We start from the raw sequence: 72089 nt of genomic DNA on the forward strand, positions 1-72089 counted from the left end.
TTGTTTCCTACTGTTTTCTTTTTTTTATTAAAATTTATTTGTTCCATATATATTTACAAATTTTGTGTATATAAATTTACATTAACCATAATACATGTGTATATAGTGAGCAACTACAATATGACATATATCTTCATGATAAATTTCCTTTTATGAAAAAAAAACAACAAAAAACATGTGCAAATATACGTGTAGATTTCTTTGGTGTTGTCGTGCGCACGCGTGTGTGTGTGCATTTATTTGTTGTCGTTGTGTGTGCGCGCGTGCGTACGTGCGTTGGCGCGCATGTGTGCTTGAATGCGCGCGGTTTTGTGTGTATGCGTGCGTGCTTGCGCGCGCATATACTTATTGTTTTGTATGTGCCAATATTTTGAATGGCTATGTTGCTAATGGTTGAAATGAGACTACCGGTTATAGAATGTAGATGTTTTTGAAAATATATGTCTTCAAATTAAGGACTGATCCCATTTTCTGTTGTGCACATTCACTTTATTATTCGTTATGGCTATATTTTTTCCATTTCACACCTTTCTTGCAGATAGTGCAAGAATTGTTCAAACTTTGGAGCTATTTTCGTAGAGGAAATATTTTCCTAATATTATAATAAAGTTTATGAGTGATTTAAATGGGTTGGTAGTTTATATGTATATTATTGTTTCTTTACATTGTAATTATTTTAGTGCAGAAGGTTTGACTCACAATACATTCCCAAAATAGATGTTTTGACGATTCAACATAATTATATGTTACAAAAATGACAAAGGCTAAAACTGACTATTTTGCACTTGTGCATGAAGTGTTTGCCGGCAAAATTCTTGTTACATATTTGTATTAAAAAGCTCTGAGTCTAGTGTCGATTGAGCTGTTATAAGCCTTGAGGTAAATAATTCTCCAGTTAAGACTTTTAAAGATTTTGTTCCACTTGTCCTCAGCTTCATTTACTAACAGAAATGTTATTTGCTTTTAAAATTGTGTTATGCAGGTACTGATGGGTTCTTTCCGTTGCAAGGAGTTTTCTTAAAAGAGATTCTACCCTTTTAGAGTGGTCATATTCCTGTTATATACTAGTTTTTAATTTTGGACTGATATTTTTAATCAAAATCTGGTGTTTTAGAAAGTCTTTATTATCGAAACCAAAGTCGTTTTTTTAGCTTTTCGAAATCGTAAAATTTCCTTCCGCTAAAATCAAAATATGTTCTATATTTTTTTATACCCTCCTGGTATCTTTTTGTAAAACAATGTTGTTTTTTGTTTTGTTTACTTTGATGTGGCTATTAATCTATATCGCTTGTTTACTTACATTTTCAGTTTCTGAATTGTAATTTATTCTTGCCCATGAATATACAACATCTTTTGAAAATGTACTTCTAGACATATTTACGGCACCTTTTTCTGTTATATTAGATTCAAAATGTAGCTTTCTGCCATATCTATTTATTACTTATAAGTAGGTATCCTTCCAGTTGCCTTTGTTTTCATCATCTAATATTCTTTTAAACCCAGCCTGCTTTGATAGAGGAAATGTAGGCTTTGATATCTATCATTTTTAGCTTCCCCACCCCACCCCCCAACCCCCCACCAGCCCCTTGTGATAATCTTTCACTATAGTATTTCTTGATAGTTTACCTGGTTTTCCGTCCCATAAAAAGGAGGAAAACGTTTTTATTAAGATTGTCTATAGTTTTTACAAATGGGGTTTCAAGTACAGTTAAAGGATATATCAGTTTTAGGAGTGCAAATGTTTTGATGACGGTTGTTATCAAGTTACCAATAATACTTAATTTATGCCCTTTTCATCTATTGAGACAAGCTAATAGTTCGTCGATTTTTTTGTTTAAATCTAATTCATCATGGATTTTTATACGCCCGAAGGAACCCCTTAAAGGATTTTGAACAAACTTGACACAAATGTTCACCACATCGAGACGACGTGCAGAGCTTATTATTTACCAGATATTTATAGCGCTATTTTCATCCATAAAATAAACGTTCAAAAGCGCTGTACAAACTACATATCACAGAATGATATTGACACACAATACAACACAAAAATATATCAACAATAAAAGGTATTTACAACAGTAACAACCGTAAATAGTTTCTATTGCAAAGTCATATACAGATAGACCTTTAGTTAAAGAAAGAGTGTGTTTTTAATAATCTTTTGAAAGTGTCCAAGCTTTTAGCGTCTCTAATGGTAGCCGAAAGAGCATTCCATAACTTCGGTGCAGCTGATGAAAAACTACGATCACCTTTCCTCACAGCTTTGCTTTTTGGAACAACTAGTTGTTTTGAGTTGTTCTTGGATCTCAAATTTCTTGCTGGCTGATAGAGTTCCAGCAAATCTTTAACATAGATCGGTGATTGGTTATGTATGTATGAACTAGAATCTTAAAGTCCACTCTGTGAGTAACTAGTATCCAATGCAGTTCTTTTAATACCGGTGTAATGTGATTATAGCGCGATATTCTCGTTATGATTCGAGCTGCAGTGTTCTGAAGATTTTGAAGTCTATTCAGCAAAGCCTTCGGAACACCATACAAGAGCGCATTGCAATAATCAAGGCGTGAAGTGACGAGTGAACTTACTAGCGATTTTGTAGCATCTGTATTTAGATATTTCCTGATGTGGCCTATTTGACGTAACTGTCCGTATCCTGATCTACAAACTGAGTTAATATGTTTTTCGATGCTCATTTTGGAGTCTAGAAAAGCACCAAGATTCCTTCCACAATTAGATGGTTTAATGTTTTCTTCTCCAATTTTCACAGAAACCGATTCAATATGTTTTTCGTTTCTTTGAGAGGTAAATACAATGACCAGTTTTATCGGCATTTATTTTCAACATGTTGCTGTTCATCCAAGATACAATTTCTTCGAGACAGTTTTCAACACAGCGTAAAGCATCCTTCTGAGAGACCGGATTTGTTGGTTTGAAAAATAAATAAAGCTGCCCATCGTCGGTGTAAAAATGGTGATTTAGTCCATGTTTCTTGCATATTGTACCAACTGGTTTAGTGTATATTGTGATGGCTCCCTTCAAGGTCAATGTCACAATTATGAGTCATTAGTCATATGACTTTGTTTCGTATGTATATTGATCTGCATTGCGGTGCTCTTGTTTTTATTTGGCAGATCCCTTTTTTGTTTACTTACAATATTTTTATTGAAATACTTCCCTTATATGTTTATTACATATAGCTTATTTTGTAACGTTTTCTATTATTAGCCTTAGGGAAAACCGAGACCACTTTTCTGTGGTACAATATGGATGGTACCTCCAATTTTTAGGTATTTTTATACAAATTATATAAGGACTCTTTGTTGACTTAGATTTCTTCTTTGGACTTTTTTGGAATGTCTTACCTTTGTTATTCCTGTCCTTTGGGCATTAACAGTCAAGTTCTTTAAATTTTGCTCCCATCCTCCTCTGATATAACCTTTCGGGCGTATATTGCCCTGCTTGACGGAGCTCTTGGTTATCATTTTAAAATATTATTCAAAGAGTTATCGCTTGGTCAGATGTCCACATAAATTTCTTTATTTTACAAAATATTTTTGTGTGCTCCTTAAGGACCCAGGTCTTAGAACGGTACATTTTTTTAGAATTAACTTTTAAACCTTAATTTTTTTAATGCAAGTAAACTGATCAATAGTATTAACTAGGTTGATAAACGATTTTTCACTGTCATCGGTAACAAAAAAAAAGCGTCGTCAGCAAAAAGCAAGTTTTTACCTGGTTATTAGCATTTACTCACTCTATGTCGTGAGTAAATCAATTATTCACTAATTTCATGTTCCTAACTACAAAAACAATCAAAAATATAGGATACAGATCTTATTATTTGACAGCATTCCAATTAAAAAAAAAATACAAATATATTTGTCTTGTAAATGCCAGTTGGTACGATGTTGTGCGATCTGGTAATGATCGGTCAGTAGAAGTGGGATAAATGCGGTTATCGTTTATCTCTTTAAACCACTCAGCCTGAAAACATACCCATCAAAATTTAAGGAAAACATACAGAAGTTCATGAAAACCTAAACTGTAAAAATGGGTTTTTCTATTATGTCCCGAATGGAACAGAAAAATGTAATAACTTAAACTCATCTAATCTAGAATAGTTAACCAGTATATAAGATGGCCACTCAGGTCTCTCTCAGCTTCGTTGAACATCCACGAAATAAAAATAAATGTGTAGCGTGTAAAACATAACATTCTTTCAAGTTAAAGTCAAAATAAAACGAAAACTAGCTCAAAAGAGGATAACGATAATTTCCATTTGATAACGAAAGACTAACATTGTATGGAAAAAACAGCATAAACTATATAAAATAAAATGCTTACTTGTGAATGTTACTTTTCTAAATGTTGACACCGAGTCTGGCATGAAGAATCCAAATATTCTCATATAATATTAAATGAGTAAACGAATACTTACTTAGCAGTAATAATTATCAAGAAAATGTTCATATATAAAAACCCTTAAAATATATGGATATGCATTTAAGCATTTGCGATACGTAATTGTGAACCTTATTATCTATAAGAACTTAAAGACGATGTAGTGCCTTGCCTGGGGAATCTCTCTGGAACTAAATGAATACTCCTGTTTAAATCATCAGCTATAACTATCAAGAGACTCGAAATGTCTGTAAAGGTGTGGTCGGGGGGGGGGGGGGGAATAAGCAAATAATCGAAATAATTGTTATGCTGTCAAATATTCAACCTCGAGTGAAGAATTATCAGTTGACAATCACTTAAATAGTGCACTGAAAACACGAGAAAATCGTGAATTGCAAGCAGAAAACGCGATGAAATAACTACCGGGAACTGGAGACAAAAATATTTAGCAGAGGATGAATAACGTGAATAATTTCATTTACTCACTCTATGTCGTGAGTGAATCAATTAATTACTAATTTCATGTTCCTAACTACAAAACAACAAACAAAAATATAGAATACAGGTCTTAGTATTTGACAGCATTCCAATCGAGTTAAACAAAGAATGAAATTGTAGTGTAATAATTTCAAAAGACTGATTTAGAAATATCCAAAGTTTTCACAACGCTTGCTAAAGTAAACACAGAACAGCCAAAAATAAATGTAACATAGACAAAGCATTCAAAAGATAGCCAACGCAATAATGCACGACTAAAATAAACAGCCCACGCTTTCTCTGCACAGCCAAAGTAAAAAAATCACTTTTACAGTAAATGCTTTTACAGCACGATCAAATAGGGCCAGTTTTTAATATAGCGCACGCTTTAACAGCAAACACCCACCGCTTTTAAAGCACAGCCGAAGTAAAATGACCACACAGCACGATACTCAAATAAGTATACTTATTTTTCATTGCAGTTCTTGCCAAGTCTTATATAAATTACATATCCATCTTACTATCTACATTAAGCTACAACTTGCACACCATTTGAAAATAGTAGTTTACATATTAAACATTTCATTTAGATAGAACTCGACAAAAATAAATTACAGACAACATTTCAAAGTCTAGCAAAAATGAAACGGCTAACGGTTTCGCATCACAGACTCTAAATACAAGAGTGCCAGAATGTCACAATATACACCCGTCACAGCAAATTTCTTTACACTAGCACCTGTATTTGCAAATGGATTTTTAATTGTGTGGTTGTTTAGTAATTATTGTTATTCTTTTGTTTTTCAAAGTCCACAAAAACCTCCTTACCAGGTAGAGATACATTAAAATACACCTAAAATTTGAAAGTAACATCTATGTTGTACCACAGAAGAGTGGTCTTGGTTTTCCCCTACGGTCAATTACAAAAATGTTACAATATCAGTTATTTATAGCAACAACTAAGGGAAGTTAATATTTAGAAAAATAAAAAAAAAACAAAAAAAAACAAACAAACAAACAAACGAAAAAACATAGAAAATCCTTTCCATGTAGAGATAGATAAATACACCTCAAAATTGGATGTAACATGCATATTGTACTATAGAAAAGTGGTCTCGAATTTTCCCTACGACTAGTAATGAAAATATTACAATAAGCTATTTATAGTAACAACAAAGGGAAGTAATTCTAAAGAAGGGACCTGCGTATGACACTCCGTCTCATGATGGTGTACACAGTGCCAAGTTAATCAAAATCCCTCCATGCCTGAAGAAGAAATGCTCCGGACAAAGTAATTCTTGTATTTGACATTTGGACTCTGAGTGTGACCTTGACCTTAGACTTAGGGATCTGATTATTGCGCATGACACCCCGACTGATGACGGTGAATAACTGTGCCAAGCTTCATCAAAATCCCTTCAAGCATGAAGAAGATATGCTCCGGACAAAGTCCGTGGACGCCGCCCGCCCGTCCGCCCCCAGGGGCGTTGCCATGATACGTCCCGTTTTTCAAACGGGCGTATAAAAATACAACAACATTCTCTCATGTTATCAGGGTAGTTGTATCCAAATGCTGAAACTTCCTGAAATATATATCCACTAAAACGATATACGTTAAACTAATCACAACAGCTGAAAGTAACACTTAATATATAAAACACTTATTTGGCTAGTCAGCTCTTTTGCGTTATAATCAGTCGAAACAGTAAGAACTTTTACAGTACAGTTAAAACAAAACGGACATAACTTTCTTAGCAAATTGAGCTTAACAGGCAACATTTAACCGTACAAGCATAATGTAAAAAACAGTGATTTCGCTTATCATTTTGAAACACGTTTGAAGCGACTCCCTATATTACAAATTTATACTTAGCTATTCATTGTTGTTCTTAGCTCAACAGCTTCTGAAATAATTAATATATCCACCAACGTATTTTACACTGATCTGAAAAGAACATTAAAAGATTAAAGGTTGAGCTAGAAAAAAAGTCACAGCACAATTAAAGTAAAAATGGAATACGTCAAAAATGAAAAGACAAAATCACTGTCGTTTTTAACACAACTTCGTTTATCAAAATATAATAATCATTCATTAATGCAGTACCCAATTCTGTAGCTAATGATTTCACAACACAGAAATAAGACGGTCAACAAAATGATATATAACTAAAATAAAAACAGCCAACACTTCCATAGCACGGCCGACGTTAATTACTATACCTAACGTTTTCGCAACACTAGTAATAAGGCAGTCAGCACAATTATGCACGACTAAAATAAAACCGCCCACACTTCAAAATACGGCCAAAGTAAAAGTGTCATGGCTAATGTTTTCACAACACTGACAATAAGGCAGTCAACGCAGTAATGCACGATTAAAATAAACAGCCAACGCTTTCCAAGCACGGCCAAAGTAAACGGTTTCTTTTTCACCAAAAAGTGCTAATGCTTTCCCAGCACGACCAAAGTAAAACGGTCACTATTTTCGCATTACCATATACAATACAATATTTCTTTATTGCGTCAGGAAAAAACAACAACATACATATGGGTAACAACAAGAAAGTACAATTAAATAACTTCTTTTTGTATAAATTTATAGTAAACACTGTAATAGGTCGTGGTAAGGGACAGTATTATTTGTTTGTCCGCTTGATTTGAAGTATTGATTTCAATACTGTAACAGTATATACTAGTAGGTAACCAGCTCACCTGATCCAAGTGAGTAAATAACGATTGTCTTTTACGAGAAATACTACACTATAATCCATAAAGGGTCACGAGGAAAGTATTCAATGTTGGGAGAATTGCACTTTATGAATGAGTAGGTAACATTTGTGTTTTGCGATTAACTTGAATAGATTTGGATTAATACAAACATATTTCTACTGAACATCCTTCATAATATAGGATATAAATGTGCTAAGAGATTTTGATGTTCATAACTTGGCTGTGTTAAATAATGTTAGGATTTCTGGGATTAGCTGGATTCTTTTAAATCTGAAGCGATTACAAACAAGTAAATTAAATAATGATATTAATCGCCTAATTCTATGGAGCATGAGGAACAATTCCTGTCATAATCATTGTATGGAATATTGACCAGCGGTCGGTCTCAATAGCCAATTTATGATTTGCAGAACGATATTTAAAAATTGGTAAGTAACTAAGTATAGATGCTTAGGTAATATGTTAGATAGTCCTCACAAGCATGCAAGTTGATCTTTAAAAAGGCCGTAAAGCTTACCCATATTAGAAGCTTGCATTTCACCGTGCCAATTCGAAACGAACTGGTCAATCAATGTTTGTTTTCCTAATCACCCAGCATTGAACACTAGTCATACATAGATGTACAATTAATGCAGATAATCTCATTAAACAATAAAAAAGCTTGCTTAATCTGTTTTATCTTGTAAGTTGCCTTTATCACAACAAAATAGTCTATGTATTAAAGTATGAAAATGATCCATACTGATATCAATAGTAACGATCAAGGAGTGTTTGAATATATAAAAATGGTGAATTTCCATTATCATAGGGAAGGTCCCACGGTTCGTCTGGACATATGGAATCTCCTTTATCAAAGAATCGTGTTCCGTAATCCTAGACACTGTCTTAGAGGAATAAGGTCAGTAATTCGGTCGAAAATTTGCTTCCGTAGTGTAATTCTAAAGGATAAAATAGATCCTAATTTTCCCATTTTTGCGCAAATTCGTGTAGAACGAGTGCTTTAGGCACATTTTTTCACCCAGTCTGGCTGAATACGTTCTGCATGAAATAAGACGGATTTCATGTTTATACACCTCATATGGCAAGTTTTGCAGATCGAAACCGAAATTAGGGATTCATTGTGCGGTCAAGAGCAAATATGGGTCATATTCAGCGAACATGTAGCAGAACACAACCGACTGGTATTTCACTAGGAACTATTCAATCCCCTATTTTCTTTTCATTTTTGTCGTTAATTTATGATAGAACTTTCATGAAAGATAGGTGCAGGAAAAAGTGATGTTTTTAAAGATACGTAAAGACGACCTGAAGTTGTCGTTTGTATATGAAACAGAGAAGGATTTGAATTACTGACCTAAATTTTATCAAATAAGACATTATTAAGCGGAGACAATAAGTGATGGAAAATAATGATGAAAAAAATCCCACCTCTGTGTAATCGTAGATACTTCGCATCTTTGGATGAACTCACTTTGTAACAAAGACATAAGAAACTTATCCCCAATGATAACGTGATTCCCGCGCAAACTCGAAGACGCGTCCATCTCATGATAGTTTATGAAATAGTTATCCATACATGACAAGTAAATAACAGTATTATTTATTTTAACTGTCCAATACCGTATACGGTGTATAGCTCAGTCGGGTAAAATGCAGAAAACAACAGAAATAGGAATGTTTAACTCTCTGTTCAAATCATTGTAAATGACATAATGTAGTATGTCAGATTTTTATTTTTCTAAGTTTAACTTACCACCCATAATTATTATAAGCATCAGACATTTCCCCTGCAATTACAAACACTGCAGACTGACGTAAAACGTATTTTTAAACAATATCTAAACTAATAGCCGTAGTCTGAAAAGTTAAATTATAACATTTAAGATATTTAATTTTTCATACACACATAGGTACTATATACACAACATCATTAGAGTTCACGTATCGAAAAGCACTATAAAGTGTAGATTTACTTCTGTCTATTACATTTTTATATAACAATAACTTTACACCATCCTAGTTATGCACTGTCAAATATTTTTACTTAAAACAAGAGCGTGAAAATGTGTACTTTTAATATAAGGGATTTGGTGATCATGTATTCCATTGGTTAAAACTAAGAAATTTTGATATATGCTTAATCTAAGACGTTGAATGAGGAGGTATCGCATGTTTTAGTGGCAATAGTTCAAACAGCCTTGGTCTGGCGTACAAAACACACCGAAACAAAACAATACACGTTACATTCTTACCACAAACCGACTATCTTTTGTAGGCTCGATTATTTTTTAGTATCCAACAGTATTCTAATTAACATTGAAAAGTATGAAATACCGACTGGTTTACGGTCAAACCACTCATTAGTATATTGTACAATTTGATTTACCAAACAAATTCGAGGATCCGGCTATTTCAAATTAAACTGAAACTGAATAATTTGATTAAACGCCCATTTTTATACAGTAATATGTTTAATGACGTGGTACATAGTAATAGTAATAATAATAATTATTATTATTATAACAATAATTATAATGGCAATGATAGTATACTGAAAGGAAAAAGAAACGTATATGTTTTAATTTTGCATAATTTTTGTACGAATAGGAAGTACGAATAATAAACAAGATAAAATTTGCCCATAGACTAATGTCGTGTACACAGGTTGTAACATGTCTAACTCACTGAACCGTCACAATTTCGCACGTGATTCGCTGATTAGCACTTTTCACCCTTTGCACGTGCAATTCGTGAGCCGCGGACTTTATACAGTGAAAAATCATATCGGACAGATTCTTTACGTCGTTTGGTTCAATTCCATAAAATTTGTTTTGATACGTAACGTCGTGAAATGCCACTACCAGCCGAAAGAGACAGAGGACGTGTAGTTGATTTGTTAATGCAAGGTTTCGCGCATACACGGGTCGCATGACAGGTTAGTGTTGTCCAGTCAACCGTCAGCCGACTTCGGCAACGTTTACATGCAACAGGACGGTTAGTGAACAGACCTCGCAGTGGACGTCCCCATGAGACAACCAGACGTCAAGATCGTGCGATACGTTTGGCACATCTGCGTTACCCGTTCAGGACGGCGGTGGAAACAGCATTAGACATGCCAGGACGTTACAAGAAAAGGTTTTATCCCAAAACTGTGCAAAATCGTTTGAAGGAAGTAGGCTTGAACGCCAGACGACCTTACGTTGGACAACAACTAACGCAGAGAAGACACGTCAGAACAAGATGAACTGGTTGCGACGACACAACCTTTATCAGTTTCTATGCACCGATGGAGACAAGTCCTATTTAATGACGAGTAGTGATTCACCCTTCACCGTGCTGACAGACGCATACGCGTTTATCGACGTCGGGGAGAACGATTCACGGACACATGCGTCATGAAAATTGACATATTTGGTGGTGGCTCGGTAATGGTGTGGGGCGTCATTGCCCATGGACTCAAAACGCCTCTAATTGTGGTCAACGGAAACTTAAATGCCATTCAGTACAGAGACAGAACTCTCCGTCAGTGCGTTGTCTCCATCGGTGCATAGAAACTGATGAAGGTTGTGTCGTCGCAACCAGTTCATCCAGGTCTGACGTGTCTTCTCTGCGTAAGCTGTTGTCCAACGTAAGGTCGTCTGGCGTTCAAGCCTACTTCTTTCAAACGAGTCTGCACAGTTTTGGGATAAAACCTGTTGTTGTGACGTCCTGGCATGTTTGCTGCTGTTTCCACCGCCGTCCTGAACGGGTCACGCAGATGTGTCAAACGTATCGCACGATCATGACGTCTGGTTGTTTCATGGGGACGTCCACTACGAGGTCTGTTCACTAACTGCCCTGCCGCATGTAAACGTTGCCGAAGTCGGCTGACGGTTGACTTGACAACACCAAGCTGCCTAGCGACCCGTGTATGCGCGAAACCTTGAATTAACGAGTTAACTGCACGTCCTCTGTCTCTTTCGGCTGGCAGTGGCATTTCACGACGTTACGTATCAAAACATTTTTTTTTTTAATTGAACCAAACGACGTAAAGGATCTGTCCGATATAATTTTTCACTGTATAAAGTCCGCGGCTCACGAATTGCACGTGCAAAAGGGTGAAAAGTGCTAATCAGCGAATCACGTGCGAAATTGTGACGGTTCAGTGAGTTTGACATGTTGTTACAATCTGTGTACACGACATTAGTCTATGGGCAAATTTTAATTTGTTCGTTACTGGTACTTCAAAAATTATGCAAAATTAAAACATATACGTTTCTTTTTCCTTTCAGTATACTATCATTGCCATTATTAATATTGTTATAATAATAATACTAATTATTATTATTATTATTATTATGTACAACGCCATTGAATATATCACTGTATAAAAATGGGCGTTTAATCAAATTATTCAGTTTCAGATTAATTTGAAATAGCCGGATCCTCGAATTTGTTTGGTAAATCAAATTATACAATATACTAATGAGTTGTCTGACCGTATACCAGTCGGTATTTCATACTTTTCAATGTTAATTAGAATATTGTTAGATACTAAAAAATAATCGAGCCTACAAAAGATAGGCGGTTTGTGATAAGAATGTCACGTGTATTGTTTTGTTTCGGTTTGTTTTGTACGCCAGACTAAGGCTGTTTGAACTATTGCCACTAAAACATGCGATACCTCCTCATTCAATTCTTAGATTAAGCATATATCAAAATTTCTTTGTTTTAACCAATCGAATACAGGGTCGCCAAGTCCCTTTACATTAAAGGTACACATTTTAACCTCATGTTTTAAGTAAAAATATTTGACAGTGCATAAATAGGTGGGTGTAAAGTTATTGTTATATAAAAATGTAATAGACAGAAGTAAATCTACATTTTATAGTGCTTTTCGATATGTGAACTCTAATGATGTTGTGTATATAGTACCTATGTATGTATGAAAAATTAAATATCTTAAGTGTTATAATTTAACTTTTTAGACTATGGCTATTAGTTTAGATATTGTTTAAAAAGTACGTTTAACGTCAGTCTGCAGTGTTTGTAATTGCTGGAAAAAAGTCTGATGCTTATAATAATTACGGGTGATAACTTAGAAAAATAAAAATCTGACATACTACATTATGTCATCTACAATTATTTGAACAGAGAGTTAAACATTCCTATTTCTGTTGTTTTCTGCATTTTACCCGACTGAGCTATACACCGTATACGGTATTGGACAGTTAAAATAAATAATACTGTTATTTACTTGTCATGTATAGATTACTATTTCATAAATTATCATGAGATGGACTCGTCTTCGAGTTTGCGCGGGAATCACGTTATCATTGTGGATTAGTATCTTATGTCTTTGTTACAATGTGATTTCATCCAAAGATGCGAAGTATCTACGATTACACAGAGGTGGGATTTATTTCTTCATTATTTTCCATCACTTATTGTCTCCGCTTAATAATGTCTTTTTTGATAAATGTTAGGCCAGTAATTCAAATCCTTCTTTGTTTCATATAAAAACGACAACTTCAGGTCGTCTTTACGTATCTTTAAAAACATCACTTTTTCCTGCACCTATTTTTCATGAAAGTTCTATCATAAATAAACGACAAAATGAAAAGAAAATAGGTTATTGAAAAGTTCCTAGTGAAATACCAGTCGGTTGTGTTCTGCTACATGTTCCCTGAATATGACCCATATTTGCTCTTGACCACACAGTAAATTCCTACTTTCGGTTTCGATCTGCAAAACATGCCATATGAGGTGAATAAACATGAAATCCGTCTTATTTCATGCAGAACGTATTCAAGCAGACTGGGTGAAAAAATGTGCCTTAAGCACTCGTTCTACACGAATTTGTGTAAAAATGGGAAAATAAGGATCTATTTTATCCTTTCGAATTACACCACGGAAGCAAATTTTCGACCGAATTACTGACCTTATTCCTCTAAGACAGTGTCTAGGATTACGGAACACGATTCTTTGATAAAGAAGATTCCATATGTCTAGACGAACCGTGAGATGTTCCCTATGATAATGGAAATTAAACAAAATTCACCATTTTTATATATTCAAACACTCCTTGATCGTTACTATTGATATCAGTATGGATCATTTTCATACTCTAATACATAGACTATTTTGTTGTGATGAAGGCAATTTACAAGATAAAGCTTTTTTTATTGTTTAATGAGATTAATTGCATTAATTGTACATCTATTTATGTTTGTTTGTTTTTTTTTTTTTGGGTTTAACGCCGTTTTTCAACAATATTTCAGTCATGTAACGGCGGGCAGTTTACCTAACCAGTGTTCCTGGATTCTGTACCAGTACCAACCTGTTCTCCGCAAGTAACTGCCAACTTCCCCACATGAATCAGTGGAGGACTAATGATTTCAGACACAATGTCGTTTATCAAATAGTCACAGAGATCATACACCCCGCCCGAGGATCGAACATCTATTTATGACTAGTGTTCAATGCTGGGTGATTTACTTAAACTGGTACTATTTCCAGCAGCATCGGCCTAGACTGGATGCTGGGGAGGTAAATCCTGTATGAAATTTTACAGCTGTAAAGGGTCTGTATTTTTGTTCAAAATGACAGTTAATATCATTTCAAATTTACACCTGTAGATTTCATATAACAATATTGATTTTACATCTGTAAATTTCAAGTAACAGCTGTAAAACGACTGTAAACAAGTTCGAATTATGCAAATTAGAAACAGCTGTAAAAAACTTACAGCTTTAAAAATGCCTCAGAGTTACTGCTGTAGAAATATTAAAGGTATTGAAAAAGAAGACCTTATTTTAAGGGACGAAAGCAGATGTACAAAAAGTTTTAGGATGAATTATGTTTCTCTAGAAAGTGTAGCAATTACTACAAAAAATGGCAAAATAAATGATCTTGTAAGTAAAAATCAATATGAAATATGGTTTCAGTATAGCATTTTCAAAATTCAAGAGTAGAATACAAAGCAGAAATTATGCATCAGGTCGTGTTTATAAAACTTTCTTTGTCATGAAAACATATGACAGTTTTGTAATCATTTCATTTAAACTTATCAGCTTCAAATCTAGTGTAAAGAGTTAATGCATGTACTTATACATGTCCTTTTACAACTATATCACATAATAAAACAGTTGCACTTATTAAATAATGGTTAAAATTCCAATATTTTAAAGGATGTGGTATCTCTGTGAACTTCAGTAATATCCCGTCAAAATTAATTAAAGATGGCTGACAGTACTCGTGTTCCCTCCAGAAAAGTTACAGCTGTTATTTTGAGACATGAACATTTTACAGCTGTATTTTTGTGAACTGCGTGTTTTACACCTGTAAAATTCAACTGTATTTCTGGTTATTTTCCACTTACAGGATTTTTTACAGCTGTAATTTCAAAGTACAGGCCCCGTGTTCACAAAACTATTTTTTCAGTCTCAGCTGAGTTTGAGTTTGAACTTTTTATATCAATTTTACTAAAACTTCAAGGTTAAATTCTAACTCGGACAGACCATCATTACTGAAAAATCGTTTGAAAATCGTTATTAATTTAAAATTTAGTTTTAACCATGCTATTTAGATATAAATGACAAATGAAGTTTCATTATCAAACTCAGCTGAGATTGAAAATGTTTTGTGAACACGGGCCAGTTCATTTACAGACGTTTTACAGCTGTAAAACAGTTCATATTTTCATACAGGAATTTTGACACCTGCCTTAGGCTCGGCTGGAAATAAATTGTTCCATCCATTCCAGCTGGGGACTTTCGTCGGCTACCCACGTTAAACAAGAAACTTTACATTTAACTTTTATCTATTTAAAAATCTTGAATGACAATTTTACGGTGTTCCGTTAAGGCCAGCGCCTGCTCCCTGTGAACGCGAAGCGTGAAGGAACGACGGCACGATGGCGAAGCGCGACAGTACGATGGTAACAACACGACAGTGCGATGGCGAAGTGCGACAGTACGATGGCGAAGCGCGACACTACGATGGTGAAAGTCCGTCGTACTGTCGCACTTCACCATCGACCTGTCGCGCTTCACCATCGTAGTGTCGCGCTTCGCCATCGCACTGTCGCGCTTCACCATCGTAGTGTGACCATCGTACTTTCGCGCTTCGCCATCGTACTGTCGCGTTTCACTGTCTTTTCTCTGTTTTCTTAAAAGGCCGACTCTAATTAAACTCTGTATTGTATAGTTCAGTACGACGGACTGTACTGTCACCATTGTAGTGTCGCGCTTCGCCATCGTACAGTCGCGCTTCGCCATCGCACTGTCGTGTTGTCACCATCATACTGTCGCGCTTCGCCATCGTACTGTCGTGTTTTGCCATCGTACCGTCGTACCTTCGCGCTTCGCGTTCACAGAGAGCAAGCGCTGGCCCTAACGGAACACCGTACAATTTGTAGTGCAATATCACTCAGTGAGTGCAAGCTATTTTGTATAGAATTTTGCCCACGCATTTCGGTTTTGATCTAAATTTAAAAGCCGCCTCATTTTCTTTCAGAATACGTTCCTGATTTAAATCGCACATTCGAAAGAGTGTGGGAAACGATCAATATACCTTTGTCTTTAAGAAAGGACATACACGGAAGCATATTTCGTGGGGTTAATGCAGAAAGGAGATAAGTGCCTTCTTTATTAATATACAGATGTTTCCTTTCTGCATTAAACCGACGATTTCATGATTTGACCGATAAGAAATTACGTGCAACAATATTATGCGCAATTTCTTCGTATTATTTATAAATAGAATTTAAGGCCAGTTCAACAATTGCTATTTCTTAATAATTTTATAAATTTGACATACTGACATATTAATCTTTAAAAAAAATCTATATGTCATCCATAAATTATACTTTGTGTGTTTTTCTTTTATAAAATATTTATTGTATAGATAAGATAAAAGATAAGATAACAACTTAACAACAACGATTTTCTGACGGTTACATACTAAGCGTACAAATGCAAATATCATACAACTTATTTCCAGTATGGCCTTCAATTAAATTTCATGTACATTCATACATTTACACAATCATACAGTCAATTTTTATTCAAACATTTATACAAAAATACACATATCAGAATAACTTAAATATTTCTTCGACAAAACACGTCTCAAATCATAGAAGTCTTAAAAGCATAATATACAAAAATTGTAAGTATAACAGTAGAAGTCTAGAATTTGTTGTCACAATCCACGCATACGGGTATATATTTGATGCTCACCAGAAATGTAAAATACATAATTATGTAACAATACTTGCATGTATAATTATAACAGAAAAGTTGCAATAATGTTTAACCGCATTTAAGTTGGATAAGGTTATCCTTCTTGTTTCATCACATCGTAATATCACACGACAACAAACATTCGGGCTTTAAAATTCAAACCCTTGCGACACTACCTATTGCAAACCTGGTAAAAGGAAAGTCTGTCCATGTAATAATATACATGTTCCAGATTTGGATTGTAAGATAATACAATTATTACTATTATTGTTAACCGAATTATTCAACATTCACGTTCATTTGAAGAAAACATAATAACATTAATGCAACAACATTTTTGCTATTACAAGTAAAAAACTACGAAAAAAAAAATGCAGCAAGAGAAAATTATTAAAAGCACGCTTGAACGCAGACATACTAAAGACGATTAATCGAGAGAGTTAAATGTACACATGGCTTTAGTTTTGTTGAAATTTCGTTCTCTTGCAATAATCTTATGATTTGTTAATCACAATGAATTGCTGATTTTTTGTCTGCATGTAGTTATTCTGCAAATATAATGATAACATTTCTAAAGTGCATATAATTTAAGAAATGTGAGGAGACTTGAATTACGAAATGAGTTCTTCGTTTGATACAAACATAAACTAGTGTAATAATTGTGTGAAGAGATTCAAGGTTATTTGACAAAAAATGTTCTTCTATCATTGGATTTCTTTTTAGAAGACAGCATTTTGGTACTGGGAGCCGGCATGTCAGGAGTCAGTACAGCAAAGGCGCTACATGATGCCGGGTACAAGAATATCCTGATGCTTGAAGCGACGTCTAGAATTGGCGGACGGATTAAACATGAACGACTTGGCAACTACACGGTTGAGTTGGGTGCCATGTGGATCTACGGCAAAGGTTCAAACCCCGTATACAATATGGCTAAGAGGCATAACATATCTTACACAGACAATTCCCTAAATGACTGGACAGTGCGAGATGAAAACGGAAATGACGTCACCGGAGCAGCGGGTTTTGCTTACTCTAAGTTGCAAGACGCTCTCACAAATTCTAGGCAGCTGATACAGAAGGCTGAAGACGACTTTTCAGTTTTAGCGGGACTGCGGAATTCAGATTGGAGACCAACGAATGCAGTTGACGACGTCATAGAAACTTACCTACTGGATTTTGAAACCGGTATGCCTCCATCAACATTGTCCGGTAAGAAACTGCACTTAGATGATACTTTTGAGGATTTTGGAAATTATGATATGATGGCAGTCAAACATGAGACTGGTTTTACGGATATAGTGAAAGGTTTACTTGAAGGTTTCATGCCTGAAACAGATCCTCGTCTTATGTTTAATAACACGGTAGTATTGATTGAACATGGAAATGATTCGGTTAGAGTATTTACTGATGACGGAAGAATGTTTGAAGCTGATTTTGTTGTCGCTACATTCAGTTTTACAACAACGAGAAGTAAAATTCTCTCCGCCTTTGCCACCGAAAAAACAATTAGCAATAGATATGTTTGGTTTCTGCCGATTCACTCATATATACGTCCAATTTCCACGTTCTTTCTGGGACGAAACAATGTACATTCTTCGCGCATCTAAAATTCGGGGACATTTCAGCTGCTGGCAAAACCTGAACACGCTTTACTCGGGATCGAACATTCTACATCTTTCTCTGTTTGGAGACGACGTAACATGGGTTGATAGGTCAACCGATGACATGGTCATACAAGAAGTTCTGAACATCTTGCAATCACTATACCCGAACGTTACCATTCCAAAACTGTCCGGGTTCAAAGTTTCCCGGTGGAACACGGATCGACTGACACGAGGAGCGTTTAGCTACTGGCCTACCGGATTCACTGTTGAAAACATGAAGAACCTCCAGGCGCCGAATGGGCGGTTATTCTTTGCCGGGGAGCATCTAGATCCTCTTCATTATGGGTTCGTCCACGGTGCGTATAGATCTGGCCAACGTACCGCGGATGAGCTTGTACAGTGTATAGAAAACCCGACAAAGTGTGCATGGTCATCCATGACGTCAGATGAATAAAAAGGGGTCAATGTTTAGGTGAAGCAGGGGAATATAGGACAAGTGTCTTGACATCTCATTTTGAAATTGTTTCATCTTTGTTGGTAACAGTTATCCAGCAAACAGAAGACGTCTTGAAGACGTCTTCATTTGATTGTATTATGGTCACGACGTCTGTGACCAGAAAAGACGTCTTCTTATGTAGTTTTTACCTACAAAATAAAGACGTCTTTAAATTAATAGACGTTTTAAAGCAAAATTGAATCAAAGCATAGTAACGGGGCACTTGCGTCTTCTTCCGGCGATTTTCATATGTATAGTTCTTTTTCTTATCTCAAAACTGCATGGAAGTCGAAACAGCAGGATCTTGGGGTAGATACAGGTCTAGTTTCTAGCTTGGTGGACCCTACTGACTTCTGCTGTTGTTTTAGCAGGGTCGGTCGTTTGTACAAACATTTTTAACAAGGTAGCGGAGTTTAAAGACAACAACCCATGAATTAAAGAAGTAGGGTTGCAAAAAGTTTTAATGTTTTGGTGTCACGATTACGTGAGCCGTGACGTCAATACATTTTATTTCTAGGGTCGGCTAAACAAGAAGTTGATTTCGCAGAAATGTGTAGAATTATACAACCCTTGCTCCAAGAATTGTGAAAGTTGGTGTATTATGTGATATCTTGTTAAATTTTGAAAAATAATTAGATTTTTCTATTCTACTCGATACTTTAAACCTAGCTACATAGAAATAGTTTTTAAAGTTTGTCTTCTTGCTTATAGACTAAGTTAGGAATAAGATTCTTATTTGTCAAAACATTATTCTATATATCTGAAAATTGTGTTTTTGATATGTGGAAGTCGACAAAATGGCTCTTCTTAATAAGTAGCCTTATTTTTTAATACATAACGAATTGTCAAGAAAACATTCACTCAAACATTATATGTACAATAGACTGGTGAACATAGAAAGTAGTATTGATTAGGTCAAGAATGTGTATTATTTGTTGTTGCCTGCTGTCAACTGTAGATTTGTTCTTTAGTTTTCGAAACGCTATAACATACTGTAATCCAAAGACCGTCACGCAGAGGTACATCCAAAATGGTATACATGTGTAGCTTTTGAATTCTGAACCTTTCTAGAACAGTTCTCACTTATATGCCAATCCTGCTAGAACAAATCATAATTCTCGTTTAATTTATCTATCAAAATAGAGAAAAGTGGAAACTTCACAGGTCGCTATTTAGCAACTGTACAAAAAAAACTTGAAACCTAGCAAAAAGTCATGGGAGGTGAGAAAATTTAAAATCTTGGCGATCTGATTACTAGGAGAATGATCTTGGAATTTAAATTTTGAGGTGTTGAATGTTTGGAGTTGAACTTTTCTGTGTGTTGTGCCTGCAGTAAGTGTATTCTAATACTGTACGATGTGCATTGCCTGTAGTCGTCTGATTTTACAATATTATTTTCATATCCTTCTAATTTACGCTTGATAATTCTTTTGATTTACTAATTTATCATCACAATTTAGCAATTGTTGGAAATATGCTTCCACTTACAATTATAGAAAAAAAAACTTGACACATAGCAAACATAAATAATATTAGAGTTGACCTATTGGAGATCTGATTACTTAGAGAATAGCATTTGATACCCTGGCGAGCAGTAGGCCCACAATGACACTTTTGTTTGTTTTATCTTTCTTGAATGATAAGCGCAGTTTGGAAACAAAGGAAGCGCAATTATGTACACAATGAGTTTGTAGTTTCTGTTGAATAAACATTGTTTGGAAACACAAATATGGTATAGGTAGACAGCAGGAAATACAAACTTTACTTTAACTTTATCAAACAGCTTCGACTAACATTTTGAAGCATATAACGTAGCTTAAAACATCAGCAGACATTCTTCTTACAAACAAGCACAAATAAGGCTGATATTTGACATGAAAATATGTTTTACTAGTCGGGAAAAATCTATTTATATGGACTAAATTCGAGTAGACCATGGTGGCATATCCGGCGGATAACTACCTTCGAATTCGTGCCTTAAATACCAGCTCCTGTGAAAGTGAAGGTTACACACTTATTACTAGTTCGATAAGTAAACGTCGGACTTCAATATTTTACGATTTTGACATTTCATATAGTCCGATGTTTTATCGAAGTTTTTATAAATTTCCCGGTAGACCTTTCCGCAAAATATCTTGCGGAAGGTTTTACAAGTTCACGGTGGAAGTGACTAAAATGTGATAGGTAAATACCAACAACGGACAAAGAAAACCTATTTTACATATCCATTGAACATACTGTCTTACTGAAATTAGCGAACTGTCCTCAAGTGTGAAATTTACATCCATTTGCTTTTGCATCACAACACGAAACTGTCCAATTTTCTTTATTATAAAAATTATTTTAGACGCAAAGTATTCTCATGGTAGGATTTTATAAAAAAAAATGCGGCCCGTTACTAAGGTATTGTCTGTGTAGTGTGCATATGATTATAGTTGATGGGTGTAACCAGCATTTATTGGTTGTGTTAAATTAAAATTTTTTTCATTAAGTTATGAGTTCATATAAAAGCAGTTTAAAAATCTAGTCTACATGCATTCGACGGTACAAGTGCGTTAAATAATGGCCGTAGATTTTTTTTACTAGTGCGTTGTATTGTTCATGATATTTAATTAAATTACGCTAGAATATTCTGTGCTATGTGTCGGGGAAGTAATTCCTGGCGCAGTTTAAATTATGGTAAACCAATGTATCACGTGTTTGAGTGTTTTCCTACGTTACACTTCAATAAAATAAGGTTGGAATTTTTGCTATGTAAATGGCTGTCATTCAATTAAACTTGACACAGGGACATGTTGAACGTCCAAATATTATAAGGCGCCCTGTGCAAATTTAATGTTATTGAACTAACTTCTTACCAGAACCACATGTTTTTCGAAAGGTTTCAACCTTTCTGTGCTTTCAGCGCTTTGATTTATGTTGTGATATGCGTTATGACGCCTATAAAATATTTTTATATAGTGAAGATTCATATCTCTATGCACTTTTTTGTTTTTCTAAAAAACAAATTTTTTCAAATTGATAATATTGTTTACTTCCTGTAAATATAGATCGGCCACGTTTATTGAGCCGTGACTAATTTATGCAAAACAGTTGATTCGCCAAAAAAGGGTACGAACATATATGTAATACATGTACATAGTTAAGTGGTATAAGTTATCGAGATGAATGTAAACGAATGCATGACACAAAGGATATGGCGTCGGCTTTCAAGACTTGCTTTTCGAGGTTTGAGCCTTGGTAAGTTTACTTTTTTTCAATCGTTAGTTTTAATAAAGACCTTATTACGGAGGGTTTGCAAACAGTTTCATCTTCAGATCGGTCTAGGTGTATTGCCTATGTACAGCCAGTTGAATAGAAATACTGGGAGTTAGATATTGCTACAGACAATCTCCCAGCACCGGTGATCATACCAGATTCTGATACATCATCTCACCCAGAGACTGACACAGCTGAAGGGTCGTCAACAGACACAGCAAGTGAAGTTGAAATTATATGACATGAATTAAATTGCAATAAAAGTTGCAAAATATATAAAAATATATAGAAACAATGAAAAACAAATATTATCATTAAATTATATAAAATGGTTTCTAAAAAGCGTCTTCAAAGATTCTTTACTAAAATAAAATAAAAATAATTTATACTAGAGAAAAAAATACGGTCGTAATCTGGGCTTGAACTCGCACCTCAAGGTTTGTAATCATTAGCTCTACCAATTGCACCAGCGATATAATCAAGTTCATGGTAAACAAACCATACATATCAACTTACTTTATAGAGGTTTTTCAGATTTTCAGACAGGTATGGACCGAATATCAATATAACCCGATTGAAAAAGTGTATCATTCCGTCACAGCTCAAAAAACGCGGTCGAACTATACTTGGGGTGAAAGTCATATAACAAAAAACTGTACATTTTGATTGGTGGATGAAAATTTACACCGGCTTTGGAATCGAGTAGATAATATTTTCATGAGTGGTGTACAGGTGCTCTGAGCTGCATTGTTAGACAATATAATCCGTTGCAAGAGTCCTGTTGAACTAGCTTACGTCATAAACCTGAATCCCCTCGGTAGTGCAACTGCGGCTGAGTTCGACTACAAACCTGCCAACTCTACCGCTCTGATATGGAGTGGTCACCCGTAAACGATTTACAGTCAACTCGTCCCCTAGTCGACTCGCCCACTAGACAACTCGTCCACAGTTTGGTCATTTCGTATCCCATAACGATTTCAAAAATGGTCATTTCGTCCCCCAATTTTCTGCCCCTTCTTTTTAGTCTTATTTCTTTTGTCAAAGTTTCCTAGATTATGATTAATAAACCTACCTACCTAGTCCTTGTTGTGCCCGGAGGCATATAGGACAAGGACTAGAGCTTTCCACTCTTTTCTGTCTTGTGCTTTCCTCTCCAGCTCTATGATAAATATAATTATGATGTAAAACATCTGTTCTGTAAAATATGTTCTACATAAAAATAAACATGAAAATCTTACTTTAAAAATCTACAATTTCGTTTTGCTCTATAAATACCCGATCGTATGTAAAAGTGCAGAGTGCATGCACGTTTCGTAGCTAAAAGTGTGCATTGACTAATGCGGGCTTGTATCTTCTTCTTGTATATTACCCCATAGACCATAATGCTAAATGACGTCGCCTCGCTTCTTGTATATAAACAATATGGCGGCTTCCTGAAATGTTTTTGATGTATTAAAAAATGGGTGAAGGTCATTTAACAGCTGATTAAAACTGTACATTTTGATTTGTGGATGAAAAATTCCACAGGTTTCCGGATGGAATATATAATATTTTCTTAAGAGGTTTGCAGGTGCTCTGAGACGTATTGTTAGACAGTAAAATCCGTTCCAAAGCTCCTGTGAAAATAGCTTGTAAAACGTCGTAAACCTATATCCTCTGCGGCAGTATTCGACTCTGCCACTCTGATACAGAGTGATATCCCGTAAACGATTCACAGTCAAATCGTCCCCTAGTCAACTCGTCCCTCAGTCAACTCGTCTCCATTCTGTCATTTCGTATCCCTTGACGATGTCAAAGAATGGTCACCCGATCCCCTTCGACCCCTCCTTTTTAGTCCCATTTATTTTGTCAAAAATTCCGAGATTATGATTGATATTATTATGATGTAAAATATGTCTACATAAAACACATGAAAATTCTACTTTAAAAACTACATTTTGTTTTGCTTTATAAATACCCGATCGTATGTAAACTGTGAGTTGCTGTAAGTAGTGACAAATGACTGAAACAATAGGAATTCGTACGTGACTTGGATAGACAAAACGACAGTAAGGTAACAATATATTCTTATATTGTTTTAATTCACGAGTTGTAAGCTACAATATAGAAGACCAATTTTAAGAAAATCCAAATTGGAAGTTAGAAATAACACATACCTGTGAAAATTTGTCATTAGTTTTCACGAGCTGTCAACATTATTTTTATCACTCTATTCTGCAAATGCATTGTTTTTGTAAGTATCTTGGTAGAATATTGTAGTGTGTAACTTACTTTACATTCCACATTAATATTTGTGCTTGAAATTGCTTTCTTGAGCTCACCGAAGTCACGTATGAATTTGTATTGTTTTAGTTTATTGTCTGCAATAAAGGTACCAAACCTCAATATTAAGATATAAGAATTGTTCCTTTCTAGACAAAGGAAACTGTTTGGTTGAATCATAACATAACGGTTTTTGGAAAGAACTGAATATTCTTTGTTTTTTTTTTTTTTTGTTATTCACCGGAAATTCTAAACGTGATACCACCTTAAAGTGTGCATTGACTAATGCTACCGTGTATCTTTTTTAAAGATACTTCTTTTTTGTAGTTAAATTAACACTACTTACTTTACTGCACAGGAACAATAGGGTTGGTATCATTTGACTGCACAGGAACAATAGGATGGGCATCATATGACTGCACAGGAACAATAGGATGGGCATCATATGACTGCACAGGAACAATACTGTGGGTATCCTATAACTGCACAGGAACAATAGGGTGGGTACCCTATGCCTGTACAAGAACAATGGAAGGTAGGTCAAGGTCGGCCACACCCTCGTATGGGGTAATAGTAGACAGTCTCCCTATTATCGATCCCTTGTTCTGTAGGACAATGGTTAGATATACGCGTAAAATCTAAATCTTACAACAATATTCATATCCGTTTCAAATGACTGTATCGCGTTGCTGTTTAATCTTTTATTTACCTCTCATGTCACTATTACTTAATTAATAAACTATTTCACAGTAGCGTATATAGGTGCGATCTGCAAGTCTGAACACGAATGCTTTCTTGATATTCGTTCATGAAATTCATTAAAAATCAGTCACTGAGCACATATTCCTTTCGTCAATGCGTCCGTGTGTCCATGCGTCCGTCCGTCCGTCCGTCTGCAGCCATTTCTAAGTAACCAGCTGGTAGAATTTCATGAAACTTGAAATAAACATAAACCAACATACTGCGATGATGCCCGTCTAGTTTTTTTTTAGTTTCAATTTCCCTTAGAGATATTGCCCTATAATTGTTTAAAAATCCACAGATTTGTACATAACAAACCAACCAATCGGTTGAATTTCATTAAACTTCTTTCATTCTTTTCCATGAACATTTATTGTAAAAATAATTTTATGAAGATGTGTACCCACACAGGTTGTACCGTTCCCCCACCTCACTTCTCCATCCAGTCATGCCCACCACCCGATAATGCTTACCCCCCCCCCCCCCCCCCCACCCTCTCCCCATTTTTTTTTTCATTTTAAATTTTTCATCAGTGCTGATAATTTGTACCCTCACCAGGTCACTCCCGCTGCCCCCCACCCCCTCCCCTCAAAAAAAAAAAAAAAAAAAATAAAAATAAAATAAAAAAATAAGCATTCATTTTCTGGTAAAATGATTTTGACTATTATTTGAAATTATTTGCTTCTTAGTAACATTCTTAACTTTTTGCCGGATATATTTTTTTGCCATTCCTCACCACAAACCCTTTCGGCGGGGGATACCAATTCATTGAATTTGCTTGTTATTATAAAAATAACCGTATCGAATGAATTTGTAACAATGCAGCGTATCATTACTACCGGTAAACTTTTAAGGTGATTAAAGAATAATATTATATTCAAGTTTAAAGGATTATCTCCTTTTCAAGTTTCTATAAATTATTAGATTGAAGATCAGATACCAAACTTTTTTTGTTTGTTTTGTTTTGAGTTTATCGCTGTGTTTCCTCCAACCTTTGTTTAACACCCAAAACCGATTGCATCGCAATGTAGAAATGTCTCTTCATGACTTGACCTTTGATGTTAATCTTCACAGAGTATTTGACTTTGAAAGGAGAAATACACAGTAATTGTACTAAATGTCATATATTGAATCATTTTTTTTTTCAATTATGATAAAAGAGAGGTGAACAAAAGACCTGCACAGTGTTTTAGGATATTAAATTTTCTGTTTTTCTTATAAATGTGAGATGAAAAATATATATGAGGAGGCACAAAGGAGACATTCGTCGGTAGCTGTGCAAAAATAATTATAGAAAAAATATAGCTCTGCTCGATTATATCAGTTCTTATTTAAACGCGTTTGTGTGCAGACCTACTAAGGAAAATGGATCTATTAGAATTACAGAAAAAGAAGACACAAAAGACGGCTCAGTCGCGCGGTAAACAAGAAGCAAAAATATGCTTGAACGACAAAACAAGCCTAGAAGAACGTTAGTCGATATTGAATTGCGACGCATGCAGCAAAAGAGGCGAAAGAGGTCAGATTTGAAAAGAAAGCTATCTACGGAAAAATCGGTCGAGGTGGTCCTAGCAGGAGAAGGCCGTTAATATGGGGGTAAAAATATCGAACATTTATTACCGCCACCGCCGCCGCCGCCGCCGCGAGGAGTATGTCACAGGCGTCAAATGGAGGTTATAAGCGACCATACACGTCTAATAACTCATTCGTCGTGGAAACTTCAATATGTTCATATGCAACATTTGTTCCAAAACGTTCGGTAGACTGTACAATAGGATACGACACGAAAAGATGATGCATGATGCTGAAACTTCGGAAGATATGAGCTCGGACGACGAACCTACCAGCAAAAGACAGAAGCTGGAAGAATCAGACAGCGAGTACGAGGAGACTGAGGAGGAGGAGGAAAAAGAAATGGACACTTCGGATGATGATGATGATGATGACGAGAACCCTTGGGATACGTTTATAGATCTCACCTTCTACCGCTTACAGCTTATACATGTATACGAACAAAATGTTCTTAAAGCCATAAAAACCGAAAGATTGACAGAGGAGGAGGCAAAGACACGTGACATGAAGGACGAGTACAGACAATCTCTTGCGAAATGTTTCTCTAACTTTGTGCTGCTGGAGCGAGATCCCGAGTATAAGATGATAAAAGCGATGACATCCGATTTGGAATTGATGGAGGATTATAATGGCGTGGTCACACTACACGTAGTTAATCGTAGTAAGGAATGATCGTAGCTGATCGTAGTTGATCGTACTAAGCGTAGTTACACGTAGATAATCGTAGTCAAACGTGGTAATGATCGTAGTTCGAATTTATGATTTGTCCGTAGTAAGCAAATAATTTTTCGACATGTTCAAAATCTGACTACGATTAACTACGATGTTTTGACCCTACTGTGACCGTAGTTTGAACGTAGTTGATCTTAGTTAAACGTATTTGATCGTACTTAACAGTAGTGTGTATCATTTTTGATCGTAGTACATGATATGAAACAAGAGCCGATTACACAAAAACTTTACTGTTATATAAATTAATTTCAATTCTAGTATGATAATATCGCTAATTTTAAATACTTAAAAAATTAAATAGAATTTTTTCGGTATTCATGCGAAATGAACAACAGATTTGGATCGGCAAATACATGTACACGAATCGCGCTAGCAATCAACTGTTCATTTACCATGAAGACCGGGAAAAATCCATTTTATATATTGCATTTAAATTATATTTTCTTTGCATTAGTTAGCAAATCTGTGGTATAAATTGATCATTTTTATGCATTTTACTTTTAAATTCAGTTTTTCGGCCATTCTGTTTTATATCATCGTTTTTTTCCTAAGCGGCATACCGAAGCTTTCCCGTCCTACGCAGGCGCAACCACAACGCTTTTCCGTAGCTCAATGTAGTTGATCGTAATTTGTCATAGTTGTTCGTACTTAGATCGTAATATATACGTAATGTAACGTAGCAACTCGTGGTAAGACGTAGTGATACCATAGTTAACCCTACCCGATTTACTCGTAGTTGAACGTACTTGTTCTTACTTACACGTACTTCAACGTACTTAGACTCTCCATATTTTATCTTTTAAACCTAGTTCGAGCGTACTTCAACCTAGTTGACCGTAGTATTACTACGACAAACTACGTTTAAAATGAACTACGACCAACTACGTGCGTGAACGTAAATGTGACCATTGCTTAAAAGCGAATAACTACGCCACAAAAAAGCACAAGTTCTTGTTTGAAAAGGTGCTTAGAATGTACGAGCCTCCTAAAATCCCGAAATTGATTTCAAACAATCAGGCGGGTGGGAAAGCGGCATTGAGCCAAGTTCAAATAGTAGAGACTAGGGCCATACATCAACTAGAACGAATAAAAACAGATCCGGGTGTATCTATCATCGACAGGAAGTACTAAAAGACACATACATCGATCATAAAGTACTGGACGAAAAATTGTGGCTAAATTTGTGTATAGATAAATGATAAATAAAGCGTGTGTTAAACTAATGAGTTTTCCCTCCTCGTCACCTCATTTTCCTTCCTAACAGCCTCACTATTTTTCCTCATTTCCTCATTTTATCTCCTCATCACTCATTTACCCTCCCTACTGATTTTACCTCCTCATTCACTAATTTTACCTACTCATTTACCTCCTCATTTATTCAATTTTCCTACTCATTTACCTCCTCATCGCCTCATTTTCCCTCCATGGGAAAAGTGATGAGTGATTTAACCTTCCGTTCTTTACCGGTAGTAATGATATGATGCATTGTTATAAATTCCTTCGATACTGTTATTGTTATAATAATAAAGGATTAGTTATAATAGGCGTGTGGATATTTTAAAATTTAAGTGTTGAAATGGATACCTGCTACACGCGATAGGGTATTGTTGATATCAAAATAAAATTTCAAATCACGTTAAATCATTGTAATCCTGAGTTAAAACACAACAATTTGAGTTTATTTGCGAATGTGCGAGCTACAGGTACATACCTGGCTAATGTATTCCTATAGAATAAACGAAAACTGCCACTCGGCTCTGGTTGAAATAGTATATGTGAAAGATAATTAAAAACCGTTGAATGCAAGGCTACAATACAATAGAATGTATATGAGTATTTTTGTAAAGGTAAACCGATAGACAATAAGAGAATTATTAATCGACTGGAGTCTGGAATGTTGGGTGCGGTTGTGACGTCATGGAACATTTTCCGTCGGGTTGGATCTCACTAAACGTGTACAGATCTAGTCGGCTGACTCATCTCTCTTCCATTTTTCTCCGCCAGAGTGCGACCGGCCTTGACCTACCTTCCATTGTTACTGTGCAGCCATATGATACCTACCCTATTTTTCCTGTGCAGACATATGATACCCACCCCATTGTTCATGTGTAGTCATACGATACCTACCATATTGTTCCTGTGCAGTCATATGATACCCACCCTAATGTTCCTGAGCAGTCATATTATACCCACCCTTTTGTTCATGTGCAGTCATATGATACCCACCCCATTGTGCCTATGCAGTCATATGATACCCAACCCATTGTTCCTATGCAGTCATACGGTACCCACTCCATTGTTCCTGTGCAGTCATACGATACCAACCCATTGTTTCTGGTGCAGACATACGATAACCACCTGATTGTTCCTGTGCAGTCATACAATACCCACCTCATTGTTCCTGTGCAGACATACGATAACCACCCCATTGTTCCTGTGCAGTCATACAATACCCTACCCATTGTTCCTGTGCAGTCATACAATACCCCATTGTTCCTGTGCAGACATATGATAACCACCCCATTGTTCCTGTGCAGTCATATGACACCCACCCCATTGTTCCTATGCAGACATACGACACCAACTCCATTGTTCCTGTGCAGTCATATGATACCCACCCCATTGTTCCTATGCAGTCATACAATACCCACACCATTGTTTATGTGCAGTCATACGATACCCACCTCATTATTTCTGTGCAGACATACGATAACCACCCCATTGTTCCTGTGCAGTCATACGATACCCAACCCATTGTCCCTGTGCAGTCATACAATACCCCATTGTTCCTGTGCAGACATACGATAACCACCCCATTGTTCCTGTTCAGTCATATGACACCCACACCATTGTTCCTATGCAGTCATACGATACCCACCTCATTGTTCCTATGCAGTCATACGATACCAACTCCATTGTTCCTGTGCAGTCATACGATACCCACCCCATTGTTCCTATGCAGTCATACAATACCCACACCATTGTTCATGTGCAGTCATACGATACCCACCTCATTGTTTCTGTGCAGTCATACGATACCCATCCCATTGTTCCTGTGCAGACATACGATAACCACCCCATTGTTCCTGTGCAGTCATATGATACCCACCCCATTGTTCATGTGCAGTCATACGATACCCACCCCATTGTTCATGTGCAACCATACGATACCCACCCCATTTTTCCTGCGCAGTCATACGATACCCACCCCATTGTTCATGTGCAGTCAAACGATACCCACCCTATTGTTCCTGTTCAGTCTTACGATACCCACCCAATGTTCCTTTGCAGTCATGCGATACCCACCCCATTGTTCCTGTGCCGTCATACTATACCCAACCCGTTGTTCATGTGCAGTTGTACGAAACCCACCCATTGTAATTTCAAAGGTCACGTGACAGCACCAGGGCACGTGGCAAGCTGCGTAACTGTGCCAACATTACTACTGTTAAAAATAAACAGTACCTTTTACCTCTGAGCTAAATTGTAAAAAGTAGGAAAACTAAAAATATTTAGGTTTTGACAAGTTACGAAAAAAAAAATACAGAATTCCCTATGCTTTATCTAAATCTACTTTTAGTTATGTCTTTAAACATCAAATTATCGTTGGGGCATAGTACTGTAGTTCTCTGTATCACTGTGAAATTCCTAATCGTCTAACGTATGACTTAAATTTTCTAGTAAACGATCTTGAAAAGAGAAAATATACAAATGTATTGAAATTCGCTAATTATATTTTCTAACGGACATACAAACTTAAAGATTAATGAACATGGGAGTTTATCCTTGTTTATAGTATAAAGGAACGAGTGGTGAATAACAACTAGGTATAGTTTAAGTATTCTGCGTATATATGCATTGTTTGCAAACAAACCGGTCAGACGTAATCTAGAGGTATTAAAACTACAGGTATTTTCTTAATACATACAATTCATTATAAATAAACGTATGTTTACATTGAGATTGTTTTTAAAGATTTCAATAAAATAAGTATATGATCGAATTCAAAGATTTTATTTAATGTAACATAATAGTTTTTGAAAGGCTGATTCAAATGACGTACTTACTGTACAATATGAAAACTAGTATATATGTTTCTCTTTGTCTATCCATATTTCACAAAGATTGGATTTCTGTTAACTGCATGATTTATCAAATGATTTGTGTAAAACTGAAATCCAATGATCATGAAAATGTTGAATGATTGCCAAAGTGGTATCATGTCATGCATAATATATATACAGATAACATTATTGTAACAATGTTTGAAAACTTTTCAACAGTTACTATACATCTCTGCAAATCCAGGCTACACCTGAATCACATAAATAATTTGCCAAAACTGAATGGGTTCAGGGGGCCTCTGTGGCCGAGTGGTTAAGGTCACTGACGTCAAATCACTTGCCCCTCATCGATGTGGGTTTGAGCCTCACTCGGGGCGTTGAATTCTTCATGTGAGGAAGCCATCCAGCTGGCTTACGGAAGGTCGGTGGTTCTACCCAGGTGCCCGCTCATGATGAAATAATGCACGGAGGGGCACCTAGAGTCTTCCTCCACCATTAAAGCTGGAAAGTCGCCATATGACCTATCATGTGTCGGTGCGACGTTAAATAAAAAAAAATGGGTTCAGTTGAATACAGCCTGATGAAAGATTTGTATCTGATTGATGAAACGCATTCCACTGAGCGATCTATTAAGCGATCTATTATGTGTTCCAATAAGCGATCTATTAAGCGATCTATTATGTGTTCCAATAAGCGATCTATTATATGAACCATTATGCGATCTATTATAGGATCCATTAAGCGATCTATTATGCGATCCATTCAGCGATATATCAAGCGATCCAATAAGCGATCTATTATGCGTTCTATTAAGTGATCTGTTATGCGCTCCATAAGCGTGTTGTTAAGAGATAAATTTATGTTAACTAGCGATCCATTAGATCATTTGCATTTGGAACTGGAACATGGTTTTGATGGTGTTTATTGAACTAACAGTAGAACTACCTACATGCAAGCTAGAGTGGTCTTTTGCAAACAACAAAAAAGTACAGGCAACCATTTTAAATGGGAACGACAATAGGACAGGGAACCACATTACAGTCCAGCTGGAAATCTTCCGAACATGCTTCTTCGATACCACATCTGTATTTGGGCAAGCAATTTTAAGTCAACAACCACACATACTCTACCTAATAGTATGTGGGCTACTTCATCTTTACATTTAAAAGGTGATGCCCGTTTTGTCACCAACTTAACAAAAATAAGTTTTGTAGCAGTTGTTGGCTGTAGCTTTCGTGCATTAAAATAAGATTTAGTATTTGTAAGTGATAGTGCGTATGTGCATCATTATGGACCTTACAGATTCTGAGGGCATGTGATTTTCAGTTATACCGAAAAAATATCTTCGTTTTTTCGTTGATACTGTGCCTATATAACAGAAACACAACATTTAATCCGTGACTTTTAAGTTCTACTTTGTATGTTCTTAACTGGGTATATGCTTGATTTTGAAAACAAATATTTATCTAACGTAGCAGGAGAGGTAACTTAAGTTTGCTCGAAGAAGATCGGTTGCTCTACGTAGATGTAAAATTTTGCCAGAAGTAATGTTTAAAGGAAAGCTTATGTTTCCCTGAACAAACATATGACCAAAGAACAACAAATCAAATAAAGTCGCTCAAGTCGCTCCAGTATCGAACATGATAAAAGCCATTACTTGTTCCGTACCATTATACAACTTTTATCATTTTTTTTAATTCAAGTACATTGACCCTCAAATGCTTGAAACTAATTTGTTCAACTATCTGGTAACTTGATATCTGTTAATACAAGATATGTACGCATGTATACTATAAGATTCATTCACCGGTTGTAGGTGCAGATGGGAATTTCCGGTCTCGAGGGTAACTGTTTAGGCGGTTACGAGGCTCCAGCCGAGTAACCGCGTAAACAGTTACCCGAGAGCCGGATATTCCCATCTGCACCTACAGCCAGTGATAGAATCTTTTTCATGCATACCATGTTAAACAAAGAAGAGTAAAACATAAATTCAAACAAATGATTTTCTTATAGCACGTTTTTCTTATAGTTTTCTAATATATATTAACAAAGCGCGGGAACCTTACGTCCGTAAACAGGAAGTACGTCATGACGTTACAGAAACGAAAACAACACAAGAGTTCCGGTTTTGTTTTATCATCTACAATGAAACGTTATATTATTTCCTTAAAATTACGTTTTTTGAATCGAGAAATATGTTATAAGGAACAAAGATGAACTATCAAGGTATTTAAGTTTTATCCCGTTTTACGAAAAACATTATTATTATTACACACATCTTCTGTACATATGTAGTTCGTTATACGTCATTTACAGCACGAGAGTCATCTTACACCCCATTTTCCAGCTGCGGTGAAATCATCAGAAATCCCCGTTTGCTATGCAAAAAAAACATCGGATTTTGTTTCAATTTATTAATAAACAGCAACATTATCAGCAACATTATATAGCAACGTGAAATTTGCAGACAAGTAAGCAAGATTTGACTATCACATATAAATAACATTAAAACTCTCAATACTTCTTGTTAACATAAAACAGAAAAAAAGCAATTTTAAATAAAAACACATGTATAAAGAAAGACATCAACAATTCTCGGTATGAAACAGACCGAATATTTAAGTGCAGGTTTCGGACAATGAGCGTTGGTATGACATTGGTATGGTATGAAAATTAGAAATAAGTGCGAGTAATACACATGCGTGTATGTGTTCTCAGACCAGAGAATGACAATTAAATTACTGAAATAATTCGATAACAGATAATAACAGTACGTATCTCATCTCCTTGGTTGACAGATATGTTGAATCTTAGGGTAAATGATAACTTTTCTACATATCTCGTTTATTTTCCACTTGAAAATAATCATTGAAACACTGCCGCTTTCAAAAGTCACGCTCGATTTAACACCTGTAATTTATCCACACATTATTGTTCTTCTTGACGTTTAATGTTTTTATAATCCACGTACTAATAGTCAACATCTGAAATATCTCTACCATTTCTTCTCATGTGCTCTATCAGATATGGCAGAAGATTTTCAAATGTAAACTCGAGTTTCCTTCGTGTGTAGGATCCTCCTAATCCACTAAGTCCACCGCGATGTCCAATAGAGTCGAAAGAGCTACGTTTTCGATGAACACGCCGTTTAAGATTTGAAGCCTCCCCATTGACCAATGACTTGACATGATCAAAGTAAAATGGCATTTCAGATGACAACATGTTCCCTGTAACTTCAAGTTCGTCATTATGATAATCTTCGTTATCAAGAAATCGTATAGCAAGTTTTAGCATTTTGCGCAATTCTTTATGTTCGTTGTCATGAAGGAACTTGTGCATGGCTTGTTGAAACTCCGCCCCTCTTTTTATGTCTTCTTCCAGAATGGGTATTTTGTCATGTAGTTCATAGTTCCCCTGAAAAATATAATCGCAGTGTGAAAAAAGAGAACGAAAATTTTAACATAAATCGGGTTACTTCAAAAATCTACCGAAATACATGCAATAGCTAAACGATAGCAATTTATTTATTCATTTAATCTCCTTACTACGCAACATTGAAAAATGACAAACGCTTATATCGACACATCACAACTTCCATAATAACAATGAATTAAGAACTTATATATTTGCAGTATGACTGTCTACAAGATTCAATTCTAAATATTTATAGAAAATGTGCTTTATGCAGCACTTTGTAACCTATATCATGGTACGTAACATGTGTCAATATGAAATTGATGACTACAATGTTAAAAAGTATTTGATATTTAATTCTGTGATAATTAACTTCGGAAACAAAATTTTCAAACAATAAGTTTCATCCGGTATGTTGATGATAATCACCATTCCATAGTTGTAATTGTGAATTTCAGCTATATATTTCCAAGCAATTTGAAATGTCAAGAGTATATACTAAGAATATATTTTTGTGATGCTGAAATTATATTCGTTTAAAAGATGCAGATCTAACAAGTTTTTAAATATGCAACTTGTCACACAATATTCCCGAAAATTGTTATCTTAATAGATAAACTATAGCAGAATATATTGAGGAAAAAAACAGCATAATACAATGTCAAACAATTGTACTTACGTTTCTGTAAGTCGACGGCCTTGCCAATACAGTTTGTATAGCTATCACTACTAAAAATGTCTTCAAAAAGCATTCTGGCTTTAACGTTTTCAACGAATTCATAATAAATTTCTTTATTTTACCCTTTGGAAGATTTGCGAGTCGCCTGTTACGGATTAATTGCTGTTAACGTGACCGGAGCTGGTATTTATACGCGAGTTAAATTGACCTTACGATGCTGGGGGTTTCATGTTTAAAATAATTGCAGTAATTGATAACGATTGACTCAGGTAGCGGGGTGCGTTTTATGTGATGTCATTATAACATTTCATATTCGAAAATTGTTGATGATACAGGTTTTGGGAAATATTTTGTTAGAAGAATGTAAATCCCCTGTTTATTGCCTCATTTAATGATTTTACGGTTCAGATGGGAACCAAGTGTTTATTTTGATTTTACATTAGTGCAAGGCTGTAAATATCAGAGACACACTGTGTCGTCTTGCATTATTATTGTAATAAACGGTGTAACCAAATTATCATAAAGTACTTGTACGTGGGTGAGTAGTTAAACATAGAAAAATAACTTTATATCGAAGAATGACAATAGCAAAATTGCAGTCGTATGTCGATCAGGTGCAATGCCGATTTCTTTTTAGATGTTTAAAACTTAATATAAGCAAAGTTTGCATATATTGTTTTAAAAATCTAACAAGAATGGCATAGCACCTGATTGTGGAAGAACATACGACTGCAATTTACCTTTTTTTTTTCAATTGAATTCAAATACATTTTTTGTGCACCCCGCCACCCTATGAGTGGTGGGGGCATATAGATTTACTCTTGTCCGTGCGTGCGTGTGTCCGTCCGTCCGTCCGTCCGTCCGAAGTTCGTGACACGCCTAGCTCAAAAGTATTTTATATAAATTAATGAAACCTTGCATGAGTTTAGAGTTATGGCTCCGCCCCCTAATTTTAGAGTTATGGCCCCTGAAATAGTCAAAAATGCACATTTTCACCTTGTGACACGCCTAGCTCAAAAAGTGTTTGATATAGATTCATGAAACCTTGCAAGAGTCTTAATCATGATATGAACTTTAGCACCTTCTATTTTTCATTTGGGTCCGCCCCCTATTTCTAGAGTTATGGCCCCTGAAATAGTCAAAAATGCACATTTTCACCTTGTGACACGCCTGGCTCAAAAAGTATTTGATATAAATTAATGACACCTTGCATGAGTCTTTATCATGGTATGAACTTGCGCATCGCCTATTTTTTGTCTGGCTCCGCCACCTATTTTTAGAGTTATGGCCCCTAAAATAGTCAAAAATACACATTTCACCTTTTGACACGCCTAGCTCAAAAAGTATTTGATATAGATTCATGAAACCTTGCATGTGTCTTAATCATGATATGAGCTTGCGCACCTTCTATTTTTCATCTGGGTCCGCCCCATATTTCTAGAGTTATGGCCCCTGAAATAGTCAAAAAATGCACATTTTCACCTAATTATGTGCCTCACTCAAAAAGTATTTAATGTAAATTCATGAAACCTTGCTTGAGTCTTTATCATAATGTGACCTTGCACACTTGGCATTCTTCTTGAGAATTTTAGCGTTTATTACAGAGTAGTGGCCCTTGAAATAGCAAAAATAGTGGATTTTTTGTTTGTGATGCTCATAACTCAAAAAGTATAATTATGATATAGAATAATGAATCCCTTTCATAATTTTTTTTGATGCTATACCCAATTAAGACCGCAAACATTTGAATGATTTCCCCTTATTTGTGACAAATGTACCAGTGGGGGGCACAACCTGTGTCCTACAGACACATTCTAGTTGATATCTACATTTGAATAAAATTCTTGGAGAATGAGGTTTCTATTCTATAGCAAAATGCACACAATTGCGTTATACATGTATTGGGAACTGTTTCCATTAGGAACGAGTGCTCAAAACTTAGGTTAAGTTTAATTGACCGCCATTACGTAACCGAATTTTTAGTTATAGGCTATATGCATGCAAGGGATGTTTCGCATGTTTTGGTGTATGTAAACCTCCAAATATCAAACACACCAGTCATCAATCTGATCCAGTCCATAAGTAAGTTTTAGAGTACAATGCAGATAATTTTACGTTGTTTTCTGTGCAATAAGCAATTGGCAAGCCGAGAAGTAGAGATGGTGGCTATCGTTACATGCACTTTCCTGCATGACATCGAAATTTAAAAGTTAAATCAAAACCAAGAGTCCTATCACAATGATGCATGATTTTACCATTTTTGTGTATTAGGTATTACATATTTATAAATATTGAGATACGTAAGATCACTTGGACTGATATGACGTTTTCCTTTATCATAATATTGGAAGGTTTTGCTTGTGTCGTTACAACCAAATTAACCGGTATTCTCTTTGTCACATTGTACCATTGCATGAATTAAATTAATGTTCAAAGATCAATCAAAGATTTTAAATCTCTCTTCATTTAGCTAAAGTAGCATGATACATCAACTTTTAGTAGGAATATAAACTATTCATTTCTCAATCGATTCGAAAATGTTCAACTTGAAGAAATTCATATTGGAAATAGCTACTGTACTCCATGAACTTAGAGGATAAACTATTTTTCGATAATATAAAAGCAGTAGTAAAATTACTACAAACTGACATTCGGGTAAAGATATTTCATTATCTGTAGCGGAAACGAAATGGTATATCGTACTTTTTGTTAGATATGCACTGGGCATACAAGTGTAAAACCCAGCTGCTCTATACAGAATGAAAAAGAACACCAACACCATAACCGTAGAAATACGCCCATTTCACACCTACATTGAATACGTGATAGTCGGCCTGCATCACAACTTTTTTTTGCGCACTAGATTAAAAGGGTTAATTATTCCACTTGTAAATATATCAGACCTATCAAGTGTCAGCGGCTAACAGTAACGTTTTGAATTTAAAAGTCAGATTATTCTCAACCTTTCCCCAATTCATTAAAACTATGCAGTGTTTATAAGTTTTCGCATTAATGCACAATTTTACAACCGTAGATTGATTTCACCACATACAAATTTCCGTACCAGACTGTTACATTACCCGCATACCCCATACATTGCAGTCCATTTCGTACGCCTGGTCAACCGCGAGTTCACATGAATGCCCTGGTGAAATTTAAAACTCGTGGATGGGTTATGCAGGTCATCCTGCTTACAAGTAGCTGTTTCAGTGTAATTCGTCATCCATTTGTACAGAGTCATCATTTGTAGGTTTAAGATCAGAGTAATTGATGGGGATTCTAACTGTAATTGATTCAAAAGTCTCAGAACATGTATTAATAAAATGATAATTTTACATCATGCCATCTTACCATACATTAAGAGCAGTGTTTCTGTTTACCCTGTATAAAGCCAGGAGAAAAGTCAAATGCACGTAGATGCTATTGTACCCTGTAGAATGTAGTGTTTTACGTTGAATGTTGTGTGAAAGTGAAATATAACAAATAAATATTGTAATAGCAGTCCACATCAGTAACACTGTTATCGCTAGAATCATATGCGGTAAGCGTCTCTGGACAATATGTTTTAATTTTTAACAATTTCCTTGATAGACCATAACCATATCTTTTATAGTAGAAGTTAAAGTGTGTTCCACTGATAATTAAGCAAAAGTATACGGCAGACATTTGTGTTCGGGGAACGTATATGGGCATATGTGTACTGAATAAAGGAGCAGAGGCTAGTTTTGCTTTGAACCTTTAATGTTAAAACATTTATAAAACATTAATTGTAAATACAGCACAACAATGTATACATAAAAATAAATAAAAATGAACACAGAAATTCAGATAATATATGTAACCTAAACAAATTTGGTAAAAATGAGTTTCAGGTGTGCGTTTAAATGAATAACTGATGTGCAGATAAACTTTTAACATTTGTTAAACAAGAAACACAATAAACATAATGCAAAAATGTTACTTAGCATTTTCTGGGATAGCATGTTCACCTCTCCATGAACTGAACATTTAATGGCTTGTAAACATTCAACCAAACTGTACACACTCACATACTATGTCATTTAGTTCAGTAATACCTCACGGGACTTAGGTGCTTTGTCCAATGCTCTGTCAACACATACTACCAATCTTTCTTATATGACTTTCAAGTCATGGAGCCTCTTATAGTTTCCTATATTTTCAACACGTGTCATCATACATACTCATTGGACTGCCTGATTTTCAACTTCATTTGTTTTGGTTTCCGTGAAACATAAGCACAAAAGGCGGTGATAATTTTTCTTCATCCATTTTGTGGAGGTACGAATAATTTCTTTTTGACATAATCTAAATGTTTATAATAATTAGTATCAATTTTTACATCTTTCACGTATTGGTCCCACGTTTTCTTATACAAGATCTCCTCTAAGCAGTCTAAAGCCAAGTACTCGAAATCCAGGTTGAATTTATTGACAAACAATCCTATATCGTTGTAAGCTTTCTGTAAATCACCAACTCCTAACACACAGACATTGCGTACATATTTACCAGCACAACCTCTGACAAAAACAGCGTGACCAAACTCCCAGTTTTTATATCTCATCAAAGATGGTTTCAGAGGATATTCTTCCGCCTCACCTGTAAAGGTTAATAAAAATATTAAGTATAAATGTTTCTTTCAAATATCTCTGCCTGGAATGGATGGAAAAAACATTTTTTCCAACAGATCCGACAGCAGCTGTTTTATCGTCACCTGAGACAGCGCGAAATCTAGATAAGTGTATTGAAATAAAGAAACACTGAACCAGATTTTTCGCGGAAGTTACGATGTCTGCGCCGCAATCATCCAATTTATGACAAAACCGCTTGGAACAGTACCACTTTAAAAACTACCCAGCACCAAACTGGAGTCGGAAATCGAACCTAGGTCACCAGCACTGTGGCCCAATCTGCTAACCACTAGCGCACTACATTAAATTCCTGATGTTAATTATTATCTAGAAGGGATGTATGGGTTTTCCGAATTTATTACATTATAAAACGGAATACTTTTACCCAGGATTGACTAATAATATATTGAAATAGCTGGTTTAAGGCAGGAGCTTGGCGGTGGTTTTTGTTTGTGGTTTGAAATATTTTGTGACGCTTTGTTTAAAAATGGATAAATCTTTAGGCCGAGAATCATGAAACCGTTACGGTTCATGGCTCTTACTGACTGCTCGGATTTAGATTTTTAAGCACGAAGACAATGACTTAAGATTTTTTAAACAAAACATATTTTCAAGATAAAGAAAAAACTAAATGTTTGAATTTAGAAGATATACGTATGAGTTATTTGCTTATAAAAACGCACTTACCTAAAAAGGAACCATTAATTCCCAAGTGTGGATTATGATTAAGTGAAGCAAAGAATGTTTCATCCGGAATCTGTGTCTTCTTCAACCATTCCAGGAAGTCAAGAGCCCTTTCATCATGAAGAGCAAAATCTACAAAATGTCTGTTAACAGCAACATGTACGGAGCCTTTGATTGGTCGGATTTTATGAGGGGGCGGATGTCCAGCTATTGTCCAGCGGTAGAAGTATCTCTGTCTAGCTCTGAAACACATGTATCATATATAAATGCTTTTCTATTGCAAAACTTTGATGATATTAACAATTAGTTTGCCTGTTTTGTGAGATTTAAAATCAAAACTACACCCTTTAGGTCATATGCCGACTTATCCGGCTTTTTAATGTTAATGTCCAAGCATTATTACTATGCACGGGATGGCACCTGGGTAGAAATGTAGTATGCATCTGCCGACAATACACTGTAGTGTTATTCAGCTTAATGCCATACTGTGCATTCTATTTTAATCGTTTCTGTAGAATAACCTACTCACTTGAGACGGTTAAATTTTTTATACCTCTAGTGAGGTTCTAGGAACAAGAAATCTAAAATAAGCTAACTTAAGTACCCAGCCGCTGCGGCCCCAATTCAACAAAAACGTAAATGACAAAGATGCATAAGACATATGGAATTATCAAGGTTGAAAAGAAAATCAAGCACAGCATTATTATGAGATACGATAACCTTAAAACCTAACAAAACTCGTAATTAGTTCATACAGTCTAAATTGCATACTTTAATTTGTTTATATAGAAGCGTCGTACGCATCATATTTGTTATCCCATTATGACCATCGAGTTATCGTTGTTGCATCAGGTACACGTGATGCTACGCATTCATAACATTCATAACGATGGCACGATGGTGAGAACACGACAATACGACAGCACGATGGTGGTGACACAACAGTGCGGTTTCGCGATGGCCATCGCTCTACCGCTCAAATACCATCGCGCCTTCGCTCCAATACTATCATGACATTGTTCTGTCGTAGCATCACATATACCTGATGCGACAACGATAACACTACGGCGAAAACAAAACACCGCAGTCACAAGCCAAAAATCTATTGTCTGAAGCAATGGTGACATTATTAAAGCTTTTCTTATAATTTAAGTTTCTCACTTAACATAACAAATTCCATGTCAAATTTACCTTATCCACGTTCCATCAACGATATTAGCGCCATCTAGAGCGTCCAATATTGCAACTATTTCACGGTTGGTCTTTAATGGAAATTCTTGCCCTGTCAGGTTTATATAGTATATCCACTTTTTATGTTGCCAAAGTTTTTCCATGCAGAGTAATTCCGCTTCTAAAACAGAATATTTGCCCCAGGTAACATTTACTGACCTGTCTGAGATGAACACATTATCAAAACATCGCACAATGCTTTCAAATGCTTTGCGGTCCAGATGTTGCATTTTTGAATCCAAATGAAAACAGTAAAAGTTATGTGGTCTATAAATAGCCCGTAGCAGTCGTTCTGCTTGCTCTACATCTTTATATGCTGTGATTCCAAAAGCGAGGGGGAAATCGAGCTCCATTTGGGACAACGGATGTTCTATGTACCCGCGTCCTCCACGAAAATTTTCACAGTCTCTCGTTCGAGCGTATTTGTCAGTGGCAATACCACGCCTTTGAAACTTTTCCATTACGTATTTGGCTTTCATAATTTCATTCTCTTTACCCTTTTCTACTATTTGATTACAATCTATGCCAGCAGGATTCTGGATTGGTCGTTTAAAAACAGTATGTATCTGCTGACGATACGCTGGAGTGTTATTCAGTTTAATGTCATACTGTCCATTCCATTTTAATTGATTTCTGCCGGATATTGTTTTGACTTGTGACTCCTGTTTATTTTCCGTTCTTTTTGCAGGAAATGTAATATGATCATCAAGGTCAGTAATATCAAACTCGTTGTTTTCATCCTCTATCTCCTCAGACTCACTGTTACCGTCAGTCTCGTTCCTTTCTACGTCAGTATCATTTTGAAATTCTAAATGCCTGACAGTATGTTTGTCACTGAACGTATTATTAACTTGATCTGACACAGTTTCTGTGCCAGGTTTGTAACTATATAATGTATCATTCTCAAGATATGTCTCGTTAAGTATGTTTTGTAATTGGTTTAGTTTATTTATAGGTAGATGAAATATATGCGTTTTATTTTGTAAAACTGAGACATTATTAGGCAAACTGTTTGATAAAATATTAATTATAAATCGTTCTGACCCTATATAATCATTTTGTTCAGACTTTTGGCTAGGTCTGTGATCTGATTCATTTAATCTATCTATAAGTAATCGTGATATGCTATCTGAGTTATGTGATTTCCGCGTAACATTCCTTCCAAGGGAGTTAATCCAAATATCCCGACTTCTTGAATTTATATACAAGTTGTTTCCCTGTAGTACTATGTTGTGTATGGTGTACAAGATGAATAGGAAAGCTATTGTTAACACAAGTTTCCTGAGAGTTTTGTAGGGCATCATTCTGAAATAAAGAAGATATTATAATTTAGGACAGATTTACATTTACTTTGCTCTACGCTTACCTCTAACAAACCTTTTGAACTGATCGCTTCGTCTGCATATATAGCCCTTGGTGTTGGCAGGTGTTATATACGGTGGCTGATTTCTGCCATTTCGTGTTGGCGTGCTGGCGGGGCGAAAACACGAAAACACGACACATTTTACGCGAAAACTCGACGTTTAGAGGGCGCCGACACGGCAAATTTATCTGTCAAATGTTCGTGTTGGCGGGTATAAATATGTAGTGTCGGCGGCCTATATTTGTCGTGCTGTCGTATTTTCGTGTTTTCGCCCCGCCTACATGAAAACACGTAAACTCGACACATTAGGTATTTGTCGTGTTTTCGTGTTGTCGTGTCGGCGAACGAAAACACGACAAATACTTTTCAGACATCTCTTATAAAACGTTGAGTTGAAGCGTTTTTTTCTTTCTATTCGAACGAACCGTCAGTTCATAATTTATTTATATTCACCATGGCTGCATTAGGATATCTGAGATTATAAAAAATACAATGATATGTCAGATGTCAGTTACCGTTTTAATTAAGAGTACAAAGTGTATGTATAGCAGACACGGTTCCAGAAATATTTCAATGGGGTGCGATGAGCGGCAACAATTAAAGAATGAAGGCGGTATCTGCGAGCCGAGTGGGGTTAGGTACGGAAGGGGTTAACCTCTCGTGTTATGTATATACTAATAAAACGGTGGCCCCTGCTGCATTGTTTGAGTCCAAAGTTTGATAATCCTGACAGAGAAATCACAGGTTCTCTCCCTTGTCATTTTTGAAATATAGCTATAAAATGGTGGTCCCTGCTGTATTTTTGTCCAACATTTGAGGCACGTAAGGGGATCATGCCATCCTATTTAGGGGGGTCAGGTGGTATTCCAATGGACGTATTTGAAATATAGGAATGCAATGGTGGCCTCTAGTACATTTTTGGGTCTAAATTGTAAGAAAATATTATTCTGATATTCGACCTTCGTCTTTCGATATCATTTTATGTAACAAATATTCGGTCGAAATATACATAGACCATAAGTCAATTTTTATTCTTAATCTTATATTTTTTAGCATGCAGATATGTTTTGTTCAATTCAGTAATTGTTGTGCGTATGTCTAACGGAAGATGCCAAAGCGAAAACACGAAAACTCGACAAATAATGTATTTGTCGGGTTTTCGTGTAGGCGGGGTAAAAACACGAAAACACGACAGCACGACAAATAAAGGGCGCCAATACAACATATTCATACCCGCCAACACGAAAACTCGACAAATAAATGTGTCGTGTCGACGCCCTCTGAACGCCGTGTTTTCGTGTTGTCGTGTTTTCGCCCCCCGTCAACATGAAAACACCAAAAGTCAGAAATCAGCCTCGATAGCTATGCCGTGCATATCGTTATATCGTCCAGCTTGAATTATTTATTGCAGAGTTATGGTCTCTTAAATATCATTACAGAATGACAATTGGGCTACCTCTCCTTTTCTACAGCTTGGATCTAAATAAATTTATAAACATTATCATACATAAACAGTTGAAATGAATAAGTATAATCCCCAATGTTAACAAAAAGCGAGGACGCGTCCATTTCATAACCGTTAAAAAACAAATCATATTTCTTGCACATTAATTGACAAGTAAATGTCAGTATTTGTTTCATCTTAACTATCCGATAAAACGACAAAACAGCTCACTGACAGTCGGGTAAAATGCAGATAATAACAAAAAATCAGCAAATCTTTGTGAGTTCAAAACCTCATGATTTTTTTCAGATAATTTTTTTGTTTTCCTTTTTTCATTTTCAGTTATGATCCCGTATTCTTTGTTTCTTTCTTTGATTGTTCATATTTACATGGTATATGTCTTTATTTAACATAATATTGTGTTCATTATTCACTTCAACAGTACATGCATTTAACTAATATCATCTTTGATGTGGTACTAAACCTTTCTCTAAATACTTATCCGTCGTCGTGTCATAGCGAAGACGAAGAAATCTAATTCTCTTATGCAAAACTGAAAAGAAAAGTAACTGTACTGGCTGAGTTGGGAACCCACACGTTAAAATATCTGTTGAACATAAACAGTATGCTTTACCTCTGAGCTGATTTGTAATTGATATGAAAACATGAAATATTTTGATTTTGACAAGTTACAAAAATGTTGAATTTCGATCTATCTATTGTCGTGTTTGTAAACATCACGTTATCGTTGGGGCATAGTGTTTAGCTAAAGGGTACGTTTTCTGTTTCTAATTTATGGTGGCATATTTCTGCCAAGCACATATCCACTTATTTATGTAGACAATTTTCTCTAATCAAAGCCTTGAGATGTCTGGTGGTTGCGGGTTTTGCTATGTTTATTTTCATCTTAAATGCCAATCTATAAATATACATGTATAAGAAACAAATACTAATATGCCTTGATCTAAGATAAACTCTGCCTGACCTTACATGAACAGCTGGAAGTCAGTGATGTAACCATGGGCCCGAATACCTAATCATTGACAAATCTTATATAATCTAAATGGCCAGTGTGAGTGGATAGAGGATGAATAAGAAATGATTGATCATTGATAATTCATCCGCATTGTTCATGAATGGGACTACTTTGTGTAGCACATGAACAAATTCCTTTAGTTGTGATTTGGAATCAAATAAAGATGCTACATGATTGTCAGAAATACACTTAACTTTGTTTGCGGGATAAACCCGCAACCAAAAATGTCACATATCCAGTTATTATCTGGCTAGTGGCAAAGTTGCGTGTTATCCAGATATTTATGTTAAACAGGACAAAACTGCCTGAAAGTGCCCACTTCTGCCATCCATATATTCACATAAATAAGTGGTTATTGTGAAAGATATCTGGATATCCTGTTAATTTCCGTGCCCAAATTGGCAATTAACGGTTAGACATATCGTCCCATATACGGAATGAATGAGTGTTTATCCACCTCGTCCCCAACCCTAATGGTTTGTGCAACTTTTAGATATGATTTATAACATTTAGAAGGAATGATAAATTTGCATATTTATTATGTCCCTTCATGCATTTTCATTCATTCCGTACTGATAGGGGACGATTACAGGATTTTGCCTATCATAACTGAATAACTGACAACAATCAAGATAACTAGTTAACGTAAGTGAATACGTGGATGGCAGTAATGGACACCAACAGGAAGTTTTGTCCTGTTAAGATAATAATGTAGATAACACGCAGTTTTGTCACTTGCCAGATAATAACTGAAGAAGTGACATTTTTACGAAGAATTTCGAGATAAATAAGTGGATATACAGTTGGCAGAAATATGCCACAATTCAGTTTCTCTCGTATCATGATAAAATCCACGAAAAAAAGCACATACGTTTGCAGTTAATAAGAGTATTTGTTTATCCACGTGTCCACGTAGTATTTATAGATTTGGAAGTTCCTTAAATAATAGAACCACAGGCTCATAAAGTTCATCTATAAATCAAACTTTGTTATTATACAAATTGAAATGTTATGACATAGGATATGTTTTTTCAATTGTTAAAGATAGTAAGATAGATAAAGTTACCTCACAAAAAATCCAACAGTATCATATTACTTCATCTGTAAACGTTAAGAGTTTCTCAAATTAATGCCACTGTTTCCTAAATGAATTATCTTTTGACACATGATTACCTTTTTGGTCTAATCACAAATAAAATGTGGTATTACAACATTCGTAATTGACGGGGCTGTGTATTAAACAAATACATAAAATTGTTTAAACTACCAATTCACGGTTTAACATTTATACGTCAAAGCATTGTACTCCAACCCTATTCAAATTGAAATCTATTGTCACTCAACGAGCTGTAACAAATATGTCTTCAAATAAAACTAGATCATTAAAACGGCAATCGAGAAATAAAGAATTAATTACAATGCAATGCAAGTCTAGGCCTTAAGATAAATATTTTTCGGTTTCGCTTTGACCAACAAAATAATAACGACCATGACAACAACATAAGCAAAGATCGTCCGATTTAACAACATAGAACAGAACAGAACAGAATTTAACAGAACAGAACATAACACATCTTACAATGCTGATCGTTCGATATCTATCATAGCTACATACATGTTGTTTATGATTGTAATAATAGAATAACAGTTTCAATAGAAAAATAATGAGATAAATTTTAATCTTTACCCTGCTAATTTCTATAATGAACTCGTCCATCTTCCAATTTGGACAGTACCATTACTACCATTACACGTAGGCCTACTGTTAAAAGGGGTGCTTACAAAAAAAGATACTGACTGACTGGCGAACATTGAAGATCATGATCAGACTGCCCGGATGTTCAGGCTGATCATCATCTTCACTGGTCGCAAAGACAGAATCACTCGTGAGCAGCATGATCATGGTTAAAAAATATTATTCAATGAAATTAATTAATTAAAATAATAAATTATGTTTAGTTATATTATTTATGGAATCTCTTCGTTGTGCAACATATATAAAACATATGAGCCGTGCCATGGGAAAACCAACATAGTGGGTATGCGACCAGCAAGGATCCAGACCAGCCTGCGCGGATGCGCAGGCTGGTCTGGATCCTTGCTGGTCGCATACCCACTATGTTGGTTTTCTCATGACACGGCTCATATTATTTTGTTACATAAATAAAATACATTGTCATTTATTTTTCTTAATGTAGTCACTTTTTTCTATCAACCCCACTGGCTAATATCTTCACATGGAACATGTGGTGCGGCCACTAATCGGAAGTTAGACAAGTGTTAAAATATGGATATACATTGGAATTAGAACATGATTGGTGTTGAAATACAGGCTAACGTCTTGTCGTATACCTTTTGTAAATCGTATTAGCCTTTAAAGCAAGGTTTAAAAGTAAAAATTTTACTATTATAATGATTTAAGACTTTTAAATATTTTCATTTTACAAGATACATGAATAGGCCACGGAGACGGCACGGTTTTTAGACATGATACGTACACCATACAGAAATAAGGTCAGATGTGCCTTCCGTGGTGTAGCAGAAAAAAATCCAATGTAAATAAATTCTAATTTTCCCATTTTTCACTGATATAATATATTCTGCATGAAATGTGACGGTTTTCATGTATGATACACACCCATATGGCAAGTTTTGCAGATCGAAACTGAAAATAGGAAATTATGTGCGGATAAAAGCAAATATGCGCAATTTTAGGGTAGCAGACCGTGGACAACTGACTAGCATTTCACTCGGAACTATTTAACACCTCATTATTTTCGTTAATTTATGACAGGATTTTCGAGAAAAATAGGTGCATGTGTACTAAAAATGATGTTCTATAAAGATACGTAAAGTTGAATTACTGACCTTCAACCTATAAGAGCTGAAATTTTCCCACGTCACAATTTTTTTAAAGCCATAAATCTGTTGTATATGTAATAAAATGTTGTATCCAAGGTAAAATAGTAATGAAATTTAAACAGTTTTGATGTTTAACCATATCTTGCATAGATGCGCATATTTTTGCAGCGACTTGTAGGATAAAGGGCTAAGTTTTGTGTCTTTTTCATGACGGAATGAAAAATATTTATGAATCCAATTAAAATGATGCAAACAAGTGAAAAGTTTACCAAATCTGATTACATTAAAGCGACCATATAGCTTAAATTAAGCCCAATAATTTGGTAGGGGGTGAGTCCATCATGAATTCTAAAAAGAATTATTATACATTATTTCTAAATAATCAGTTTCAAACATTTATGCGTCAGTATCATAAATTTAACATTATTTAAATGCACAACAACCAAATATTGCTTTTATAAAACATTTATCAAAAACACACTACGTGCAGTAAGATGCACATAATGCCACTTAAAAACGAAAATGAATATCTTCATGATAACACTGGTTATTTAATTATAGGTCTTTAGAAGTTCCTGTGTCGTTCTATTGATTATAAAAATACATTAACATCTAGTAAACATTTTCTTTCTTTTTTATCTGGTAAATATAAACCCCCTCCCTCGCCCCCACAACTTGCCTGCAGGTACATTGATTAATATGAAAATATCAGGGGATGGGGCTTAAGTCAGTCGTGTGTCGAACTTTGTTACTTTGTCGGCAATGTTTACGGGCGAGAGTGAAATCTTGCTCTCAGTTGAAAACACTTTCTGTTGTAAAGTGTGCTGAACATTTTGAAAATCTTAAGGTCTCGTGTGAGCCCATGTTTCGGGAAATATGTGAAAACAGAAATTAAATGAAATGAAAATTGATGACAAATTGTAGAAAATTCGACAAATAAAAAAAGATAGGGCTATGAAGTATTTTTGCTTGACTGATTTGAAAAAAAAATAACCTCATCTAAGTTTTCACAATGGGAGCCTATGGAAAAAATCGCAATTTTGATTATATTTTCGCGAATAGAATTTATTACTATAATGTAGATTTTAATGAAACTTCTCACAGTTGTAAATAAACATACGGCCTATAATATGGCGAAATAAAACGTATAGGTCCGTGTGCTTGTTTTTGAGATAATTGCCCACGACTTAAGACGTCCGCGTATTTCAATCAAACTTTAATGCATAAAAAATTATTCTGAATTATTTAACGTGTCAGATGTTTTAATATCGTTTTTCAAATCTAGAATGATAGCAACGTTGCCGTTGTAATAAATTCACTCACCTGTTGCCGTAAATTCATAAAATGATTTTAATTTCCGTAGGCCGAATTCAGGCTTTATATTCTACGTTCTCCGGATAAATGACGTCAGGCCATTACTTACGGTTTTTAAACGTGCAGAACTACCTTAAACATTGTTTAAAGATTTAATTTAAATGTATACATAACATAAACACGCACATTCTTTCAACATTTCGTTAGCTACTGTTGCCTGAAAAATATAAGTAAACTCTAATAAATTACTCAATATTAGAAGTTTTCATATCTTATTAAAAGGAGAACAGGGTCAATAATGCGATCGACTGAATGGTTTAAAAGTTGTGGGTGGGACAAATACAAATATTTATATATCGAACTTAAGGCAGTGTAATAATTTTAACCGGATCGTTACTCCGCTTCGGTAATAACCGCATCGAGCCATCATTTTCGGAATTGAGACATATAATTTCGCGGAAAAAATAAAAGTAACGAATTGAAAACAATCGTTCGATTACAAGTTCAGAGATTTAGAAATTGGAAATTTCAAAGGTTGCTCAGTCTCCAAAACATGAGACGCTTAACTTTGTGAAACACAGTCCATTGCAATGACTTTAGAAACAGGGATTAATATGTTTTTATCTTTTTGACTTTAATTTTAAACTTTTTGTATACAGAGCTGGCATTATACATGTATATATAAAAATGACCGACTCTACATTATAGATATTGTAAGGGCACTTTCTGCTTCTTTTTTACTTGTTGCATTTAGAAAAATCACCGCGAAAAATGCTTATTATCTTAAAAAGTTTATGATATTTAAGTCCTAAATTGTCACTGTGCGCTGAGTTATATTACATGCAAAAATAGGTGTTCATTAGTTGTCATTTTTATATTATGCAATAAACAGATTTTTAAGAATAATATTAGCCGCAACATAAGAAAACCAACATAGTGCGTTTGCGACCAGCATGGATCCAGACCAGCCTGTGCATCCATGCTGTTCGTTAACGGTTTCTCTAATTGCAATAGGCTTTGAAAGCGAACAGCATGGATCCTGACCAGACTGCGCGGATGCGCAGGCTGGTCTGGATCCATGCTGGTCGCAAAGCTACTATGTTGATTTTCTCATGGCGCGGCTCATATAGAAATGACCAGACAATACATCATGTGGTGCCAAGAGGAAACAAACACATTTGATCTTATAGCCATTAAATTCATACCTTCTTCAACAGTGCTGAGGTTTCTTTTAAACAGTGGTAGCTTTCAGGTAAATAAAAAGTTATAAGATAATATGCACGTTTAGTGCCGAAAATTGACCGACAGTGTTTTATTGACTTTTTTACAACGCTGTTAAGAATAATAAGGGGTATTATAAGGTATATATTTCACCGGTCTATTTTCAACACCTTCTTAACTTGGCCAGTAAGTCAAAAATTTAAAAATTAACCTAAAATATCTAATTCTGATGTCATGATACATTTCTTTAATGGCTTGACTGTCAAAGTTACTGTCCGTCGGACCTCGGACAATGATTATGACTACTTACCGGCAAGTCATTAAATATGTGTACATGTATATTATTCAATGACTCTAGCATGTAAGAAAGGTTCGCATTTTTATTCTGTCAATAAAAGAATTTGGAATTCTTCAGACAGCATATGAACTGGATGTTGATCAGGAATTATAGAAAACTTTATGTCATGTATATCCACTGTGCTCCATCCAACAATTCTCATCTGTGGTAGTTGCATTGTGGCATCTACAGTCTGATTTTAAAACGATGAAAATCTGTAAACGCCACTTTAAAGTTTAAACGTGGTCAGTCACATTTAATCAACATTAACACTTTTTGTATATTCTATCAGATATTTATTTAAGGAATAAAAATACCCAATAAATAAAGTTAGATCCCATTATATATTTTATCATTGTTATACAAGTTTGCAATTAATTCCCTTTGATACGAAAATATCTAAACAGCCGATTATCTCTTTCGATTTCTGCAGTGGCATAAAGGCGACGAGAGAAAATCATTATTTTATTTATTTATTCGTCGGGCTACTATTGTATAGAGCGTACAAGTGGTTGAATATCTTCAAAAGACTTTATTTGTATTTTCATAACTACTGTTTCTTTTAAGTAGCATTCTGCCGAAATAAATAATCAAATACCCAGCCATATAGCTTATCAGCTAATTCATTAAATCAAACAACATTTACTAACTGTCCTTTGCAAAGTTTGGATTTCTTATGACAAAGCTAAACTCTCATATTAAACTTCATAAAATACAACATACAACCATGCCTACTTCGTTTTATTGCAGGTTTTAAGGAAAGCGTACAAGTGGTGGATTTATTTATTTATTTATTTATTTGGGTTTTACGGCGCACCAACACAGTATAGGTTATATGGCGCCAATCAGGACTATAAATTTTGGTTCCACATCTCATTTACATCGAAATAAAAACATGAGGCATGGAATCAAAATTTGCATACCTGCTGGAGTCACAGAGTTACTGCAAAACCAAGTGTTAAGGGTAAGGCAGTGGTTCCAATTCTTTTCATACACAGATCATCCCAGAACCACATGGGGCACAAGTGGTGGAATAGCTTCAAAGTTCTATTGTATTTTCATAGCTACTGTCTCTTTAAAGCAGTCAGTAAAATAAGCCAGTATTAGATGTTTTAGAAGGTACAAGATACGTTTCCCCAAAATATATCAATAATGTATCATAAGTAAGTCCCACCCCGGGGGAGATACGTTACAACGTAAGTTATGTGTAACAACACCTTAACAACACTTATTACAATGTCGCTGAATGCTGCCTGGCTGAGATTTTTACATGTATAATTATTATATTGGTAACAGTTATGTGTGCCCCTTACTTAGACTTTCAAGATTTTTAATTTATAATATATGCAAAATGTCCCTTTATTTTCTTTATTTTTTCTAGAATGCCTGGGATCAAAGAGTAAGTATATAAGAACATACTTTAGGGGCATACAAGCAAAATAATAAGTTAAACGGTTAGGCCTTCACGCCTTCTTTCTAGCATCGACAAACTATATTATCAATAAAATTATTATACTGCAAATACAGGTAGGCATCGGACAGTAAATGATATACAATATATGTAACTGATGGAACATAACGAAACGTTTAGTAACAAGGTTTTAAACAAAGCATTTTCTGTTTTTGTGATTAAACAATACATTAATTCTCTGTCTACAAATACGTAAAAAAGAGTAAATGAGTGTGGGTTTGTAAATGGATAAAACCGCGAAGAACCAATTAATACTTTTATGTAATATCTGAGTAGAATAACAGAAATGTTAATTAGTGATCTCACAAATTTAAACATTTGTCAACAACAACAACAACAACATTACCTTTATTAAACTCAAATCACAAAGTGACACAAGAGTATACAGTAATACATTGTATATATCTTGTCAGATAGAATATGTTTTAGTAATGTCTTGTCGGATTCTTACCAAAGCTGTGACGACTAGTATTTTCCTAAATTTTACTATGTCTGTGGGACTCAGCATCAGCAAATGCACATGCATTTATGAGACACCATTAAAATGAATGATATTGTGCTGAAGTCCATATTCTATATTCATCTAACCTTCACCAGCACCCCCCCCCCCCCCCCCCCCCCCCCCACACACACACACAGAGATCTCACCCCCACCCCCAGTAAATAAATAAACAAATAAATAAAAAAAAAAGAGAATTGCTTTAATATTAGAAACCCATAATTTTATTTGAACTGAGCTTGTTTCATTTTCAAAATTGATATTATAGTAATAGCTATCTAACCTCACCTTTTAACTCGGTAAAACGTAGAATTAATGTTTTGGTATTGTAACAGTGATTGAAACAACGAAGTACCAGGGAATGAAACTATAATAACTGAAGTTGAAAAGATGTCACATGTAATCTTTCAGACATAACTGAGGTTTTAACAAACCTGTCCTTGAGTGTGCATGACATTTGTAAGACATAGTAAACTGTGTGATTTAGGAAAACAATAAATATGATAAAATGATGATATAGTGACATATGTAGAGACGTTTAGCTTTTCATTTTAAATTTAATTTATCATACTATTAGAAGGTGAGATGATTGTTCAGAAGATGGCAAGATATGTTTTTAATAATATTTGAATTTTTATGTACATGTCATGATGATTTTATGCAATTTATTAAGATAAAAAAGAATTTGGTTCTTCTCATTTTAACTTAATGTTTTTTTTTTCATCACTGATTTAATGTCCTCTATATAAGAGTTTTATTGTGTTCTTGCAAAATTACACTGAAGTGGGTTTAAGGAGTGGCAATGACGTTTGCAATAATTGAATACGTACACAATTTTTGATTCACACATTATGCACTTTTAACTACGACGTCAAAAGAAATGTCTGTTTTTGAATCGCATGATGGTTAGAAAAAAAGAATAAATGCTTTGTATTTACCAGAAAAAAAAAATTTTGATTTCAAGAAGAACAGATCAGTGGATATTACAAAAAGAAGAAGCAGGAACTATCACCATGCAACAGTGAAGTAACTTTCAATAGCGATTTGACCGCGTCACGTAACGATCATTTATTCATTTCTATTAGTTTAAATGTCTGTCAACTTGAATATTGCAATGGAAATGAAATACCGGTATGTATACGTCAGTGCCTTTTCAGAGTATATAATGAAAATACATTTTTTTTCCGAAAAAGATATTGACAAGCAGAGTGTATTTGCAAAGTACATCGTCAGGTCAGTTACAAAATAAATATAAAAGCCAATCTATCTAACAGCCGGTATGTCTGCGCGGAAATTGTTATGTCATAACATAAATGAAAAGTATATCTTGGAAGTCTACGAAATACATCCTTGCTATTTACCAATTTAGCAAAGTGTCTGTAAGAATAATTATGTTTTTCAGTAGCATAATATCTCTGCATGATATAGACAAATGAATAACAAAAGTCTGGGGTTAGTAAGAGATTGAATAAGAGTATTCTTTGATATTATTATGTAGATGACAATCACAGTAAGGATTGTTTCGTTGTATATATAGAGACTTACCCAAAACCTTCTTTAGTCAAGGAAATAAAATGTCTTTAGAGTGACATTGGTGAATGAACACTGTTTGTCAATATAATCCTGTCTATGTTATTTCAATGCGATGAAAAAGTAATTTATCTATGTTGCCTGCAATACATGATAACAAAGTCTTACACCTAACAGTCCTCAAACTGTCTGCTGGTCCTCTCACATTTCTAGATATTTGTCTTATGTGCACATATACAGGTAGCTGTGATCGTTCGTTCCATCAGTAGCTTTATTAACATATTTCACCTTGTGCAATTCTTTGGGTTTTAACTTTGTACCGGCAAAAATGTCACAGTGCACCAAGGACATTTCTTGATTTGAGTTTTACATTTCGTCACCTTAGTGCAAAAGTTATTCTTTAAGTCAATGCAGCTATCCACTTCTTGCGTTGAGGTAACGATTTGTTTTTCAGATCACAGACAACAGACCAATTAAAACCTCTGCTCAAAATTATCTGTAGTAAGTATGCATGCTCCTTTTATATCTTAGAATAGAGGTAAAAAGTGCATATCAGGAGATAAAAAGGTACCTACTCTGCAAGAAAGGTTTAGCGGAGTTGTCCCGCTTTATTGAGATATTTTATATTTTTTTAATAAGAAACAAATCGGGTCGTGTTAGAATAAGTGTTTTACTATTTATTCCATTGATGACCAAATTTTCATTGTTTATGTAAGCATTCACTAATGGTAATAATTCAAGCGTAGTAAAAGGTGAACTTTCTCATATACTTAACATTAATGTTAAAATATGGGACCTTTTAAAGGCATTTAATAGCTATCTTTCACTAAAATGAGCCGCGCCATGAGAAAACCAAAATAGTGGCTTTGCGACCAGCATTGATCCAGACCAGCCTGTGCATCCGCGCAGTCTGGTCAGGATCCATGCTGTTCGCTTTCAAAGCCTATTGCAATTAGAGAAACTGTTAGCGAACAGCATGGATCCTGATCAGACTGCACGGATGCGCAGGCTGGTCTGGATCCATGCTGGTCGCAAAGCCACTATGTTGGTTTTCTCATGGCGCGGCTAAAATATTTTATCTTTAGATATTTACTTCCAGTGAATAAAATACTCAAATGTATATATATATACAAGTTAAGTTTGCAAACAGAGATAAATTAACAATTAAATGTCATGTAGTAACAGTTGATTCTTAAAAATCTGCCAGTGTTTTTATGGTAGCACACATTTATATTGTGTTTATGTATACATGTATACAACGACCTAAATCATAGCACTGTTGATACACATAAACATGTTACTTTTATGTTGATACAAACTATGAAGTAATTGTTCATGCTTTTAGATATGACATTTGGATCTAATATAAGTACCTTAAATCCCCGCTGTTCCATCAATTTACCGAATGTTCAAGTTACAGATAACAGATTTTAATCAAATGTACAATACGTGTTCGCTTCGAACTGGTTCATATTTCGCAGTATGTGGCTTATTGCAGTGCTGCGACAACTAGATTATATCACAGATCTATAAAGTAGTGTAACATAGTTGTCTATCTTGTATACATGAAGTACTGACCTTTACATCTGCACATGGACAGTGGCCGTGATATTTTCCCGACAGTCAGATGTGTTTAAAACTTTTTCAGAAGTACGATATACGAATAAAGCATTTATTTAATTCTTTCGGCCGCTGTGACGTTAGTAGACAGCAACGTTGTATTTGTAACGTTCAAAACTGTGTTTCTTCAGTTGCCGTTACATTATCACCACTTCCAGTCATTAAACATATTGACATGGGTCATTATCGATACATGTTTACCAATTCCCGACATCGAAGCAAATTATTTACAAGTACCACTAAATATGTTTATTTAGATTTTGGATACATAAACTTCCAGACATCTAAGCAAATTAACTAAATTTGACATGAACTACTGTACATACGTACGTCAAATTTATTATTAGGTTATTTAACATTGTTCTGTACAATACGGAGATATATTTGGACAAGTACCCAGATGAGAAAACCATATTGGACGAGCCGCTAGGCGAGTTCAGTATGGTTTTCTCAGCTGGGTACGAGTTCAAATATGTCTCGTATTGTACAGTACAATGTTAAATAACCTTTGTATTCTATATCTATTTTATCTTACTATAACAATAGTTTAAATTAAAAATGTTTCACTGAATATTGCATTCCTGCCTTTTCTAATTTTTCCCAGCTTGGTATAAGTGCAAATATATATTATACAGAACAATGTTAGGCTTTAAATAACCTTTTTATTCTATATTTATTTCACTTCATACGTAATATACGTAATTCATTGAATATTTTTTTCTGCGTATCATCATTAAAAAAGTATATGGTGCAACCTCCCTACAACAGCCATTTGGCGATTTTGGTGGTAATAATACTTGGCTGAGATATTAGGCCCACAAACATTGTCAGCAAGTTTGGTGAAGATCGGATGAAAACTGTTCGACTTAAAAGAGCGTGCAAGGCTAAATTCCCCGTTTTTCGAGTAATTCAAGGACTATAATCAAAGAGTGCCTGGTACAATTTGGCTAGTTATCGAAATTGGCCGAGACGTAATGCCCACAAACATTGTCAGCAAGTTTGATGAAGATCCGACGAAAACTGAATTATAGAGCAGACATGTTTTGGATGCTGACCGCCCGTCCGCTGCCATTCATAATCTCCATTTTGTTTCTTAACCGTTAAATAAAAACTGCTGAGTTAGCTATTCAGACAGTCAGGGCTGATACCAATTTCTAGGTTTCGTCCGGAACGGCTTCTTTTAGCGACTTTTCAAATATTCCAACATCTGATGATCCTTTTTACTGTATTTTTAAGTTTTTGATTATTAACGAATGTTTTAATATCTAAATCAGATACCATTGTTATCCCTTGAATCGTTTTTGTGTGTTGTAAACTAAAAAACTCAAATTAAATCCAGATTTCAAGACGCATAATCAAACTCTGTAGATAGAGCGCCTACTTATTATGATTTACATTCGGAATATTTTCACGCGTTTCGGGCTTTATCGTATGTTTAACATGGGACTGCTGAACCGTCCAAATACAGAAAATACAGGATTTTTTTTTGTACGCGCGTGCGTCCAAATACAGAAAATACAGGATTTTTGTACGCTCGTGCATCCAAATACCGTAATATATTGTACGGTCACGTGTTGCAAATGAACGTTCGCGATTGGATAGATAGAAATTGGTATCAGCCCTGACTGTCTGAATAGCTACATCGTACCTCAGCAGTTTTTATTAAACGGTTAAGAAACAAAATGGAGAAGATTATGAATGGCAGCGGACATGTCTGTCCTATAATTCAGTTTTCGTCGGCTCTTCACCAGACTTGCTGACAATGTTTGTGGGCATTACATCTCGGCCACTTTCGATAACCAGCCAAGTTGTACTAGCCACTCTTTGATTATAGTCCTTGAATTATTCGAAAAACGGGGAATTTAGCCTTGTCCGCTCTTTTAATTCGAACAGTTTTCATCTTCACCAAACTTGCTGACAATGTTTGTGGGCATAATATCTCAGCCAAGTATTATTACTACCCAAATCGCCAAATGGCTGTTGTAGGGAGGTTGCACCATAAACTTTTTTTAATGATGATACGCAGAAAAAACAACATTCAATGAATAACGTATGTTACGTATGAAGTGAAATAAATATAGAATAAAAAGGTTATTTAAGGTCTAACATTGTTCTGTATAATATACATTTGCACTCATACCAAGCTGGGAAAAACTAGAAAAGGCAGGAATACAGTATTCAGTGAAACATTTTTAATTTAAACTATTATTATAGTAAGATAAAATAGATACAGAATAAAAAGATTATTTAACATTGTACTGTATAATACGAGATATATTTTGACTCGTACCCAGCTGAGAAAACCATATTGAACTCGCCTAGCGGCTCGTCAAATATGGTTTTCTCAGCTGGGTACTCGTCCAAATATATCTCCGTATTGTACAGAACAAAGTTAAATAACCTAATATTCTATAATATTCGTTTCACGTAGATAATATAAAATGTATAAAATATAATATATACAAATGTGTTTAAGAAAGAGGTAAATGAGCTACATGTTGTTTTCTATAGTTCGATTTCAGAACAGCGACGTTATTGTCAAAAATATCATTTCTTGACTGGGAGTGTTTTCAGTTGTAAAAACAACCGCTCACTATAGTTATCACAGATGAATAAACACACAAAATCGAATATTAATTCTAAATTATTAAAGAATTAGCCTTTATGAATGAGCTTGATAGTGGATATGGAGCCCTGAGCACGACGCATGCAAAATACCTGAAAATGCTATAAGATTCTTTCTCCGTAAACAGGAAGTACGGCATGACGTTACAGAGAAGAAAACAACGTAAGAGTTCCGGTTTTGTTTATCATCTGCAATGAAACGTTATGTTATTTTCTTAAAAAACGTTTATTTAATCGAGAAATATGTTATAAGGAACAAAGAGGAACTATCAAGGTATTTAATTTTTATCCCGTTTTACGAAAAACATTATTATTACTACACACATCTTCTGTACATATGTAGTTCGTTATACGTCATTTACAGCACGAGAGATGGAGTTTTCCAGCACCGGTGAAATCACAAGAAATCCCCGTCTGGTATGCAAGAAAAAATATTCCTTCCTCTGCTAAATGTGTATCACTGTTGGTAAATTTACCGTTTGTATATCATTAAACAATTTTAAAGTCTTTTTATGATTGAATTGTGTAATGATCATGAACAAAGGACCGTTATTAACACTAATTATGGCTTCTTTATTATCCTTCTATAAATCTGTTGGGGGCATTCTTGACCGAATGGTTAAGATTGCTGACGCCGACTCACTTGTCCGTCACCGATGCGGATTCGAATCTCACTCGGAGTGTTGAATTCTTCATGTGAGAAAGCCATTCAGCTGGCTTACGAAAGGTCGGTGGTTCTACCCAGGTGCCCGCTTGTGACGAAATAATGAACGGAGGGGCAACTGGGGGTCTTCCGCCAAATATTGTGTCGTTATGAAGTAAAACCAAAAAAAAAAAAAAAAAAAATAATAATAATAAATTTGGTAGAGTATTCATGATCTTAAATGTATGTGCCAATATTTTCAAAATCACAACAAGCAATACAGTGTCTTCCACCTCATTCATTTGGACATATATGTATTCTTTATGTAACAATTTCGTTATCAAGTGAATATTAAAATGTTATTGCTTGGCACTAGAAAATGTATACAGCTTTTGTGAGGAAAAATGTTCTGTTCTGTTTAATATTACCGGTGTGTGAAAGAAAATTAAGAATAATAGACTAAAACTTTTTAACTAAATTTTTTGCTAAAGTTTACATGTTTCTGCTTTAATAGTTTTGTTTTGACAAACAATATTTAACTACCAAATTGTCTGTTGCATCTACATAATGTCGGAATATAATCTTTAAACCGTTATTATAAACAATAAAATCCATGTAAAATTGCAACTGCAGTAATCTTAATGCACAAGAAAATGAAGGCATTCATGTTTTGTGTGCATTATATAAAGTACAAGGACAAAACATGCATGTTTTATTGCTTTGTTTGCTTCATACTTTATCGTGGCAAAATGTATTTAATTGGGTTTACTTGACAAAAGTACTTTTCAAGCCTTGTGTAACCAAACCCCTTCCAATTTTACCGTCTTTGTTTTTTTCTCTTTGCTGGCAATCTATAAATCAGTTACTTTGATACCATTTTATGACATTTGCGTATCTTGTCTGTTGGTCATCCTGAAAATATCACAATGTAGGAACTACCTTTATGTCTGTGGTTATTTGTCGTTTGGATTCCTCAGTAATGGAATTATCGCAATATCGTGCTCAGTTTTTAAATATTTGTTGATCGCGGCCGATGATATTGAATAGGTAAAGTATATGCGCGCTGGGGAAATTATTTCATGATGGACCTGTGAATTCTTTATTTATGGGTGAAACAGGTCTCATAAGCGTAAATACGACTAGCTTCTACTGATTATAAAACATACCGTACCATTTGTTGTGAATTAACTGTTGTTGTACTTTTAGTAGTTTAACCGCCACCCTTGTTTAAGAGCAACATTTAAAAAACACGTTTTTTTCATCCTCAAGTAATAAGTAAGTAGACTCGCCCAGTTTAATCAATCTAGACGCATAATCTAACTCTATACATAGAGCGCCTACTTCACCCGATTTACATTCGGAACATTTTCACGCGTTTCGGGCTTTATCGTATGTTTAACATGGGATTTTTGAACCGTCCAAAACTGTTGGAAATGTTTGTCTCATTGTTTTTTTTTTTTTAATAAAAATGTTACTGCTTTCATTGTCTACCACTTTTTTCCGCCTTTGCCTAAAAAGACAGTAATGAGTTTGTACACTGTTCAGACAATTGTGCTCTGTTGAAATTTAACCAACACAAGTTTACCTGCATAAACAGAAAGCATGATATGTAACCATGCGCGGATCCAGAGGGGGGGGGGGGGGGAGGGGGGACCGGGGTTCCGGACCCCCTCTGGAAAATCTTTAAAAAAGGAAAGAAGACAAGAAGGAAAGAAAATGTTTTTCGAAAAAGGCAACATTAGGACTGCATGTAAAGTATATGCGGCTGCTGCTACACACGACCCCGACATAATTCATATTATTTATCTAAAAGAAACTAAGAATTTTACCTTCAGGAAAGCTTGATTTTATCATTTTCCCAAATTTAACAGGTCAGTCCATAAAACTGTCCCAGAATGCAAAAAAATGAAGTGCTAAATTTCAAAATTTCCAGGGTGGGGTGGGAGGGGGGCAAGGGATCGGACCCCCTCTGAGAAAATTGGCTGTGTCCGTGCATGGTCACTATACCTGTCCAGTACTAGACATTATGGTAAACGCTTCTTTCCTGCACAAATGACAATTTCGCAACTTCTGTCCGGTTTGTACAAATTTCTGGCCGCGATAAACCATTTGACTTGTTTACTAGTATTCCATGAGCACGTACTAATGAACACACTTAGATAACTGCAGGATACAGTGAGATATGTGACAGTCCACCATTAACTTTGAAACAGAATGAGAATCATCGTATGTCTGTCTTTGTTTTAAACTTGTTAATAGATCTCAGTCATTGAATATAAACTTGATACCACAAAGACAACAATCAATTCATGTTTGAGATTCTGCCTCAAGATCGATTTACCAACTTCTCTTTTTCATTTGGCTTGTAATGAACCAAAGCTGCATGCTCGGTATTTTGTAACGTTAAAAGCTTATAATGCCTTTGTTTATAATTTAGCCTCCACATCCTTTGTTACCAGCATAAAAGAAGTCTATTTCTTGTTAAATCCTACTTTTCGATAATTGTTTTCTCATGTATTTGACAAAGGTTAGAATGCTGACTAACACAGTAGAAAATATTATTGAATCCATTGCTTATGGTTACCTCTCTTTATTGCGCTAACTGGATAAGTGCACTGCATATTGAAAGTAGTGATTTTCTGACCATGGAACTATGCACAATATCTATTTGGATAGCTGCTTGATCTGTTTGTAACATAATGCTAAAAGCCTTATAGAACTTTAACGCTTGGAGCTATCTTAGGGTTTCTACAATACAAAACAAAACATAAGGTTAAGAAAGAGCACTAGGGATAATTCGTTTCAGATGAGCAAAACTTTAGAATTAAGAAGAAACTGAAAATACAGTAGCTTTTGTTTGAAAGGTAGAAGTTGGTAACCTTTAGAATGCCGAATCTACCTTTTTTCCTTACGGTTTCTTTGCACCATTGACGACAAGAGTTCATATAGCATATTTTGGAAAAACGAATCTTTACACTAGAGAAAATCCTTATTTTGTTATTTGACAAAATATCAAACTACAGTCTGTGTGAAAATGAAATATTTCAACTTTGGCATTTTACATACAGTGAGTAAACAAAGTTGGAGATGAAATTGCATTTCTCTTAATGTAAGGAGTTTTGCAAGACGTAATTTGCCAACGTATGTTTTAAGCAGTCTCATGACCCAAAGTGCCGAACAAATATTTTGTGTACTTTTGCGTTTTGCATCATTTCGAAAAATTCAATTTTTTTGTCAATTCTCAGTAAAATTAATAGCAAATATTAGATTAGGTCACGTGTAGCATGAAGTATGTCAAATTATGTCAATAAATTTTCAACCTCTCTAATAAATTATTTATGTACGTATTTGTTGAAGGTACAAATGTATTTATGTTGTAGGTTTCAACCTCCGATATGATTTCAATACAGTTTTGCTTGCAAGCTGTTGGATCTATTAGTATTAATTTCATTCTTTTTATAATTGCTGATAATGTTGACAAATGTTATTCAATGCATAAAAAAATTTAAGCTGGAGGGCTAGTAGGCGGAATTATCAATTATTCCAGAGGGAGCTGAATTGAGACATAAAAGTCTTCTATTGAGTATCATCGAGCTTGGATCATAAACAAAAACAAGTCAGACAATTATAAACAATGTTTCCCTGTGAGACATTTTAAGTGCGATGACGTAAACAAACGGTGTATTTTCTGACACTAAATCCTTATAATTTACTTCTGGTCTTTAGTCTGTCACAAACTATGAAAAGAAGTTTGTTGAACCCCAAAATAATGCATCGATTCCCATGAATGTTGAACAACCGACATCAGATAAAACAACAAAATACACAAGGATCCAAAGGAAAAGCCATATAGAGATGGCAATATCTTTTTTATTGAGACATTGTAGATAAAGCGACGCACGAGTTTTATATCTACTTTATGACAATAATGTTGTCTGACAATTATTATTGTCTTGAAATTTCCACAAAAGTGTAATATGAACAGAGGTATTCGAAAAAAAGAACTATTTCCAAACACTTGAAATTTTGATAAAGATATTTGGAATATGTCAAACGTCATAGAATTATCATGAAATAGGGAGATATCCATGTAAATTATTGTGGCAAATGTCATTCATATTAGGCTATATACAGTTTCTAGTGACAAGCAATAACATTTTAACATTCACTTGATAACGTTATATTGACATTATGAATACAGATATGAAATCAACTAGCCACAATCCAGCCGCTGGTTGTTAAACGCACTGAACACGGCGACGTAACTTTTAAGCCCTAATGGGAGACTTCACGTGACATGTTACTTTTTTTTCAGATTAAAGAAGTTGCATCAACATAGTAAAAGTTGTGTTTGCAGACACCAAGTTTGATATTTTGAGTGTTTTACAAATAAAAATAGTTCATTTTACTAAATCATGGCTTAAGGTTTATAAAGTTAATAATAAAAACAGTGACACATCAGTTTGTTCGCCGGGTAATTTTCTTGAAAGTCCCACATCAAACGCATTTTCATTGCAGTCATGCAGTCATAAACTTGTTTCATGATGTTTATCGACAAAACCATGAATACTTGTGTGATATCATGCTGATTTTATACAACTACGCGACTGTAATACATCATTATGGCGTTTTCATGTCTGGTGTCTGTTGATAGAAAAATTGAAATGTGTCATTTTCGCAAACTTGAGGAACAATATCCTCCTTCTCAAGCGTTGCATGGGTGATCACAGGCAAATTTCAAGTTTCATACAAGCTTGCATCGTATGAACGATTGACCACTTACGTTCGGTGGCTTCTGTCTGTGTATCGCGGGGTATTTGGTAAGCTTTCTGTCGTTTTACTGAATAGATGTATTAAAACATCTAACCGCCACTGTCCATTAATACTGTTATGCCACTGAAAATCAAGGAATTATATATAAATATCAGTTTAATTGTCAGGAAACAATATACCAAAAGACAAATTGAATGTCGCTCTAAACAATTACAAAACAAAAAAAATTGTTCAACATCAATGCAATATCAGTACTTTTCAACTCAAATAATATACTTGTATGTGTACTCTGTTTTAATAACGGGACTAAAATCACTTGTGATCCGAAATAATATTATGTTAACACCCAAAACCTTTTTCTCCTGTGCAATCAGTCAACAATTATGTATAGAATAAACGGTTATTAGTAGATAAAATACCTTTCTGCAACATTTACTCGAAAATAAGAAAAGGTTTCGAGGTTCTGTGTGAACTCACGATTTAGCAGCTATGGTCACAGAGATAATATTCTCATCTTGCAAATCGAAGACAATATACACACTCTTTATTACGGCTATGAATACTAATGATACAGTGATACTTAAACTAATAGAAAACCATCTAAATTCAAATTAAACGGGGCATTGTGTCAAGTGTAAGATGGAAGTCATTATCAGACAAGGTAATTTAAGTGAATTGCTAGAGACAGAACAGATATTCCTGAATAGAAACTTGATATTCTAGCTAACAAAATTTGTTCTGCTCAGAAGACAAGACTGTTCAGTACACTGTTGCAATACGAAAGTATTTTCATTTTACAACAAGCCTTAATAATTTTCTCCAATATTAACGACACGTTAAATTGTTTGTCCCCATCTGCATGACAACATGTGCGCTGTTTTCGTTAGTCCGTCCGTCTGTTCCAACAGTCTGTTCGTCACAGTTTTGTCTGGTCAGTCCATTAGTCATATGCCAGTAATATATCAAAATGAAGTGAAACACACTTTTATATCCCATTAAAAGGCGTCATTTAACCCTAGATCAAAGCACAGTATATCATATAAAGGTAATGTAATTTTGTCTCCAGTGTATAGCATTCAACACTTAAGGAACATCATGAAAGACATTTACCATAAATAGACAATGTGTCGTGTGTGGTAAATAAGGATGAAGATCTAACAGGAATAGCATCATAAAAAATTCAATAGAATGAGGTGTTTATATGTATACGCAATTGTACCTGCTGGAGCCGGTTTTGTGTGATCGCTGGTCGCGTAATGGAAAACTCGTTTAAAGTAATGCATCTAAGTAGCAGAAACGTATGGGCGTAATTTGAAGCGATCGTTTAATAAAAAAGTCGCTTAATACAGGTGGTCGCCGGTACGATGTCGACTGTATTTATTTTGTTAACATTATATAAAAAGTTATATAAAAAACGGGCGACTGAAATGACCACGATGAAAATAAAAAAGATAAACAACATTAAGTTAGCTGAAATTGTCTTCAAATGTACATATACCACCTCCTTTTTCAACAAAAGTAGCATATCTATATATTTTCTAATGAATGCACATACCAACTGTGTTTTTGTTTGAAACTAACTTATCTGCTGTGAGACATATATTCATCATCAGTGACCGATATTTATTCAGTTAAGTATATTTGGCCGCATTACATAAAGTTGAATAATCACAACGACTGTTGCCTTGCATATCAAATAAAAGGACATAAACTGAATTTGATACACGGCTCGGTGCCCTCAAGCTTGTAATACTTTATAAAGTACAGTTAAATGGATCACAACTTACTGTAAGTCTTGGGCGAATATTTAAGACAGTAAGACATTTCATTTTCTATGATGACTTCTGTCCTTTTGTAGTCATCAAGTTATTATCAGACTTTTGATTTATCTGTTCAGAAATTGAAATGGTCGTTCCAAAAATGTAATATACTCCGTGTACATAGAAGAACTAGTTTTGCTTGCAAGTTGCTAGTTCTGGCAACAAATGTATTATAATTTCCTCTGTTTAATTCCATTCTTAATAGAGTATTTACAAATGGTTTTCGTACATGATTAGTTCTTCCGTTCTGTTTGCTGAAGATCACGGCTAAGTCTAATAATCAGTTATTCCTGTTTAAGAACAATTGAATATATTTCCTTTTTGTTCTGAGTGGCTATTAAAGACAAAAATGAATTCGAAGCATTAATGCCTTCTGCTGGATGTTCACTGAACTGTTGCAGAGACAAGACTGAATATGATAAACATTGTTTTCTAGGTGTAGTGCCATATAAATGCTTTTATATTTACATTCAGTACGAATCTGCTTGTTTAACCCAGATCTGTCATGTGCTTAACTCAACACAATAACATTCCCATAAGAACTGAACACCGAAATAAATGTCAATATTAACAAAAACATGACAAGGAAGCAGTACAGTTATAGTAATGTATTCCCTATAGAGATCTCTTAGATATTGTGACGCACGAAGTTCCCATATATGTCAGCCATAACGTCTTAGTCCTGAAACTTCCATTAGAATATGCTATAATAAGATATTACCTAAAGAGGAATATCTCAGACCTGTTTCCATATACAGTTCATGTCAATAAAAAATATTTAGAATATGTCAAACGTCAGATAAATATGAATTAGATATTAAGGGTGAATTATTGAGTCAAATGACATTTGAAATCGTTTTACATATTAAAATTGAACCAAGACATGGAGTCTACACAATAGATAAATCAAATATAATTTCAGCATTTTTTAAAAGGTATTAGTAAACCGCCAATTTAGAACAGTAGCTAAACGTAAGACTATGCATGCTTGATCCAAGGACTAGGCGTATACTTTGTGATGAATTGCTTGAAATAAGCTTTGAAAATTTATAATTTTTGATTACTACAAAAAGGGCGACATTACTAAAATTGTTTAAATGAAAATGAATCGAATTATTGTTGTCGGAAGGGGGAGCTATGTGGCCGCTTGGTTTCTGTCGCTGACTTTGAATCAACAATGTGGGTTCGCTTAGAAAATTCGCTTCTTGAGTAGAATCCTTTCATTAAGGAATCCATCAGTCTGGCTTACGTTATTTACCTAAAGTTTAGGTAAAAATACTATATATGTCGTTTCATTTAACTGACTTCGTATATAGTGACATAGAACCAGTTTGACTAAAGTATTCGATCTTTCGTCCTAAATGTAAGATCTGATTGCGGATCGTTCAAATGTATCTTGCTGTATACTCGGACTTCCAATATTGCTATTTTTATTTTTACCAAATTGAATTTGATTTTATTTGAAACAATCAGAATACTTGTTTCACAAGCATTTGGCTTAACCTTCAAAATGGCAACAATTGATGAAGTATTACACGATGCTTTGAAAAAAAGAGAAATAATTTCGATCCGTGGACTCCGCCATATCTATTTTCTTTTTGTTTATTATTTTATCATAAGAATAATAAACCCATTAAAAGATCTGAATGATCTCATCTTTATGCCGCCTGTTATTAATAATTGTAGCGAAATGTTTTCATTTGATATTGTTATTTCCAATATTTTGTAATTAGTCACAAAATTGCAAAACCTTTAATAAAAGTTTTGTTTTCTCAGACTGTCATAGTAATAAGAGCGGAGAATATGCAGTTATGTTGTTAGTATCTGCCAGTTTATATATATGACACGCATTTTAAATGAAATATTGTTTGAAAGAAGCAAACATAAGAGCAATTATTATAAACAGAAATAATTGTGGCAGGTAGATTTTACGAGTGATACATGTGTTATACAAAATATCCACAAATCAATAGTTTGCTTAACAATAATAAATCGTACGGATGTTATGCGCTATTAGAATGATTAGAAGACTAAGTGCGACTAGTTATCTTTGTTCATGTTATTTGCATTGCACCAGAACTGTCTGTAGACAATTGCGTGCAGAGTTTATATGACTTGCATTTTTGAAACATAAACATGGAATTGAAAAGCGCTTTAAGGTTACGTAAGTCATTATGGTAATAGATTAATGTATGTTGTTAAATAAAACTTCCATAACATACGCAAGCAGAAAATTGTTATGTATTGTTATTTGAACAATCATGTAGGAAAAATGCATTCAGATCAGGAAAGAATAAATATTCCAAAGCGGTGCCCCACTGTGTTTCTTTATTTGTTTCTTTGTCCTCATGTGTTTCCTTTGCGTGCATACGTGTGCATGTGTGCGTATTTGTATTAGCCGTGTGCATATCCATGTGCTTCGAGTGGTGGACTGGGGAGACTGCAATTCTGGAACACGGTTTTACCTGCTGAATAGTCATACCTCTCCTTAAAGCGTCCTAAGACAACACTATCAAACAGTTTCTTACATACTGACAGAAAATGATAATTGCATACTCACACCATACCATAACAAATAACACGATATTACACTTTAAAACTTACACACTTTGTAATTGTAAGCGCTATAAACTTGTTCCGTTAAAGTGTAATACTTCAAAACCTTCATTAAAGTCCCCGCCTTTGTTTAAGACTATGAGCTAGTTCGGTAAGAAAGTCGAATGTATTGCGAACCACAATCACACATTGTATACAAATACGCTCGAAAACAATTTAGGGGGTCGGGTAACGTTATGAACGAAGCTCTAGTACATATTTAAAGAATAAGCACTTGGAACTTTTAATAAACGTAAACAACCTCAGTCGAGGACACATTTTCTACATGTAACACGGCAAGAACATGCAAAAGAAGCTGCTAATTGTCTTATTTATAATGCAATTTGTATACCTTCTGTTATACATTACTTGAACATGCATAATTCTCTTCGAATGTGAGTTATAAACTTTTGTCAGCGATATTTTGTTATATGTACGGTTACAGCGCCCATGATTTGTGAGTCACATTACTAGCTATTTTGCATTTCTTTGGATGCGGCATCAAAATGTAATAAACCATTTTTATTTTTCATGTCTAGTCTCTAACTGTCTTATCTACGGATGGATATTCTAAAGCTGGTTCTTGCGGAGACAAACTTACTGTGTTTCGTAGATAACTGATAGAAATCTTAACTCTCCAAAATCGTTACAAGAAATACAATTATTTTTGATCAATGCACAATATATTGTTTAAATCTAATTACCTTGTTTCATTCCGTCTAACATAAATGGCCATATAAAAGATGAAAACAATCAAGAACAAGAAAGTGTGAACTTTTATGAGGACTTATATTTACCGACTTCTAAATCGACTATCCATGCTTATGCAATTATTTCTCGACCATTACTGGAATTGTTAAACATTTCTGTTGGCGTATATATTTTTCAATCTGGTGTTCATACCATTTTAACCTGTATCGATAGAAGACTAAATAATGATAAAGGAAATCGTGAATATATTTATATTCTATTTGATTGGAGGAATACGTGAGACTTAAGTCACTGCTGGCACGTTATTACTGTTTGATATTTTTTCAGCTTGAATCTGTTGATAAGCAGATGCAACTCTGGAGCAACTTAAATACAGCGCGAAACATACTTCGTTTGAAGAGTTCATTATATTTGTGTCAAAGAACATTATGTTGTAAAATCAAGTTCTGAATACATTTTGCAAGTACCTTCATAATATAGGCATAGGGAAACAGATCACAGATTACACCTTTCCTAATGTACTACAACACCTCTTAATAAATGAGACCTTTTGTTATCAGCAAAACTATAATAATATTTTCTCTAAAACATTCTTTGCGATGCTTGAGACTATTAAGAAGTTGTTAAAAATTATCTTTTGTCAAAAATAGGACGAGAGAAACATCTGAAGCAGTAAAGCAATGATAAATCATACACAGATGAATGTATCACAAATGTCTTCATTGTAAGAACAAAACATTAGGTTGTTAGTCTCATTTTCATTTTTACTCTATACGGGTGGTAAAGTAAGACATATCGATGCTTATAAGCACATAATAAGGCAAGAGGTGTCATTCTTTGCGAAGACAGATCCAGAAAAGATATCAGGGTTGAAATGACTTATAGATAAAGATTACATTTGTAAAATAGTTTTTCGTTATTTCAAGGACAAAGAAATCAATTCCCAGACTTTATGTGATGTGATAGGTTCCTATTTCTAAAAATTCGAGGTTCTGTCTCTAGATAGCAATGCCTGAATTACCGTATAACTAACGCTGGCAGGTTTGGCGGCCGGATTTAGCAAATTTAGAAAATGTGTCACCATTTAAGTAGCCTAAAGGGAGTTGTTGACGACCGGCTTTTAAAAATACAATGTATGTTACAGTGTAAAGTAGCCCTGGGAGAGTTGGTAACAGGCTTTTGATAATATGTTACAGTATAATTAGTGTTAGGAGAATTTGTGACCTGCTTTAGAAAATATGTTACAGGGTAAGTAGCCCTGGGAGAGTTTGTAACCGGCTTTAGAAAATGTATTTCCGCTTAAATCGCCTTAGGAGAGTTTGTGACCCGCTAAAGAAAATATGTCACTAGATCTTATTTAGAATATTCCTGAAAAATTTAAATGTTGTCTTGTTACGATTAAAAAGGCATTACCTCTGGGAATACTTAAAACTCTCGTTGAGATGTTATTCCAAATCCTGCTGTAAATTTCTCTTCAAGATTACAGACAGAGAGAATGCCTTCCTTCAATTATCAACAAGCTACACATGCAAATGGAATAAAGTAGTATTATAACATTATGTGAAACATCCTGCAATCAGACGATTATCAATCTCTCATGCGCTTTGTCCGTGTTGTCATAATAGACTTACGTTTGATGCGTACATTCATGTATATATAGACTGAATTGACAGTCAATAATAGTTCAGAACAAAGCAGCCTATACAGTACAATGAGGAACATTAGCTTGTTACTTCCCTTGAAAAGTTGTATGATAAAGCGCAAGGATAACTAAATATTACATTGGTCCCTTTCAGTTCCTCGCCGGTGTTGAAAACGGACAAATTGCAAACTTCAACTCTTTCAGCCGTCATCAAATCAAGTATTCACTTCATCGGTGAAATGCATGTCGTAGTCAGTCAGTAAATTATACAGAAATTACAAACAAAGTAGCCAGATTCACTGTAAAAGGGCTTGGTAGAGATTTCCGAACTCAATAAAACGATACAAGCTGAGGAACAACTGT

General features: G+C 34.9%; 3 protein-coding genes across 5 annotated transcripts; 1 reads left to right on the forward strand and 2 right to left on the reverse strand.

Moving 5' to 3' along the window:
- Window positions 1–7705: 7705 nt before the first annotated feature.
- Window positions 7706–22581, forward strand: LOC123527991 (uncharacterized). 3 transcript variants are annotated; one of them, XM_045307736.2, is made up of 2 exons: window positions 7706–8039; window positions 17559–22581. In XM_045307736.2, the coding sequence occupies exon 2, from the start codon at window positions 17588–17590 to the stop codon at window positions 18440–18442; it is 855 nt and encodes a 284-aa protein (XP_045163671.2). In that variant the 5' UTR covers window positions 7706–8039; window positions 17559–17587; the 3' UTR covers window positions 18443–22581. The 3 variants fall into 3 exon arrangements, with proteins under 3 accessions (XP_045163671.2, XP_045163669.2, XP_045163672.2); XM_045307734.2 differs by lacking the exon at window positions 7706–8039 and adding an exon at window positions 12430–13002; XM_045307737.2 differs by lacking the exon at window positions 7706–8039 and adding an exon at window positions 12437–12529.
- Window positions 22582–33617: 11036 nt separating this feature from the next.
- Window positions 33618–35796, reverse strand: LOC123528307 (uncharacterized). Its single transcript, XM_045308045.2, has 2 exons — window positions 35658–35796; window positions 33618–34978 (listed from the first exon to the last, which is right to left on the reverse strand). The coding sequence occupies exons 1-2, from the start codon at window positions 35757–35759 to the stop codon at window positions 34535–34537; spliced, it is 546 nt and encodes a 181-aa protein (XP_045163980.2). The 5' UTR covers window positions 35760–35796; the 3' UTR covers window positions 33618–34534.
- A 3584-nt stretch (window positions 35797–39380) lies between these two features.
- On the reverse strand, window positions 39381–47355 carry LOC123527992 (beta-1,3-galactosyl-O-glycosyl-glycoprotein beta-1,6-N-acetylglucosaminyltransferase-like). The gene is made up of 4 exons (XM_045307738.2): window positions 47130–47355; window positions 42182–43525; window positions 40994–41232; window positions 39381–40274 (listed from the first exon to the last, which is right to left on the reverse strand). Exons 2-4 carry the CDS (start codon window positions 43522–43524, stop codon window positions 39940–39942), a joined length of 1917 nt encoding a protein of 638 aa, XP_045163673.2. The 5' UTR covers window position 43525; window positions 47130–47355; the 3' UTR covers window positions 39381–39939.
- Window positions 47356–72089: the final 24734 nt, after the last annotated feature.

Source organism: Mercenaria mercenaria, chromosome 14, assembly GCF_021730395.1.
Source record: "Mercenaria mercenaria strain notata chromosome 14, MADL_Memer_1, whole genome shotgun sequence".
Taxonomy (NCBI): domain Eukaryota; kingdom Metazoa; phylum Mollusca; class Bivalvia; order Venerida; family Veneridae; genus Mercenaria; species Mercenaria mercenaria.

Coding starts and splice junctions, on each gene's coding strand:
- LOC123527991 (XM_045307734.2), top strand. CDS start 12,882: ATGAGATGGACTCGTCTTCGAGTTTGCGCGGGAATCACGTTATCATTG. Junction 13,003..17,558: donor GTATCTACGATTACACAGAG/GTGGGATTTATT, acceptor ATTTCTTTTTAG/AAGACAGCATTTTGGTACTG.
- LOC123528307 (XM_045308045.2), bottom strand. CDS start 35,759: ATGAATTCGTTGAAAACGTTAAAGCCAGAATGCTTTTTGAAGACATTT. Junction 34,979..35,657: donor GGCCGTCGACTTACAGAAAC/GTAAGTACAATT, acceptor TATATTTTTCAG/GGGAACTATGAACTACATGA.
- LOC123527992 (XM_045307738.2), bottom strand. CDS start 43,524: ATGATGCCCTACAAAACTCTCAGGAAACTTGTGTTAACAATAGCTTTC. Junction 41,233..42,181: donor GTTGATGGAACGTGGATAAG/GTAAATTTGACA, acceptor CATGTGTTTCAG/AGCTAGACAGAGATACTTCT. Junction 40,275..40,993: donor AATTAATGGTTCCTTTTTAG/GTAAGTGCGTTT, acceptor TAACCTTTACAG/GTGAGGCGGAAGAATATCCT.